This window comes from Achroia grisella, unplaced genomic scaffold (genome assembly GCF_030625045.1).
Source record: "Achroia grisella isolate CSIRO2021 unplaced genomic scaffold, CSIRO_AGI_Agris_v1 utg1314, whole genome shotgun sequence".
NCBI lineage: Eukaryota > Metazoa > Arthropoda > Insecta > Lepidoptera > Pyralidae > Achroia > Achroia grisella.
Genome location: NW_026712619.1, coordinates 779787 through 844184, shown reverse-complemented (window position 1 = coordinate 844184; position 64398 = coordinate 779787). Strand labels below are relative to the sequence as shown.

General features: G+C 35.7%; 2 protein-coding genes across 2 annotated transcripts; one reads left to right on the top strand and one right to left on the bottom strand.

Annotated features, from left to right (window-relative positions):
* Positions 1–10308: 10308 nt before the first annotated feature.
* On the top strand, positions 10309–23912 carry LOC131855146 (TNF receptor-associated factor 3). The gene is given in 10 exon segments (XM_059206391.1): positions 10309–10431; positions 14524–14637; positions 16048–16157; positions 17749–17962; positions 19196–19337; positions 21156–21328; positions 22149–22344; positions 22519–22634; positions 22805–22960; positions 23360–23912. Coding segments are annotated over 10 exon segments (1566 nt in total). The 3' UTR covers positions 23582–23912.
* A 725-nt stretch (positions 23913–24637) lies between these two features.
* LOC131855153 (NEDD8 ultimate buster 1) lies at positions 24638–38577 on the bottom strand. The gene is made up of 13 exons (XM_059206399.1): positions 38351–38577; positions 36571–36830; positions 35231–35331; positions 34554–34660; positions 33644–33801; positions 32738–32931; positions 32189–32313; positions 30763–30917; positions 29611–29779; positions 28644–28733; positions 27034–27148; positions 26032–26113; positions 24638–25065 (listed from the first exon to the last, which is right to left on the bottom strand). The coding sequence occupies exons 1-13, from the start codon at positions 38474–38476 to the stop codon at positions 24939–24941; spliced, it is 1809 nt and encodes a 602-aa protein (XP_059062382.1). The 5' UTR covers positions 38477–38577; the 3' UTR covers positions 24638–24938.
* Between the last annotated feature and the right edge of the window lie 25821 nt (positions 38578–64398).

The window sequence follows — 64398 nt, the reverse complement described above, 5'->3', positions numbered from 1 at the left end:
GATGACTCCATCAGTAGCAATGCACCATGTCAGGTTGAACTCCACGTGGTTCCTTCTGGAAACCATCGTGATAAATTCCTGTTGGATTTGTCACGATGTTTGTCCTGTTTTTTTTTAGGAAATTAGAAAATTCATATAAAAATAATAAAAATATATATTATTATATGAATATTCTTAATAATAAATATTATGATAATATAATATTTAGTTCATTTGTTTATGTTTCTATATATTTATGGAATATTTTATTACTTTTCATATAAAGTTTATCATATATTCTGCGTTTCGTTTATATTTATTTATTATATATGACGGCCTCGGTGGTCTAGCGGTTTAGCACACCGCCTTACTACCGATGGTCGCGGGTTCGATTCCTCGCACGGCACAAACATTTGTATTCATGAGTATGATTGTTTGTATCGGTCTGGGTGTTTTCTATGTATAATATGTATGTATTTACGAAAAGAAAATATATATATGTATTTGTATCAGTTGTCTAGTACCCATAACACAAGCTTTAGCCAGCTTAACTTGGATCTAGATGGCGCTGTCTGAATTGTCCTAAGGTTATTATTATTATTATATTTTGTTTTTCATATCTTATATATATTTGTACCGCCAACAATAATTCTCTCACTATCCTTTCTTGACTGGTAGAAAATGCCGTACAATGTAAACTCCACCAAATGTATTGTGTGCAATAAAATTAAATAAACGAATGTATTCTGCGCATTAAACTTAAATAAATTTGGTATTTTGTGCATTAAAGTTAAAATACATTCAGTATTATTTCCCGAGTAGATCTGGTCAGATCGGTGTCTTAATGGAAGTTTTATCTTTCGTTAGATACAGAGTGCGCAGACGCAGCATGCGAGCAATTATATAACTACCTACCTACATACAACCGGTTACTGGGCTTCATAAATGAGTTTAAGATGACTCGTGAATTAAAGGTCGATTTACATTCTATACTCTTACAATTAGTAAATACGTTGTTCAGAGCTATGTGCTTAGTAGTTTCCTTTGCACTGATTTACACCCGGAAGGTCGTGGTTTCAAATCGAGCTGACACTAAAAAAATCTTTATGGTTTTCAAATAAAATTAAAATATCTGTATTCGTGTAGGTCTATTACAGACTCTTATGATATGTCAAATCTACCGTCAGTTCGGAATGATTTTGAGATGAGAAGAACTGACAAGAAACTCAGCTTGTATTATTTTTACATATAGTTATAATGTACATGTTTACAATAATACAGATTGATTTTTAATGACAATTGAAAGCTAAGTTAAGAGCCTATTTTGCAGCTGTTTAGCGGCTGAATTTGATAACTGAGATACACTCCCGTATTCCGACTATTATGTACTCGTCCTCTTGTAAATAAGTAATATGAATAAAATCCACGTTACATTGTGAAATGATGTATATAATAACTAGCTTTTGCCCGCTGCTTCGCTCGCGTTAATTTATTCCCTTAGGGGTGGAATTTATCAAAATCCTTTCTAGGAGATGCCTACGTCATAGTTGTTTTTTTTTGTATATGATAATGAAATGGAGCACCCGCCTGCGCTAACGGATTACGCTGGCGGGGCACCAGTGGAGGATGATAAGATGAATATGAGGTCAGGTCAGTTAGCCCATCGTAACAAATTCACTAAGAATTTATCACGATGGTTTCCAGGGGGAACCGCGTGGAGGTTAACCTAACATGGTACATTGCTAGCAATGGGGTTATTATTCCACATTACTAACATTTCCCTTTCCCCCCTCATAGTAGCTTTATGCATGTAAAGTCTCAGCCCGATCGATTTAAAATTGACAAAGTTTCATACAAACTTTCATCCTCTATATTATTCCCTTGGAGGTAGAATTAATCAAAATCCTTTCTTAGCGGACGCCTACATCATAACATCTACCTGCATGCCAAATTTCAGCCCGATCCGTGCAGTGGTTTGGGCTGTGCGTTGATAGTTCACTATGTCAGTCACCTTTGAGTTATATATATTTAGATATCAACAAATCTGTTAGTTTAAATACTAGATATGATTTCGATTTAGACCACTTTTACAATACATTCATGTGATACATTGCAGGGCATTGGACGTTCCCTACAAAGGGTGATATTGGAACGGTGTTCCCATCGACACGAACTCGTGACCTTTGGGTTATTAAATCTTGGTAATAAACCACTAGGTCATAACGTTGTTATACAATATAGTAACTATAAAATATTTCTGAAAGACATAGCGTGTTTATTAATGCTTTGACACAGAAATTAATCGACTTCTTGTGATCAGTGCAAACAATAATGGCGTGAGATTTACAGGTCATAATATTGATTATGTCTTGTAACACGATGATCATATTGAGGTTTATAATCTCATATACGAAAAAGTAATGAATGTCTGTAACTTAGTAACGGCTGTTTGAGACTTAATAAAATTTTTCGGTTTACACTGCATATCTTGTTTCTCTGATATGGTAGCAGAGCGTGGTATTGATATCTGTACCATTACGATTACCATCTGTTATGTTACCATTACCATATGTCATGCTAGGACTAAGCATATGCTTAGTCCTAGCATGGAACAGATACATACGACATCATTTGGTCCGCGAGGCGGTAGGCAATGGTCATATAAAAATTAATTTCTTGCCAACGGACCAAATGATTGCAGATCTTTCAACTAAACCTCTCTGTATATTTAAACATGAGAAATTTGTTAAGGACTTAGGGTTGTCCAAATAATTGTATATATTTCGTATAAAAGATTAAGGGTCGGTATTGAGGTTTATAATGTCATATACCTAAAGAAAGCAAAAGAAATAAATGTCTGTAATGTTTGAGACTTGTTGCGGGTAAATGAAACGATGTTGTTGGTCGAGACGATGTATATTACAGATGATAAGAAACTGACAATATGTACATAGAAATAATGATCTTATATACTAAATAACAATAGGAAAATGTAAGGTGGGGTGACACAATTTAGACACAGCAGTGCTTAGTAGACAATATTGAATTTGTGTTACTAGACATTATTAAATGCAATTATTATTTTGATGTATCTAGGGTAACAGTGTCCCATAAGATTTTACATTTTATACTGCGTATCTTGTTTCGAATGATGATAATATGACGATACCAGTTGAACTTATTGTGTTATGTTATGTATGACTAGCAGTACACGCGACTTCGTCCGCGTTGAATATAACTTTATTTTTCTAAAATAAAAGTAGCCTAAATTACTCCTTATTACATCAGCTATATGCCAAAAAAAGTCTCGCCAAAATCGGTCCAATCCTTACAACTTTTGTGCCTTATTAGTTACTAGCTGTTCCCGCAACATCGTCCGCTTGGAATTTATTTTTATATTGTTTTTTCTAAAATAAAAGTAGCCTAAGTCACTCGTTATTACATCAGCTACCTGTCAAAAAAAGTCCCGTCAAAATCTGTCCAGCCATTTCAGAGATTAGCCGGAACAAACAGACTGACAGACAAACAGACAAAAATTATAAATGTTATTTTGGTATACGTACCGTATATATATTCATATGCGTGTAATAAAAAACGGGTATTTTAATATTACAAACAATACACTCCACTTTTATTTATATGTATACATTATGTACTTATGTTCTTTGTAATAAACTTCTGGTGCAATAAGGAGATAAATAAATAAATAAATAAACCTATAGGATCACAACAGCATTTTAAAAACATGTGTAATTGTGGAGTTATTTAACCACTCCCATAAAAGATTTACGAATATTTGAAACTTATGAATTATTCAAGAACTGTTTATTGCTCTCTGTGGTTTGGGTCATTTAATTATGTTTTACGTCACTTTATGGGTATATTTAAACGGCCTAAATTATAAATAGATTATGCCTCAGTGGTTTAGCGGTTTAGTACACCGCTTACTCATTTGTATCATCGTTCCCTTGCCTTTATTCAAATTCAAAAATCATTCGACCTCAGTGGTCTAGCGGTTTAGCACACCGCTTTACGACCGATGGTCGCGGGTTCGATCCCTCGCACGGTGCAAACATTTGTATTCATGAGTATGATTGTTTGTATTGATCTGGGTGTTTTCTATGCATGTATTTATAAAAAAATGTATGTATTTATATCAGTTGTCTAGTACAGAACACAAACTCTGCTTACGACTAGATGCTCCTGTGTGTTGTAGCAAGGTGGACCGACGATCTGGTCAAGATCGCTGGAAGGCATTGGATGTGAGCAGCGCAGGACCGATCGTCGCGTCGCGCCACTCCATCTTGACCCGGAAACAGAGAGCAGATGCGACCCATTCTCCAGCACATGGGAGATCTGATCTCGTAAAAAGAAGATCGAATTGTATGAATTACTTTTATACAAAATTAAATTCGTTTAATAGGACAAACGTGTTGTGTGCTGTTTGAACGCGTGGAGAGGTTCGAACTCCAAACATACGCACGCGCTCTTCATCACTGGACACTTGTACAAATGTTTGCTGGTTATTTCAATTTGTCTACATTGATTAAGTATAGTAATATACTGGTTTTTACATCCAACTGTAATGATCAGAAATATACATATACATATATGTATATGCATATTGATAAATCTAATCTTCCAAATAAAGATGGGTGACACTGCATGTTGTCAACTCACCCGGCCGGCCAGCGGTGGTTCTGGGCCAGACGGATAAGGTCTGCCTCGGTGTCACTGTTAGGCAAATTGTAACATCTCGGCTGGAGTTGTACAAAAATGGAAATTAAATAAGTATTATAATATTAAAGTAAATTAAAAAAGGCACGGACGAATATGTTTGTGGAAAAATGTATTTAAATATAAAAAAAAAAAAATGATCAGAAATATTACCTATTGTATATCGAGCACATCGGTTTACTTCCAATGGTCGCGGGTTCGATTCCTCGCACGGCATTTGTATACATGAGTATGATTGTTTGTATCGGTCTGAGTGTTTTCTATGTATATTATGTGTTTAGAAATAAAAAATATCAAAGTATTTATATCAATAGTCTAGTATCCATAACACAAGCTCTGCTCACCGTGGGACTAGATGGCGCTGTGTTAATTGTCCAGGGTTATTATTTATTTATTTATTTATAATTGCACATGCATATACATAAATTTACATATGATAAATTAACAATACACATGGACTCTGTTTAAAGAGTGTGGCAATTTCGTAGATGACTCATTCCCATAAAGAAATTTAAAATTTAGATCTGTTGTAGTGTCCAGTTAGCTCCTATAGTACGTCTGTTAAAAATTCTTTTACTGTATAGTAAGCTTTGTCGGTCAGTAGTTCTTTAAGCCTTTTTTTAAATAAATAAATTTTATCTTCTTGTTTTATGGTTTCCGGGATTTTATTATATATTACAATGGATCGGTAATACGGACTCGCCCTAAACATTTCTATTTTAGGTTATTATTATTATTATTATATATTTTCCTTCTTCTTCATTGTCAAACTTATTTTATTATTCTTTTTTTTTCTCAGTCTTTGCTGGTTTTCTACACACAAATATATATATACCTATATATATTTTAGTTTGTTCCTGTTGGATTAAAAAAATCTAATTTTTCTCATGCAATCTATACAGATAAACATAATTAAGATGTCTGTTTGTAATTTCAAATCAATAATATTTCACTATATGCATATAAAAGTATATGTATATGGATTTACATAAAACATATTGTCGGTCCGTCTGTTTATTGTTGCTTACCTTTGAAACCAATTTTTCACGTTTCACAGATAGCTAATGTTATAAGAAGTTATTTAGACTTCTTTTATTTTTGATTTTAATTTCAATTCCACGTGGATGAAATCGCTGTTAACAGCTATTATAGTATTAACATGTAGATGTATAACAACTTTAGTAAATATGTTTATTTTTTTAATGAGACACGTTTATAAAGCTGTTAACAACATATATATGGTAATGATTATTAAAAACTGTCAGCCGATTATATTGCAAAAGTCATAAAGTAGGTTATTTCGCAAACATTTGTTACAGGGTTAAATTGATCGAGTAAACAAACTTCACTCTTCCTTTTAACAACCAACTTAACTGTGTTATAACAAACAGGCTGTGCTAGGCTGTTTACTGCCATAGTTGTTTATTTGTACATAATAATTGCACAATATTGATGGACTGGCCACATGATGCGAGATACAAGGGAAAAATGGAGTAGAAAAATAACAGAGTGGTATCCTAGAGACGGAAAGAGAAAGAGGGGAAGGCAGATGATGAAATGGGAAGATGAGTTGAAGGCAACTGTGAGCACAAAATGGAGAAGAGTTGCACAGGATAGGAGTCAATGGAAGTCGCTGGAGTCACACTGAAATTAGAGATATATTATAAAAAAAAAATAGTATATTATAGTTAAAAATATTTGTAAATTTCAGAATAAATGACTTTATTATTATTATTATATAATTGTACAATAAACTTATTATTTACTAGCTACTCGCCCCGGTTTAGCCCGGGTAAAATTTAAACCTTCCTCTTGAATCACTCTATTAAAAAAACCACTTCAAAATCCGTTGCGTAGTTGTAAAGATTTAAGCATACATATGACCATAGAGAGATGCTTTTTAGAAGTTTATTACAGCAAAACGCAGTGAAAGAAGTGTATAAAACAAATCTTATTATTAATATTAATGTAGCTTATACATCAGAATAACACGTAGGTTTACGTATATTTTACGTGGGCACAGCTAGTTGTATATAAAGAACGTCATATTTTAAATATGGATAAAAGAATATGTATATTTCAAGGTTTACAACAACACCATTACATTACATTTAACACACTACAATATAATAATAAATAAATACATTTATTCAGCATTACAGTATTCTATATGCAACCATCGGATCTTTTATACTTAAAAACATAAAGGTTAAACATACTGGTAACGCTGAATGTGACTCCCACTCAGCATTTATAATGTAGTATGGTTATACCACAACGCTGAATTTTCAGTGTTTTTCATTTTTAATATATTTATTATACTAAGTGCAACCTTAATTGTAGGCAAATACGACATTTATATAAAAAATATGTGCTTACAATTAATAAAACAAATGACTTTAAAAAAAAATTACCATATTTGGGTTTACGTTAGGTGGGACTAGATGGCGCTGTGTTAATTGTCCACGGATATTATATACCCACTTATGTTTGGGAAGTACATAGTATTGCGCCTAATAAAATTTAATAGCAAAAGCGAATACTTGTGAATTTATTTGTTAGGTTTTTTAAAGTTTCTAATTTTAGGTTTTTTTAAATAAAGTTATGTATATATATCATATTTATTTATTGTGAGGTAATATTACATATAGATGTCCTACATGACCCAAAAAAAAAAGAAAACATGTTGTCTATAGAAGTCGAGTATCAGGAATCTTACATTATTAGCAGTCAGTAGGTACATCAGACAAAAAAATATTATAAAGATGTTAATATAGCTTTGTATAAGGGGGCGTTCATAAATCACGTGAGATGTTTTTCTGAAAACAAACATGGTGGTTTGACAGTCAGTAGATGTATAACGTCGAAGTATGAAAGAAATTATGTTCTTTCGAACGAATTAGTGAATGATTTTAATCGTATTACGATTACCCTTAAGATGAAATCTTAAGAATGTACAATCTGGATTAAATGGACCAAAAAAGTAATTTTTTTTTTGTTATAATTAGAAAAAAAATTGCGTGATATTTGCCGAGACCTTCCTCTCTCCAACGTAAGATTTGATAAGATTTGACTCGACCCTCTCCCGCCCTTAAAAATCTCACGTAATTTATGAATGCCCTCTAATTACTGTTATGAATTAGGTTCCGATGGGGTCGCACAAGTGTATATGATAGAGGCCGTTTTGCTGCATAGTCATTCGTGAATTATACATATCTTTAAATTTTGCTGAATAATAGTGAAATTCGTATCAAATTCCGTTGCGTAATTTAAAAGAAGTAATCGGTGAAACAAACAGACAGATTCTAGAAATAGAAATAGAAAATCATTTATTCAAATAAACTTACATTGAAGCACTTTTGAATAGTCATTACATTTTTTTAATCTACCGCTCATTCGGAAAGCTGTCTCATCACAAGAAGAACGAGCAAGAAACTTTCGTGTTGCTCTTTTAAATAATTTTATTATTACTTTACATTTTATATTTACTATATTCTATTTATATATGAATTTATATGAGAGTTATTATCCAGGCTGTTAGAATTCTTGTCTAAATAGAACAGACTGAAACATGTAGTATAATCCTTCTAAAAAATCTAAAATATAGTAATTTAGGTAAAAGGCAGACGATGAAATGGGAAGATGAGTTGAAGTCATAAAATAGAGAAGAGTAGCACAGGATAGGAATCAATGGAAGTCGCTGGAGGAATGAACAGGCGTCTGTCGGTCTGTTTATTCCGGCTAATCACTGAAAAGGCTGGACCTATTATGACGGGAATTTTTTTGGCAGGTAGCTGATGTAATAAGGAGTAACTTGAGACGAGACGGACAAAAATGATAAAAAAATATAATTTGGTATATGTACCGTATATATATATATATGCATGTAGTAAAAAACGGTTATTTCAATATTACAAACAGACACTTAATTTTTATTTATATGTATAGATGTATAGACTATAGACTATAGATATACAGACTTATCCTTCGCTCGCAAACTCGACACAACTCGAAATCCTTCACAATACATGCTTATCAGTAGATACGCCCACTATCACGTATCACTGACTCTGTACTGATAACGTATGATATCATGAATCATTGCTGCTAATAAACGCGTACATTGTATTGTGCAAACCGTACATATAGAAAAAAAAGATAAATGAAACTATAATTGTCACAAATCCTATAACAATTAACACAGTAAACAGTTTTTTTTTCGAGTGAAGTGTCGTTTTAGTGAAAATGTTATGAGTGTCTAAATACATAAGTGTTTTGTGGTATTATTTGAATTGTGGTATTTATATGTCCAATTTAATCTAATATAAGAGTTTACCGCTGCATTTATATCTATGTTTCTATGAGTAAGGACGTTTTTATGCTATGTTTACACTCAGCCCGAGTGGGCAGGGAAGTGAGCAGCGCGAGAGTGTAAACACGATACTTCCCATGCTATTGGAATTGCCACTCGCGCTGCCCGGCACTCCCTCGACTGTCGGTTTTTCGTGTGTGAGTCAAAGGACTGGCAGCGCGAGTGGCAGCGTGTTTTTACATTCAGCCCTCTTGCTCAGTTGTCGCCCGACAATATTTCCGGCAGCGCGAGTGGAGTAATATGTTCATTGACAAAACGATATAGGTACCTACTACAGTGTTATTTCAAGGATATTTGTTATTGTTTTTCAAACAGAGTAGTATTCTGTTATGCTCAGTAATTTATATTAATACTAGCTATATCCGCGGTTTCGATATATGAGCTATATTACTGTAAAGTTTCATCAAAATCCGTTCAGTAGTTTTTGCGTGAAAGAGTAACAAACATCCATGCATACTCACAAACTTTTGCGTTTATAATATTAATAAGATTTATTATTAACGCGAAGGTGGCCTTTTGTCAGTCTGTTTACTACTTTTACGGGCTGAACGGATCTTAATGAAATTTGGCGATACGATAGATTGTATCATGAGGTTTGCATAGATCTCACAAAAACAGACGAAATCGCGGGTAATAGCTATATTATTATATATACCTGTGCCCATGGCTTCATATACGTGAAATTTATAGCCTACTAGCTGCACCCGCGATTTCATTCGCTTAAAATGACGATACTTCCATTCAACCTTTCATCTCCCCTTTCAACCCCTTGCAACCCTTTTTTCGCATTAAAAAGTAGCCTATATCCTTGCTCAGGGTCTAGACTATCTGTGTACCAAATTTCATTTAAATCGGTTCAGTACTTTTGGCGTGAAAGCGAGACAGACAGACAGAGTTACTTTCATATTTATAATTAGTAAGGAAGTAAGGATGTGTTATTCTGATGTATAAGTTGTATTACTGTAAAGTTTCATCAAAATCCGTCCAGTAGTTATTGCGTGAAAGAGTAACAAACATCCAAACATACATCTGTCCATCCATACACACAAACTTTCGCGTTTAAAATATTACTTTGAGGTCATGCAGCGGTCAGCTTTTATGACATGAAATCAATTCACACATTTGCAAATACCAGTTTGAAAATAAATTAAATAAATTAAAGTAATGCACTCATTACTTTAATATGAACAGAGTGATCAGTGAACAGTGATAACGCATGCATGTAGTATACAAAAATGAGTCTGAACAAGAGATTGTCGAGATCAGAGTTAAATGACAGCAAAGGTATTGTAGAGAAGCCGTGTTACTTTTGCAATGAACTGTTCGAGTTGGGAAAACTTCAGGTAATTAATAACAAACCATAAAAATATGCCATTATCTTGTTAACTAGTGTTTATAAAACGTACTAGCTACTCGCCCTGGCTTCGCACGGGTGTGTATATGTATTATTCATATAAACCTTCCCTTGAATCACTCTATGTACTAAAAAAACAATTCAAAATCCGTTGCATAGTTTTAAAGATTTAAGCATACATAGGGACGGACAGACAGCGACAGCGATTTTGTTATTATGTAATGACTAGCTAGACGCCCGGGCTTAGTCCGGTTGTATATGTATTATACATATAAACCTTCCTCTTGAATCACTCTATATATTAAAAAAACCGCTTCAAAATCCGTTGAGTCGTTTTAAAGATTTAAGCATATATAGGAACGGACAGACAGCGACAGCGACTTTGTTTTATACTATGTAATGATTTGTTTATGTATATAAATATGTAAGTTCTATGTTAATTGTCGCATGCCTAATCCTTGTGAATGTTAATCTAATTAAAACAACATTTACTTAAAAGAGCAACAACAGTAACAAGTTTCTTGCTCATTCTTGTGATGTGTCTGCATTCCGAATGAGCGGTAGAATAAAAAAAATGTGACTTTTAATATTTGCTTATATTAAGTTTATTTGTATAAAGATTATTTCTATTTCTAGTAATTTTAGAAATTATTATTACTTATTTAAGTTTGAATTTAATAATTAATCTGTGTTACTGTAAACATGTACAACATTTATTTGAAAAGAATACGATCTGAGTTTCTTGTCAGTTGTTCTCATCTCATCTCGAAATCATTCCGGACTGACGGTAGATTTGACATATAAGAGTGTAATAGACCAACATGAATAAAGATATTTTGAATTAAAATTTATGAAATTAATAGTTTTTAAATCTCGAATTTCGATGCTTTATATAAATAAAAAGTAAAATATAGTTACAAGATCGTGAAGGTTTTATATTCATACTTGACCAGGTAATAACTAAAAAAAAATTTTTAATTTAAATTAAAATATTATTTTAATTCAAAACAAATTAAATCGAAATTTTGTAGTTTTTCGAGTTGGGGAATAATTAGTTATGTTTAATTAAAGTTAAAAACATATTTTAATTATAAACATAACTAATTATTATTTAAATCAAGTTAACATATCTTTATTCATGTATTATAGTTATTCCAGTTGAGTAAACTTCAGGCAAATTAATTAAAAAGATGTTTTAATGAATAACTTAATAATATTTTAATATCAAATAGAAATTACTCAGACGGTGGTATATGAATTTTTGATATACTTACAGTTTATATACAGAAAAAACTAAATGTTAATATATTTCATTTAAATAATGTGATAATTCGATTTTCATTTAATGTAATTATGTAGACATAAACACAAATAAATATACATCATAAATAAATTAACTTTAAAAAAATGTAATTCAATTGAGTTTCTTACCAGTTCTTCTCAATTGGTTCTATATACTGAACTGGATGGTAGAGAAAAACTTATAATATAAAAAAATTTACGTTCATGAGCGGCTAAAATGTCCTACATGATTAAATAATAATAATCTCAGGACAATTCACACAGCGCCATCTAAACCCAAGTTAAGCTAGCTAAAGCTTGTATTATGGGTACTAGATAACTGATACAAATACATAGATTTTTTTTCGTAAATACATACATATTATACAAAGAAAACACCCAGACCGATACAAACAATCATACTCATGAATACAAATGTTTGTGTCGTGCGAGGAATCGAACCCGCGACCATCGGTCGTAAAGCGGTGTGCTAAACCGCTAGACCACTGAGGTCGAATGATTTTTGAATTTGAATAAAGGCAAGGGAACGATGATACAAATGAGTAACTAATTTTATTTTTAATTTCCAGTATTTGTGTTGTAACAGAACAATATGGACATTTCAGAGCGTTATCTCACCTCGCATTTCACGAATATTTTTCCTATCTACGCTTCAGAATGTTTGTATGTACATGCGTTTACCTATCACCAATAATTCTATGTATTTTCTTATCGCAGCTATTGGGCTTATCTGTTATATGTCTGAAATATATTTTTTTACGTCGTTGTAAGTACATAAACAGGGAAAGAGTTTTCCACGTTTTTAGTGCAAAAAAAAATTTCAGTTTGTCTAGTGTACATTTATTTTTTTTAATCTTAAAATGTATTTTCTTTTTTTTTCATTTAATCCTTATCCTTTCGAAAATGAAAAATATATATTTTAAATTTAAAAAATTTAATTGTTCACTAGAGAAACTTAAATAATAGGTGTTAGGAAGAAATCACTAGGAAATTGTTCTTGAAACAATAAATGAAATGAAATTTTAATTCAGTTTTCAAATCGTGGGCCACACTTTGGGAAACACTGTGCCCACGAAACTTGATCTGCATGGCATATACATTGAATGACGAATTTCCATACAAACTTTCATCCCTCATCTTCATTACATAATATAAAACAAAGTCGCTGTCGCTGTCTGTCCGTCCCTATGTATGGTTAAATCTTTAAAACTACGCAACGAATTTTGAAGCGGATTTTTAAATAGATAGAGTGATTCAAGAGGAAGGTTTATATATATAATACATGTACACCCGTACGAAGCCGGGGCGAGTAGCCAGTAATTAATAAAATATAATAAAAATAAATCCTGCACAATTAACACAACGTCATCCAGTCCCACAGTAAACAAAGCTTGTGTTATGGGTACTAGACAACTGATGTAGATTTTTTATTGTGGACCGTTTTTAACGATTGCTTGACATATATAGTGTTACTGAACCCCTCCGATCGATCCCCCGTCCAATTCAAACGACGGCCTGAGCCGAGGTTCGAACCCCTAGTGGTGCCCTCAGATCAAGTCGTATTCGTCTGGCAGGAGTTGGCCTTCAGCCGCTCCATAAGTCCTTCCTTTGGTTTGGAGTGCCATCTCCACTCGCCCCCTAACGTCCGGTAGCTGTAAAGGCCAGCTGCGGCCAACAGCATCAGAGTAGTCCGAAAAAATATACAGTGTTACTTTCGTACTGGTTGGAATTGGTAATATAACTTGTGCCAGTTTAGTGAAAGTCGTCTCATAATAATGAGTCTATATATTTGTTACTAATAACTTAATTTAAGCACTTTTGAATAGTCATAACAATTTGTTTTTTATCTACCACTCGTTCGGAAAGCTGTCTCATCACAAAAAGAACGAGCAAGAACATGTCATCATCTGCTTCTTCCTTATCCCATTTATTTGTGGTCGTAATATGTTTTTCTGGATATTTTTTTTTTAATACTTCCGTTATTAGAATACATATTGAATTTTTTACATTGCACTGAATAAAATATCCATTGTTTATATTGAATTTTTTGTGCAATAAAATTTTTTCTGTTCATTTTTTTTTTAAATTTTATTTCGCAGTATATAATGTTTTAGGATTATTATTTAAGATTATTAATATATAATTTTACATCTCGTTATTTTTTTATTTTATTTACTTCTTTTCTTACCCTATCATCTTTCACACAGTCCATCCATCTCTTTTTCGTTCATATGTAACACCTTTCTTAAAACATGATCTTTATTCCTACGCATTATATTCAGCGACTTTATTTTATACTATGTAATGATTCGAAATAGTAGAGCGTCATAAACAAACTATCCACTCGAGATGATAACGATAAATTGCACTTTTATTAAAATTATCACAATACTAGCTCAATACTACTACTTTAACGACCTTGGTGGTCTAGCGGTCTAGCACACCGCTTTACGACCGATGGTCGCGGGTTCGATTCCTCGCACGGCACAAACATTTGTATTCATGAGTATGATTGTTTGTATCGGTCTGGGTGTTTTCTATGTATAATATGTATCTATTTACGAAAAAAAATTATCTATGTAATTGTATCAGTTATCTAGTACTCGTAACACAAGCTTTAGATAGCGTAACTTGGGGATAGATGGCGCTGTGTGAATTGTCAAAAACAAATAAAAATAAAATAATTAAAATACCGCCCTCTTTAAATTAATTTCAAATTATTAAATTAAACAATTGTTTTTTTATAATACTAAGTTTATGTTTTGCTTTGCATTCTCAGCAACACCTGAAAGACTGTGGAAGTATCCTGGAGGAGTGCCCATTGCGATGTGGCGCCTGGATACAGAGGAAACACAAGGAGAGCCACGTGACGGAATGCCGGAAGAAAGACAGGGTATAATCATAACTCATCACTAATTTATTAGGGTCAGATATTAAATACACTACGATTAAAACGATCGTAATGATTAGAGTAGACCAATCTCTACAAGCAGCACTCGTTCACGAGTATGACGTGTGAGTCAGCCGTCTGCGTTTGACTATATTTTAGGAAGTGCAAAGACCCGGCTCATCACGCCACCACCAATCCACTCGACCACGTCATAATTTCTAAATTACCATATGGTAGTCTTAGTATCGCACTTTACATAAGGATGCATGCGGCAATCAATACAAAACCGCTACGCTATCATATTAAAAAAAAACAATATTATCAACATTTTATTTATTTATTTAATAAAAAGATAAGTACATTTTTACACATTGATTCGCCAAACTGCAGAACAGTTTGTTGGCAAGATATCGCTCAGTTTTCTTAATACTTACCTATATACATCGGGGGGCCAGAGGATTGTCAGTAATGTGGACTGATGATCTTATTGCTAGCAATGTACCATGTCAGGTTGACCTCCACGCGGTTCCCCCAGGAAACCATGGTGATAAATTCATGGTGAATTTGTCACGATGGCCTAAATGACCTGGCGTCATGCTCATCTTATCATCCTCCACTGGTGCCTCGCCAGCGTAAACCGTTAGCGCAGGCGGGTGCACTATTCCCTTATTATCCATAAACAATAATACCAATACACATAAATACACGTTTTTACAGATATTTACCAATAATCTATTTATTTTATTTATTTATTACTCTTTATTGCACCATAATAACAAAAAAAAAAACATATACAAACGAAAACAATATTTAGTATATGGGTACAAAAGGCGGTCTTATCGCTTATGTGATCTCTTCCAGACAACCTTTGGGTAGAGGAGAAAAGACAGAAGGTGGTGGATGGCGCATGATGGAGTAGAAACATTAATAATATTAATATATAAAATAATACATATTATAAACATATACATTCTACATAATATATAAATACATAACTTATAAAATAAATATACAATAATATAATACAAATATATACGAGTATAGGTACACAGCAACATATATGCAATTATGAAGGCGACAATTTAGTAATAAGAAAGAAAGGACAGCAGAAAGAATATTTACTGAGAGAGATAGATGTTATACCAATAATACCAATAATCTATGTATAATTTATACATAGATTATTGGTATAATAATCTATGTATAAATTGTATAATCTATGTATAAATAACATCTACCTGCATGCCAAATTTCAGCCCGATCCGTCCAGTGGTTTGGGGTGTGCGTTGATAGATCACTATGTCAGTCACCTTTGAGTTATATATATTTATATAACATATGTCGTTTTAGATAGTAATACCACAGATAACATAATATTACATGTAATGCATACTTTAAATTTTCATATTGCAGACTACAAAAACATACGAAAGGACGTGGAGTCCACAGCCACCCATTCACACATGGACCCCTGTGCCGGACGATAGAATAGCGCGACTAGAGAAAGAAATCGACGCCATCAAGTAAGTGCCTTTTCTTATTTCTGCCGTTGAGCAGATTTGAAACTTGTATTAAAGGGTTATTTGTAGGATGATATTGGAATGGCGCGCCTGCGATAATGAGGTACACAATGGTGCACCCGCCTGCGCTAATGATTTACGCCGGCGGGGCACTAGTTGTTGTGGACTTCGTAGTATATTGCTGGCCACTCAAAAGCCTTTTTTACCTATAAAAAGTATTGTATAAATTTGACTTGTTAATTTTGTGATATAAGAAAATATATGATTTTATTTTACACTTTTTTGCATCGATTTATTTTACATAATTATAACTCTATAATTATGTAAAATAAATCGATGCAAAAAAGAGTAAAATAAAATCTCATCGATTCGGGTCGGTTCTTTACGTACAGAAAGCTATTGCATCTACTCAGATGCAATAGCTTTCTGCACATAAAGTACCGACATACAAACAATACATATAATACTATCCACCACACTAGTGGAGTATTTGTCATGATGGTCTACAGGGGGATTCACGTGGCCTCCAACCAACCAACGATTATATCCATTAAAAAATATTACAGATGGTCAATCTGTAATATTTTTTAATGTATATAAATGGAATGGTGCACCCTCCTACCCTAATGGTTTACGCTGGTGGGGCACCAGTAGAGGATGATAGGATGGTTATGAGGCCAAGTCAGTTAGTCTATCTTGACAAATTCATCAGAAATTTATCATGATGGTTACCAGGGGAGACCGCGTGGCTCCTCCACTCAATTGTACATTGCTAGCTATGGGGTCAACAGGCTCCATTACTAAGAATCCCCTCTCCCCTTCACTGAGATAATTGTATACGCTGGTGGAAAATGTGGGAACGCTGATAGGTCTTAGCAGGATGGGTCAATAGAGCTCTGTAGGACTCTGCATTTGTTAAAAATGAATTGTAAGTAATGTATATAAATATATACTTTCATATGTGGACAACTTTCTTGATATATGACAGTATTGTATTGATTGCCGCATGTATCCTCATGTAAAGTGCGAATACTGTAACTACCATATAGTAATTTTTGTAGCTGTGACGTGGTCGAGTGGAATGAGTAGTCATGCTCACTAAAATGTCCAGACATGTGGCAGCGTGGTGGGCCGGGTCATTGGGCTCCCTAGCGCAGTGATGGCTGGCTCATCCGTCATACTCGTGAACAAGTGCTGCTCGTAGGGACTGGTCTGCTCTTATCACTACGACTAATTTAATCTTATTGTATATTTATATTTGACCCAAAAAAAATTGTGCTGGTTGGTAGTTTGTATTCACACGTTTCGACTTGTAAATGTAAACTTACAAGGATTATTTAAAAGAGCAATACACAAGTTTCTTGCTCGTTCTTCTTGTGATGAGACAGCTTTCCGAACGAGCGGTAGATAAATAAATTAATGACTATTCAAAAGTGCTTAAATTCAGTTTATTTGAATAAATGATTTTCTATTCTATGCATTTAATTAAAATCTGTTAATTAGAAATTACAAACTTCAATTTTATTTATTTTTGTATAGAGATAACCGCTATGCTATAAAAAGATCTCAAAATACATTCAATCTATACTTTCAGAGTGGCACTAGCAGAACAAGCCAGTAAACGAGACCTCCAAGGGACAGATATCGAGAATCTGCGCTCCAAGTTACTGCTAATTGAGGAACGAACCCAACACTTCATCACCACACTGGTGGCGATCAGAGCCACCGTTGATGATGAATCGGAAAGGACGACGGATTTTTCTGCACAATTCAAACATGACTTGGCTAACGTTCAGTTGGCACTGCAGGTATTTTTTTTTAGTATAATATATCCTTTTTATTAATCAGGACAATTCACACAACGCCATCTAGTCTCAAGCTAAGCAAAGTGTAACTTGTAAATGTTGGAATTCTACCGATGTAGGACCAAAATGTGGGCGATAGAATGAATAATAATAATAATAATATCTCAGTACAATTTACACAGCGCCATCTAGTCCTAAGCTAAGCAGAGCTTGTGTTATGGGTACTAGACAACTGATATAAATACATGGATGCATTTTTTTTAAATAAATGCATATTATACATAGAAACACCTAGACTGATACAAACAATCATACTCATGAATACAAATGTTTGTACCGTGCGAGGAATCAAACCCGCGACCATCGGATAGTAAAGCGGTGTGCTAAACCACTAGACCACCGAGGCTATCATAATAAAGAATGGACTGTATGTGTGATATAAATCAAACAATGGATAGAAAATTGTAAATAATTAAGATACGTGTACAAACGGATTTAAGACAAAAAGTGTTTGTTATAATTTTTGTTTTTCTTTTTTCTTTCAATTAATTATTAAAATGCACCGCTTTATTATCTCTGATCAACGCGACGGTTGACTGGTAGAGAATGCCATCAGGCATTAAGTCCGCCATGTATACATTTTTGTGTGCAAAAGAATAAATAAATAAATAAAAAGTGACAATAAAAAAATATGATAGTTGTAGAAAATACATCTAAGATTGATAGAAAAATAAACATATAAAAATGTCCAAAGACCCGGTTAATAACTTAAACAATGTATATTAAACATGAAAGTTTAAAAATAACTATTTATATCAGTTGTTCAATACCCCTAACACAAGCTGTGCTTACAATGGGACTAGATGGCGCTGTGTTAATCGTCCATTATCGTCATTATTATTTATTTAATTTATTATTAATAATCCTTCTTAATAGTAGTTTAATTCAGTAGCATTCTTGTTATGCCCAATTTACACTCAGCCCGAGTGGGCAGGGAAGTGAGCAACGCGAGAGTGTAAACTCGATACTTCCCATGCCACCACCGCTGCCGCTCGCGCTGCCCGGCGCTCCCTCGATTGTCGGTTTTTCGTGCGCGAGTCAAAGGACTGGCAGCGCGAGTGGCAGCGTGTTTTTACATTCAGCCCTCTCGCTCAGTTGTCGCCCGGCAATTTTTCAGGCAGTGCGAGTGGCAGGGGAAGCGGCTGAATGTAAACGTACATAATAATTTAATTACAGGAAATGCAAAACGAGCAGTTGAACACAGCGATGCGGTTAGAGAGTGCCACCAACCAGCTGGTACACGAGCAGAGTGAGAGAGAACTACTGGAGCAGGCGCTGACACATCATGACAATAGGATCAGGGCAGTTAACAAGCTGGGTATGTCACTATTTAGATACTACTGACCTGCCTATACTTCTGATTCAATTGCAAACCACTAGACCAGTGGTTCCCAATTAGTTATTGCTGTATACCACTTCAAAAAAGACCTCAAACCTTGCGTACCCCTTATTGTAGCAATCACACTAATATTATAAATGCGAAAGTTTGTGAGTGTGTGTGTATGTTTGTTACTTCTTCACGCTCAAACGTCTGCGGGAACAAAACGAAGAGGGGGGACGGGGTCCAGGTACGGGGGGGGGGGACGGGTGACGGGTGGCGGGGGCACTGAATGACGAGATGCGGCAGGCGCAGGATAGCGCACGGTCGGTCATAGTGCTCGGTGCTCTGTGCTTTTACGACGACGATCGTTATAAAATAATATTTTGGAAATTGTTTTTGTTTTTACTGATAAGAGCATGTACCCCTGGGGGTACGCGTACCACTAATTGGGACCATCTAGGTCGTCACTGTATAGATGTTTGTGATGTTACAGTTATTACATTTGTAGAATTAAGACCCGATCTGATCAGATTAATAACATTATTTATAACTAGCTATACCAGCGACTTCGTTCGCGTAGAATTTGACTTTAATTTTCTAAAATAAAAGTAGCCTAAGTTACTCCTTATTACATCAGCTACCTGCCAAAAAAAGTTCCGTCGAAATCCATCCAGCCATTTCAGAGAACAAACAAACAGACAGACAGACAAAAATTGTAAAAAATGTTATTTTAGTGTATGTACCGTATTTATATTCATATGCATGTAGTAAAAAATCGGTTATTTCAATATTACAAACTGACACTCCAGTTTTATTTATATGTATAGATTTTCACTTAACAAGTCATACACGATTCTTGTAATTTACCAGGTAGAAAAGGGTAACCATTGCTTAGATGTATTTTGTAGTCCGTGTCAGACTAAGGATCTATAATTTTACTTTTTAATTTATATAAGAGTTCAAACTAAACAAAAAAACTTCTTGACTCCAGATTGGGGTAGTTCTTCTCACAGGCGATCTTCTAGTCTCCCTCTGGATGTAAATGGCATTTGAATTTTTATTTCTGACAGGTGATACACAGACTCTGGCAATATACCATAAAACCCCGCAATATCCCGAGAATAGTTTGTCCTTTTTGAGTAAGTTTATCTTGGTATCATCGCTTCACAATAGCCTGAAATGTTTGTCCGGGATAAACTCTGAAACCTCTTAACCAAATTTTGTTTGACTCGCTGTGTGTGATTAAGTCCAGTTTAAAAGATTAGATTTTTATCCTGATGTTTCTTTTGTTTGGGATCTGCGTTTTTTCCTGTAGTAAGGGTTTGGTAAAGAACATTTGTTGAATCAGCTAACTGTCAGTCAGCTAATAAGAAGATTCTCGAACGACTATGACAATGATATCTGATATAAAAATGTAAGTGCACATTTTTATATCAGATATCATTGTCATGTCAATTGTACCTATGTACTATGCATTATACTGTAAATAATAAATACAGACAGACATCCATGATTAATTACATTGACTCATAAATTATAACTCTTAACCAATAAATGCGTTAGTAATTATGAATATTTGTTATGCTTACACGCCTTAACCAATCATCGTCTACACGATTTTGGAATATTTGTACCATTTGGGATTTAGTAGGATTTGCTATAGTAAATTTATCCCCATCAATCATAGGGCATAAGATAACGGACGGAAGAAGGGCATTTCAATTTATTAACAATCAGCTTTCTGGTGATTGGTATCTTAACAATATTGATCCAAAAAGTTAAATAACATTATAAAAATTGTATTGAATTTTGCAGAGGACGTGATAGAATATTTAAGACAAACAGTGGAAGAGGAAAGGGAGAGGAATTCTGAGAGCCGTGCAGTTCTAGAAGCGGAGTTGATTGAGGCACGCAGATCGTCACAGCAGTTGGCACATTTATCAGCTCTGAGAGAACAGCTGCAGTCTGCTTCTACATCAGACAGACCGGTAAGAAAATAATGGCTGATATCTATATGTATTTATACTTATATCTTCTTATCCCTATTACTTTTACCTCCTTTCCTGTCTAAATGTTGATTTATGAAGAATTACATATATATTAATAGACCCGTAAGGAAATACTGATATAGATATCTACGTCCACCTCAAATCCTCCACGCTTTCGTGGACTAGACATTCTTTTTTTCGCATATAGCTCTTCCGCTAACTGATATTTGGGCAAAAATATTCAGAAATTCTTCCACAAATATCGGTATCTCGTCGCTCGTATTAAATAGTGAGAATGGGACGATTAAAACTAGTAAACTTCAAAGTCAATTTAATGTATGAACTTTATACCATTTAAATATATGTAGCACAGACAATGAAATAAATACAATTTAGGGCGCGCGAGTCGTTCTCTCGTAAAATTTACGAGACCATTACTACAATTTATAATAGTTAAATAAGAGAAAATCATACAAGGAAAGAATAAAAAAACATCCCAACCGCTTAGCAAAGACACTAATGCATGTGAGCCAAACTGGTCGCAGACTGAAACGCAAAATACCTCAGGACTTTATCAAATAAGTAGGGTACATGTAAAGTAGGATGTGTGACACATACTGAGCATGCCATGACAAGAACCCAACAAACATACTACTTAATGTTCAATTGTGACAGATTGCAGTACACTAAAATAAAAAAATACAATATTCTATTCGCACTCCTCTCAAGCCGCTCGCCAGCATCGCTCGCAGACTCTACTCAAGCTGACGATGTCTAAACACCCCACTTTGGATTTAAGTTGTAAATGTTTTCTTTCTAGGCAATAGATCGACTAGCAATATTAGAGGTAGCAACAGCGGATGCCCGAGCGGAGGCGGCCGAGCACGCCGCCAAGATGGACATAGTCTTGAGAGACATGAGGGCCCTCACCAAGTCCTACCACAAACTGCGCAGCGAGCTCGCTGACTTCCAGACGAGGGTCAGCTTTGAAAGACACGACACCAAAAGTGACAATGGTAACTTTTACTACACATTTTTTTTATACTATGCAGATGGAAACGGCCCATCCGATGGTATACGGTTATAACACACATAACATAGTTATAAGCACTTTTGTATAGTATAACATAAAATAAAAACATTACAATACTGACCATGTGTAAATAGTCTATATTTGTACTTATTTTCAGGGCATTTTATATGGCGAATAGACAAATTCCTATCCAGAATGAAAGATGCCAAGGAGAATAATACAGTGCTCTCAAGTGCTCATTTCAGAACGAGTAAATTCGGGTACACTTTGAAGGTAAAAATATATTTAAAGATATATATAGGTATATAGCGTTTTTTTTAGTTAATACTATTGTTAAACTAAGTTTCAACACTAAATGTCTTGTTTTTTAGTAATAATGTATATATAACTTTTTAATGACTATGTGTCAAAATAAAGAGATAAAAGAAAAAAAATGTTTCCAGGCGGAGGTGCACCTGAATGGCATAGGACGGTGGAAAGGTCGCCACATAACTTGCACGGTGCGGCTCGTAATGGGACCCTACGACCCGTTGCTCGAGTGGCCGTGTGATATAACTGTTAATATAGTGATGAAAGACCAGCCCGCTAATAGGAAACAGGTAATGTCATATTTACACTCAGCCCAAGTGGGCAGGGAAGTGAGCAGCGCGAGAGTGTAAACACGAGTGGAAACACTTCCCATGCCATTGGCGCTGCCACTCGCGCTGCCCGGTGATCCCGCGATTGTCGTTTTTCATACGCGAGTCAAATGACTGGCAGCGCGAGAGCATCACTCCTAAAAATATTCTTCAATTCTTGTCCCTCACGGGTCTAGGTAGCGAACTCTGAAAAAAGGCGAGCACAATAGATCTATGTAGGTCGCAGTGGAACAGGTCCAAGCACCTGACAGTATCCCAAATCCTCCAATAAAAAAAGTCACTATCGACCATCTTGTTGCAGTTTCTAAAGCTTTTAAAGATTTCTTAAAGCTTACTCCTAAAGAACAGTCTATTTTACAGGCAATGGATATAGTAAAAACATTACAAGTCCGGCGCAAATCAGCAGTAAGCCGCCATGATTCAGATGATGAAGAAGACGACATCTCCAAGTCCAACGAAGCTCTGGATAAGAGCGTGGTGCAGCTCAAAAGGCAGTACATATTCTTCCCTCACACAAGTCTGGACAAGTTGGAGTATATAAAGAATGACGTGATGTTCTTAGAGTTTATTGTAAATAAGTAAATTTCCGGGCGGAGAGTATTGTGGTGACATTTTAGGACGTAGAACTTTAATTCAAGTAATTATAATGACGTTTGAAGTTTTTATGAACATTTATATTAATAAGATGCATTTAAGATTGGAAAACCAGAGTGGTGGTACCACTCATGCGTTGCCATTCCGTAGTGTTCATGTTTTTTTAGTGGATGATAATGGAATGGTGCACCTGCCTGCGCTAACGGTTTACACTTGCGGAGCAACATTGGAGGATGTTACAATGAACATGAGAGAGCCACCTAATATCGGATAGAGTTTAATTAAATATTTTTAATATGGAACATATTTTTTTTTATTTTTATGTTTTGCGTTTAAAACATTTTTGCCATTTATACATTATTAAAATATTTAAACGGATTTTACCATATTTTTTTTATGGTAAATAAAGGTTATTTCTCTCGACGTTTTGATTAGGTCGCACTAGCCGTGTTCACGAACTGACTCTTCAACTATATTAATAAATAATTTGTGATCAATTCATAGATAAGTGACATTTACATCTATTGAATTTTACCATATGTGTATGTATATATGAATTTTGTTACTATAATTAATTTATACCAATAAAGATGTTTCACATAATAATCATAATTTCATTAAAAACGTTAAAAGACATTTAAATTGACTATTAATATTTATATTAGTCATCGGTTAAATAGAAAAATGGCAGTATTCAAAATGTACATTTTTGTCTTGTCTTGTAGACAAGCATTTAAAGTTTCGACTTATATAAAAGGAGGCAATTGTAGCTTCTAATTTTGAAATTTTCTATTTAATCGCCGCATACAGCCATCACGCACTCGTTATTCTACTGCCTCCAAGCGCCGTGCTGTATTGTGCATCTGTGGCGCATTACATTTGCGCGGGAAAATAAAAGACTAGAAAAAATGGCTTCTTCTGCAGATATACTGATTAATTGTTGTGCTACTATTTCTAATTATTTCATCGTTTTGTAGCGCGGTGGTTTATTATTATATTTAAGACAAATAAAGATGATTACTATTACAAATAAAACAATATATACACACTGTATAAATATACCTTTATTTCTAACAAGTTTATATAATTTTAAGTAACATTATTTGTACTTAGGTAACACATTTAGGCACGTACTTACATATATTAAAACACACAGCTTCATAACAAAAACGTCACAAGTTGACTCTAAATCTATTTTAGATATTGCACTATATAATTTTCAACTTAAAGTAGAGAATACATTAAGCCACACACAATTTTGTGTGAAAAAATATAAATAAATAAATAAATTTCCTTAGTTCGATACAATATGGTTTAAAAAAAATAATTTCAATAACTTTCACGTTTACAAAAGAGACTTGTACTGCGCGAGAAACTCCTCTTCCTCAGCCAGCGAGGTATCCAAGTGATCGTCTTCTTCTGTCCTGATCGCTGATGATAGCCTCTTGAGTGCCAATTCACATTCTTCTTTGCTGTAAAACATTTTATTATAAGATTTTTTTTATACCACTATGGTGGCAAACAAGCATACGGCCCATCTGATGGTAAGTGGTTACTGTAGCCTATGGACGCCTGAAATATCAGGGGTGTTACGTGCTCGTTGCCGACCCTTAAGAAAACTTCTTGAAAACCCCATGCTGTAGTAGTGAGAAAACGTCGGCAGGTTATTCCACAATGTAAGTGTACGCGGGAGGAAGCTCCTCTGAAACCGCACTGTCCGAGACCACTTAGGTTCTAGCGTGTGGGGTTCAATTCCCTGTCGATAGCGAGCGGTGCTATGGATATAAAATGATGCACCCGATACAAAATAAATCATCATCATCATCATAATAAAAATAAATAAAATATAATAAATACACAATATTCAAAAACGATTTTATATTAAAATATGTTTTTTTTTCGAAACAGAATTTTATCTCCTTGTAAATACATAGAAACCTGGAATAATATTCAGTAATACAAATGTTTGCATCGTAGAGGAATCTACCCCACGACCTTCGGAAGTAAAGCGGTGTGCTAAATCGCTAGACCATTGCATTAAACTGTTGAGGCGCCACTGAAGCCGTCATAAGCATACAAAAATAAAACCTATAAAATATTATATGTGTTATACAGGGACTAGCTTATGACCGCGGCTTCGCTCGCTCCCCGTCCTTAGGGGTGGAATTTATCAAAATCCTTTGTTAGGGGATGCCTACGTCATTAGCTTTATGCATGCAAAGCCTCAGCCCGATCAGTTTAAAATGTATTAAGCGTATAATCCTTGCTAAAACTGCATTAAAATTTGTTGATTAATTTAAAAGATGTAAGTGAAAAGATAACGGTGACGATATTGTTTTATATACGAGTATATTATTAATTTTGATTATGATGCCCAAGTGTTAAGTGGAAGTCGATCATCGAATTTAGAACTCTAAGTCATGGTAGTAAGGTCTTACCGTTTATTTTTTCTGTGTGTCTTTTCTTTCTTCTTACTCGACGTCGCTGCGCTGGTGGATGGTTTCGCAGTATTTGCTGCAACTATAAAAAAATTGTTTCAGAAAAGTTTTGTTCAATTCAACTCCAAAAAGACACAAGTGTGCACGTTTATCGCTAAAAAGAATCTATTTATCGTATCTCCTCAGTTTCAAGACACTCTCCTTTATGTGAAGCCAAATCTCGAGGTCCTTGGCGTTGATATATCCAGTGACGTTCAGTTTTGCGGTCATTTGGAGACAAGGCTAAAATATTCTCAAAAAAGTTAGGTGTGCTCAGTAGAGTAAGACGGTATTTCACGGCGGCCCATCGCTTGCAATTATACAAGGCACAGATCCGGCCGCATATGGAATACTGTTCTCATCTCTGGGCGAGAGCACCACAATACCAGCTACTTCCATTTGACCGTATTCAGAACCGAGCAGTCAGAATCATTGGTAATCAACGTCTTTGTGACAGACTCGACCCATTGATTTTGCGGAAGTTCTTGCATCTGTGTGCTTTTTCTGCCGCATATATCACGGGGAGTGTTCTGAGGAATTGTTCGGATTAATACCAGCTGCTGAGTTTCACCACCGTACCACCCGCCAGAAACTGAAATACCATCCTGATCATCTGGATGAATGGCGGTCTTCCACAGTGCGGTTTTCCAGAAACTCTTTGCCAAGCACAACCATATTGTGTAATCACCTTCCAGAAATGGTATTTCAGAACCGATAATATTGAAACGTTCAAGAAAAGAGCGTATTCCTTTTTAAAATGCCGACAACGTAGTGGCAATTAACCTGGCGTTGCTGCTGTTAACCTAGGGTGCTCATGGGCGGTGGTAATCACTTACCATCAGGTGAGCCGCATGCTCGTTTGTCCCCTGTGTTGTAAAAATAACCATTTACCATCAGATGGTCTGTATGCTTAATAGCCACCATCATAGTAAAATAAATGAATGTTGATTGACGTTGACTGACCGTCACTGACGCGCCCTCCACCAGCCACGAGCACGTCGACCGCCTGGTCGACGTCATTGTTGGTCATCCGTAGAGCCGCCCGCGCCTGTTCTACGTCATATCCCATCGTTTCTAGCTACATACAAGGTGATAATTAACATTATTACGAATACTATACATTACATGATTTTTAGAATAAACTCCTTTAGCTCGTTACTCAATTTTACCCTTACTAATATTATAAATGCGAAAGTAACTCTGTCTGTCTGTCTTACCGATTTAAATGATTTGGTACACAGGTAGTCTAGAACCTGAGAAAGGACATAGGCTACTTTTTTATCAGAAAAAAGGGTTGTAAGGAGTTGAAAGGGGAGATGATAGGAATAGAATAGAATAGAAAATCATTCATTCAAATAAACTTACATTGAAGCACTTTTGAATAGTCATCACATTTTTTTTAATCTACCGCTCATTCGGAAAGCTGTCTCATCACAAGAAGAACGAGCAAGAAATTTGTGTGTTGCTCTTTTAAATAATTTTATTCTTACTTTACAATTTAAGTTTAACTTTGTGAATACAAACTACTTATTTCATTGAATTAGTGCTAATCGAGCACTAATTCAATGAAATAATCAAATAGAAAAAAATATTGAATACACAACTGGTTAAACAATTAATAAGAGGAAATCAGTCATAGTGATTAGAACAGACCAGTCCCTACAAGCAGCACCCGTTCACGAGTATGACGGATGAGGCAGCCATCACTGCGCTCGACCATATTTTAGGGAGTCCAATGACCGGGCCCACCACGCCGCCACAAGTCTGGACATTTTAGTGAGCATGACTACTCAAAACACTAGACCACGTCATAGCTACTCATAATTGTCATCTGGTTACATGGAAGTATCGATAATTTACGCGGTACATATACCGCAGTCGCGAAGTCACGGGTACGTCTAGTACTTAATACTAAGACTTCTAAACAAAGTCTATTCTCTCAATCACTCCTTTTCACTCCGCACTCTTATGTCATTCATTCATTCTTTCACACTTAGCAACGTTCACACTACAATTAATTTAAGGCGATATGGACGCGTCCATCCTATATCCTAAATAAGCTATCCTATATCCTGAAGCTGGTGTAAATATATAAGTTTGTTTGTAACTCTTTCACGTAAAAAGTACTGAACGGATTTTGATGAAACTTTACAGTAATATAGCTTAAGCATCGGAGTAACATCTGGGCTATATTTTTAATTGAAATTTAAACGGCTGAAAACGTGGACACAGGTAATGTATATATAAACAACAGAACAGAGCTGGCCAAACAGGCTCCTATTTCTCTGGCATTGAGTCTACTCAACGGTGTAGTTAGTCGCTTTCCAGATCTAGATATATTTACTTGTAATTTGCTGGAGTTTCGTAGGATGGCAGTAGATTATTTAGGTAGTATGTTAAATGGAGATTACGTATTATTATTATTATTATTGTTTTTTTTTTCTCTTTTGTTTTTCTTGTGTAATTAGTGTTTATAATTGTGTGTATTTGTATATCTTCCTAAGTGGGCATATTGGGACACTGTTAAGCTCACTTAGTACGATGTAAATAAATAAATAAATAAATAATGTTACCTCAGCAATCAATTTGTTGTCTGGCTCCACCAGGGAGGCTTCTGAGCTGGTTGGTCCCGTCTCCTCAGATGAATCCTCACTGTCAGCCAGCTATAACAATATATGTTAAAGTAAAAACAATTTTAAAAAGCTTCAATAATTACAGGTACTGTTAATCTGTTTTTTTGTAAAGGAAGAGTGTTTTAAATGAAACTGTGACCTCTTCTCATGAAGCGTTTATTGCAACAACTTAACGTTTTTTAAATTACATAGGGGTGGAGTATCCACCCTTTTTATTGGTACTCATATGTGTCGCGTGATGAGCGGTGCTTCTCACTGGTCGATTGACTGATGCCGTCATCGACGCTAGGTTTGACGTCGACCAGTGGTGGTTGAGGATGGCGCCTGTGACTGAGCATTATACTACTCACAGCAGATTTGCTACTACTGTTTTAACAGGTACAATAATGTTATTATTTACTACCTTTTACGCGCGACTTTGTGCGTAAATTTCTAAAATAAAATTAATCCAAGTTACTTCTTAAACGGCTTCAGTGGCCTAGCGGTTACACCGCCTTACTATCGACGGTCGCGGGTTCGATTCCTCGTATCGTTCATAGAGTTTGGGACTAGGTGGCACTACGTGAATTGTCCTGAGATATTTATAATAATAGAACACGGTAAGCAATGTAACACCAAACTTACTCACCTTTGCTCAGGAACGTCCCTATGTGTAGTTTCAAGTGTAATCAATAATTTTAAGTTAAAATTACGTTACGTTACGGAGCGTCTTTTTTCATCCAGTTCTTATTTTCGATTGTTTTTTTCTTCTTTATTCGATATTTAAGTGGCCACACGTTTATATTTGTGGTCAGTATTACCAAGCGCACTCTGCTTCAGTGAGCCAGTCGGTGATACAACCTGCTTAGACTAGGAATTTCGGAAACAGTTGTATTTTAATCGCAAGCAAGTTATAGAGAATTGGCACCTGTTCCGGCTGCTCCTGTATCAGCCTGACGGCCTCCGCCGCGTGGTTGTTGGAGGCGCGGAGGGCCCGGCTGGCCAGCCGCCGGGAGTACCCCATGTCCACCAGGCCCTCCACCAGCTGCTGCCTCACCGGCGTCCCATCGCGGCACAGGCCCAGTTTACGCTCCTCCCTGCAACATTATAAATTATGTGGCATTTCTAGTAGTTTCCCATACATCCCCTTGTCGCCGTCTTGGCGTGGACACGGTCTTTTGGAGGTTTCCCATACCTCCCCTCGTCACCCTTTTGGCAGGGAGATAGGGTTTAAAGATTTCTCATACATACTCTCGTCACCTTTCTGGCAGCGAAACTATCGCGGTCCCCGGCCGCCTCCCGCAGCCCCCTCGAGCCTCAGTACCTGGCCCGCAGCCGCAGCTGTCGGCGAGCGTCCCGCCTGGCGGCGAGCAGCAGGTGCGCCCGGTCGCGGTCCCCGGCCGCCTCCCGCAGCCCCCTCGAGCCTCAGTACCTGGCCCGCAGCCGCAGCTGTCGGCGAGCGTCCCGCCTGGCGGCGAGCAGCAGGTGCGCCCGGTCGCGGTCCCCGGCCGCCTCCCGCAGCCCCCTCGAGCCTCAGTACCTGGCCCGCAGCCGCAGCTGTCGGCGAGCGTCCCGCCTGGCGGCGAGCAGCAGGTGCGCCCGGTCGCGGTCCCCGGCCGCCTCCCGCAGCCCCCTCGAGCCTCAGTACCTGGCCCGCAGCCGCAGCTGTCGGCGAGCGTCCCGCCTGGCGGCGAGCAGCAGGTGCGCCCGGTCGCGGTCCCCGGCCGCCTCCCGCAGCCCCCTCGAGCCTCAGTACCTGGCCCGCAGCCGCAGCTGTCGGCGAGCGTCCCGCCTGGCGGCGAGCAGCAGGTGCGCCCGGTCGCGGTCCCCGGCCGCCTCCCGCAGCCCCCTCGAGCCTCAGTACCTGGCCCGCAGCCGCAGCTGTCGGCGAGCGTCCCGCCTGGCGGCGAGCAGCAGGTGCGCCCGGTCGCGGTCCCCGGCCGCCTCCCGCAGCCCCCTCGAGCCTCAGTACCTGGCCCGCAGCCGCAGCTGTCGGCGAGCGTCCCGCCTGGCGGCGAGCAGCAGGTGCGCCCGGTCGCGGTCCCCGGCCGCCTCCCGCAGCCCCCTCGAGCCTCAGTACCTGGCCCGCAGCCGCAGCTGTCGGCGAGCGTCCCGCCTGGCGGCGAGCAGCAGGTGCGCCCGGTCGCGGTCCCCGGCCGCCTCCCGCAGCGCGCCCCGCGCCTGGGCCCGCGACCAGCCCAGCTCCACCAGCGCGCACACTGAACTCTCGTCCACCTGCACGGGAGAACAACGTTAGTAATGGGGTATTATGACCCCGTTAGGTCGAACTTCCACGCTGCTCTACTGAGAAATATCATGAGTAATTACAGCTAACTCGATATCATCATCATCATCGCAGCCCGGAAGACGTCCACTGCTGGACATAGGCCTCCCCCAAAGATCTCCACGACGATCGGTCCTGCGCTGCTCGCATCCAATGCCTTCCAGCGATCTTGACCAGATCGTCGGTCCACCTTGCTGGAGGCCTTCCCACGCTGCGTCTTTCGGTCCGTGGTCGCCACTCGAGGACTTTATTGCCTCAACGGCCATCTGTCCTACGAGCTATGTGCCCTGCCCATTGCCACTTCAGAGTCGCATTTCTTCAATTCTTCTTAACTTTATGCTATTGATTTACTTTTGACACGACACAGAAACAGTACATTAATAAGTGATAGAAAGAAAGAGCTAATACTATCCGCTTACTCGAAATAAGCGACAACACAAAGAAACCGAGAGCCGACACTATAGGTTTCCGAATATAGAGACCTTTCTTTATAGTACAAACACAACTCCATAGATTACAAGAATAAACTTATACGCACGGAGGAAGGGATAGATAATGGAAATGGACTTTAAACTTATGATGTAATAGAGCTTATTTATCAATGGCGAAATTGTCACTTAATTAAATATCAGCAGCTAACAAGTACCCCACCACAATACCACCAACTGACAATTTTATTTATACAAAACCTTAGGAATATTATAAATCCAAAACTTTGTGAGTATGGGTGAATGTTTATTACTCTTTCAAGTAAAAACTATACAACGTATTATGATAAAACTTTACAGTAATATAGTTTGTACATCAGAACAATACATACGCTATAGTTTAAAAAGATATTATATAAATTGAGGGAAATATAGTGAGAAATATGAAATAAGCGTGTACTATTAGCTGACGTATACATTGTAATACACCACGCCACAGACAACCGACTGTTCTTTATCTTCAATTATAGGTTTAATTATGATATCATAGTAATTTACACCAGGTAGAAATGACAGATTTTTTTTTTCCTAAAAGAAAATTCCCCAACCCAACCTCCTACCTGTCAGACAGGAGTTGGCCTTCAGCCGCTCAATAAGTCCTTCCTTTGGTTTGTAGTGCCATCTGCACTCGCCCTCTATCGTCCGGGGAAGCTGTAAAGGACAGCTGCAGCCAACAGCATTAGAGTAGTCCGAAAAGAACGAAAGAAGTTTAGGGTTTAGCGCATCTTACTCACCCTTAACAAATTAAGTTCCGACTCCGCTTTATCCAGCAACTGCCTGGCTTCAGCCCTCTTGTTCTGATGATACGCTACGATGCCTTGCAGTAGGTACAGTCGCATCAGCAGCACTCGCTCCGCAGCTAAAAGAGTTCACTTGTAATTATAGAAATTACAGACCAACAGCCAACAGTTTCCTTGCCATTATATATTAAAATTACATACCAAGAAATCCCTTGCCATTATAAAAATTACTTACCGAGAGTTCCCTTGCCATTTTAAAAATTACAGACCAACAGTTCCCTTGCCATTATAAAAATTACATATCAAGACTTCCCTTGCCATTATAAAAATTACATACCAAGACCTCCCTTGCCATTATAAAAATTACATACCAAGACCTCCCTTGCCATTATAAAAATTATATACCGAGAGTTCCCTTGCCATTATAAAAATTATATACCAAGAGTTTCCTTCACTTCCGCTATCCTCAGTTGCCGTTCACCATCTGAAGAGGATGGAATTTCAGCTCGTTTGTTAATCTAATTAAATAAAAAAAATAGTCACCAAGAGTTCCCTTAAGTTCGGGCGTCCCCTGCCGCTCCCCGTATATCCTGTAGAGCGCGGCCTGCGCGCGCTGCAGCCGCGCCGCCGCGTCGGTGGCCGAGGAGAGGCTCTGCAGGCACAGGTAGCACCACGCTATGTCCAGCTGCAGCGCCGCGTAGTTGTCCACGGACTTCAAGATTGATGAACTGCACTCACTGTATACACTCGGCTTTATATTAGTTTGTTCGTGTCTTTTAAAGCGTCGTGGCTTATTGGTTACGACGTCAAAAGGTCGTGAGATCAAAGCTGGTTGACACTTGTAACTTCGTGTAAATGTAAATTGTATTTGTTCAAATAGCATTCATTCGGATCGTGTTACGAGGTGAATAAAGTTTAAATAAATAGTAATAAATCTAATATCATTGTCGGGATTAATTCAATATTTTCTCGCTAGATGGCGCTACGTGTACTTTTTTTATATACTAATACAGTTTCCTAGTTTCAGTGGTGATTCATTTTATAATTAGAAAAAACAGTAATTAGATAGTTCATAGTGGTCCTTCGAGCCGGATGTTGTTATGTGATTAATTAAAAAATCTCCTGTTTTTTTTCGAACTACTGTAATGCTGTTGGCCGCAGCTAGCCTTATAGCTTCACCGGACGATAGGGGCCAGTGCAGATGGCACTCCAAACCCGGGAAAGGACGAGCGGCTGAAGGCCAACTCCCGCCTGACGGATACGACTTTAGTCTGAGGGCACCGCTAGGGGGTCCAACCTCGGCTCAGGCCGTCGTAACATCGGTCCCCGTTTGAATTGGACGGGGGATCGATCGGATGGGTCAAGCAAGTGTCGTCATGAATTACTGACATTATTTGTCAGGAAATAGGAGTTCTAAGTAAAGAGAGACCTAAAAACAAAGCAACTCACCTGAGCTGTCGGTCGGCCTCCAGCAGCAGCACGAGCGCGAGCGCGTGGTCCCTCAGGCGGGCGGCGGCGCGGCCCCGCTCGTGCAGCGCCAGCCCCACCAGCAGCGCGCGGCGGGACTGACCCGGGATCTCCACAGGCTTGCCGGACTGGTCCTCCAGCTGTACACGTAACCATATTCCTCACCTTTAAAGCCTTAAGAGATAAACCAGTATGACCAAATGAGTAGCGACAGGTCGTGGCTGGCGGCAAGATCCTTCTATGAGGAAGTTATCTCACGGTAGGAGGCTTCAGAGAGGGAGCGGAAATCTTGATCCTTCCGCTTCACTAATACGCTGCAGAAGAGTCCGGCCTAGAGGCAGAAGCGTACCCTAACTTCGCCCCATTTCTATCCCCCAATGGGCCGGGGCGCTTCTTTGTGGTAGGCAGCTCACTACTCAAATACGACACCCATGACTAAACCCTTTTTCATAGCTCGCATCCTGGCCGTCAGGGATAGGAGTTCAAGGATATTCATAGGAGTGATGGTTTTTATCTCCCCAAGATAGTGTGTAAACTTTCCAAAGGAGATATTTCGTTTAAGCATGAGTGGGCTACAACCACATAGGCTGGTAGTCGTAGTATATTTTTGTTATGCATATCCTAGGTTTATCATATGTTTATTCAATTTGCAGTGTCCACTGAGGGCCCTAATTGCCTCTTACAACTTACTTAGAATGGAAAAGTCATATTATGTTCTTGCTCTATCACCATATAAACCTTTATCTACATACCTTAATGTAATCGTCATGCTCAATTAATGTCAAATCAAATTTGACATTAATTGAGCGTGGTGTGCCGCAAGGTTCTATATTGGGCCCATTATTGTTTCTTCTTTTCACTAACGATTTGATTACATTCATTATCTACATACCTTAATGTAATCGTCATGAGCATATTTTGAGAGCAGCGCAGCATCTTCTTTGGTGGACTTCATCTCCAAATACATATTATCCTCCTTCTGTATCTCATCTGGGGTTTCTGGAATGACAATTTTCTCTGTAATTCTGTTCAATGAATCTCATAATGGATATGACATTTATATTGAGTTACAATATGTGTTTACCCTGTTAAGTTGTTTGATTTCTAAATTGTTTGGCTGACAATGGAGTTTTGAATATAATTTAAGTAAAATCCTATAAGCAGTTATATATTATACTAGTAGACCTGGCCATGCATTGCTTTGGCTAAGGATCTTGAATAAAATAATATTGCGACTATAATTTGAGATGTAAGCTATCCTATCTTTCAAGTTGGATCAATCAATCGCACACAATGAGCAAATCATATTTGCAATCGGTTCAGTAGTTTAGGAGTCCATTGCGGACAAACAATGTGACATATAATTTCTATATGTACTATATATATAAACCTTCCTCTTGAATCACTCCATCTATTAAAAAAATACTGTTTCCAAATCTGTTGCATAGTTTTAAATATTTAAGCATACATAGGGACTGACAGACAGCGACAACAACTTTGTTTTATACTATGTAATGAAGATATATATAATATATATTATATTCCATGATAGTTAAATGATATACATACTAGCCATAATAAGGGCCATGATTTGTACTCCATTCTTGATGCCCTGCTCCTCCAGGGTCGAACTTGGCTTTATAACTTTACCATTGAAGATTAACTTTATTCTGTAAAGAAACTACAAGAGTTACATATTTTTGTAAGAGTTTCTAATGATATTTAAAAAGAGGTTTCTACAACTGTAATATTGATATAATGAATTAAAAATTGTGTTACCCAAATAACTAATCTTGAATTCAGCACAAAATTATAACAATATTGTGCATGTGGTTTCACCCACGTTAAATTTAGATATATAAATTTCAATAAAAAATATAGCCTATGTATTATTCTGATACATAAGCTTTATGACTGTAAAGTTTCATCAAGATCCGTTCAGTACTTTTTGCGTGAAAGAGTTACAAACATCTATACTCACAATCTTTTGCATTTGTAATATTATTAAGATATACCATCAATCCCTTTCATAATAATATTCATTAAGAAAATTAGAACACCTTTGTCAAAAGATAAGTGGAAATTTGATCTTCCTTAAAACCTTCATGGGATCATGAATCATGAAATGTAAATGATAAAGCTAGCTACTGTACAATAATGTACAACTATATTAAGGAAAAATAATGAACATTGATTAAACTTCTTGCTTTTGCAATAGCCTATGCTAGTAGTCACTCTATTCTCCTAAATATTAATTTAAAAATGAATCTGTATTGTTAAGTATGTAAATTATGGGTAGTTTGATTATTATTTGTAAATTGATTTATGTGAGGGTTAAGTACCCTAATGTAATTATGATGAATATTAAATAGTTTTGCTTCCAATCTCAACCAAGTTGTATCTTTTAAAAAGAATACGAGCTGAGTTTCTTCTCAGTTGTTCTCATTTCAAAATCATTCCGAACTGATGGTAGATTTGACATATCATAAGAGTCTGTAATAGACCTACATGTATAAATATATTTATGAATTTGAAAGGAACTCTCATGACAATTGGAGAACAATGTATTTATACAAATAAAATACAATACATATTTCATACTAGCTGTTCCCGTGACTTCCTCCGCATGAAATTTAACATTTTTTTTTCTAAAATAAAAGTACCCTAAATTACTCCTTACTATATCAGCTACCTGCCAATAAAAGTCCCGTCCATCCGTCAAGCCATTTCAGATATCAGCTGGAACAAACAGCCCGACAGACAGACAAAAACAGTAAAAAATGTTATTTTGGTGTATGTATCGTATTGATATTCATATGCATGTAGTAAAAAATGGTTATTTCAATATTACAAACAAACACTCCAATTTTATTTATATGTATAGACTGTAATAAAGTAACAGAACTCACCTAATTTCCAATATTCCAATATCCTGTGCCACTGTTGCAATCAGATCACTGCCCATAACATCCAACTTTTTCTGCACCTTCAATATCTTAGGCCTTTCACCGGGGACTGTTGCTTTGATCCTGAGGGTAGCAAACCCTGTCTCCTTGAACTCTTCATTAGCCTTTGACCGATCAACGGAGTGGAGTTGTAATTCATGTAACCCTTGTAGGACAGTGTCGATATTTATGGATAGTGTTGTTGAGTATTTGTTGGCCAGTTCCTGTAATTAAAATGTATAGCAATTAAATTTGTTGAGGGTTTAAAACTTCCATAATACATATTAATTTCTTTATAATACAACTAGCTGTATCAGCCACATGAGAGACTTCATCCACATGGAATAATGACCCTTCTTTTTTTATTATCTAAATTGATTTTGGAGTATTTGTCTCCAAACATGTCTACCTAATCTAATTATATTAAACCTAATAATAACAAATTTATCACTATGATAGATTTAATCTTATTGTCTATTTAAATTAGTGCTAGTTGGTAGTTTGTATTCACAGGTTTCGACTTGTAGAATGTGAACTTACAAAGATTATTTTAACAAGAGACACACAAGTTTCTTGCTCATTCTTCTTTTGATGAAACAGCTTTCCGAATGAACGGTAGATTAAAATATTGTTATGACTATTCAAAAGTGGTTTAATTAAGTCTATTTCAATAAAGGAATTTCTATTCTATTCTTAAAAATATTAAATAAAAATTTAATAATTTCAGATAGAGTGGGATATTATTATCTAATTAGTTTTATCAGTACACACAAACAGTGCAATATCAGAAGAAGAGGCATGTAGTCCATGTTCTATATCTTCATTTGGGATAAGTCCACCAATATACAGCTTATTTTTTAAGAACATTGTATCCTTAATTATTTTAAATGTATTCACTAGTGTTACAAACAAACAAACCCACAACAAAGTTGTTGATTTCAAAAGTTTTAATAAATACTTCTCAAACATGTTGTGAGTAATAAAGTCCAGATCCGATAAGATCCAGCACTTACTGATAGAATAGTAAGCTTGCATAGCACTTATAATTATTTAGGCAGTAGGCTATATTAGGCAAACTATCATATCCTATTTTATTTTAACATATTATATAAGAGTAAAATGTTTACAAATTTCCAATATCATATTTATTTATATTTGATCAACAGCTTAAAAATCAGTTTCAAGCTACTAGCTTTTAAAATTAACGCTAAAGAAAATGCTATAGCAGCAGATAATGGCAGGAGTTGCAGGCTAGTAGAGTAATAGGTTTTAGATAAATACAGTAGTTATATATACATATATATTGATTAAATAAATAAATATATTCAAGCTATATTATATTACACAAGTCTTTCTATCAACACTTTTTTATCCTTATATATTTTGAATTCATTAGGAATGCTATTTCTTATTTTCAAGTGGCTCCACTGAAAATCAGCGCTGTAGTGACACGCTGCGGCACCAGCTGAGTGGAAGCCTTTTCAGCATAGTGAATTATTAGTTTTTAAGTTTTCTTTTTTACTCTGTACTCTTTTTTATGCTGAATAAATGATTATTATTTTTTTTTTTTGGGAGCGCAATATCTGCCCTACAATGGGACATTAATGTCAGGATTATTCAGATTTGTTTTTCTCCTATAACGGCATTACAAGAAATCCGAAGTAAATAATGTCTCATTTAGTGGAAAAGGAGGGATTCAGGAGTTACCTAATAATATACAATAGTCGATAAACCTTTTGTTTACCTGCAAACTTTGTGATATTCCATTGTCTGATTCTGTGTAAGGAGGTTCCCATAACTTCACTTTATCCTCGTTGAGTTTAGCACGAAGTTTTATTAAAAGATCTTCGTGTTGCAAATTGGTTTCCATTTCTCAAAATACCTTCTGGACGGATTCAAGGTAATGAGTTTGCAAAAATAACAATTACAATTCTTTTTGTGAACGTACGAAAGCAAACAAAACAATGATATTTCGAAATCATTTCAGTGATGTCAAATGTCGGATGTCAATGTCAGTGTTATGGGATGTCAATCGATGACGTATTAGTACAGTCACCATAGAACAGATAAGAAGATACTACCAAAGACAATGGCTGTATAGGCTGAGTCCTTTTGCCTTTCCCTGAAATCGAACAAACCGATCCAAAAAAAAGAGTAAGAAGAGAACGGGTAACGTGTACTACCGAAGACAACGGCTGAATGGCTTCTTCCCTAAGATGTGAAAATCGAACAAAAAAATAAACACATAAAGTAGTAAATCAAACAAAAAAAAAGTCTATAATGGGCATATCCAACTAAACTATAATGGAATGGTTAATAATGTAAAAAGAATTTAAGTCTTATCTGTAGGATATAAATTAGCTTCAACATCATTTAATATAAATGGTTGGAAAATGCTAATCACAACATGTCTTACGGCCCACCTGATGCAAAGCGTTGACTGTTTGCCACTAAATAGGTTTTAAAATTACGTGTCATTAGGTTAATGTATTATTTGCTTGCTTGAATAAATATCGGTACTACATGTTTAATTTTTGGTATGATTTAAGGATTGGTACAGGTTGATTACGTTTTGTTATTACATTTTGGGATGTCAGATATTAATAAACATAAATAATAATAATCTTAGGACAATTCACATAAGACAGCCAAAGCTTGTGTAATGGGTAGGTACTAGATAACTGATACAAGTACATAGATATATTTTTTTATCGGAAATACGTACATATATATTATACATAGATATATGTTTATATATGTGCCGTGTGAGGAATCGAACAATAATAGATTAATTGTCTATAGTGTTAGTTACAATTTCTAAATTTAATTATCTATTCCATTGCCCTTTCCAACTTTCAAACAATTAAAAAAAAAAGATCTATAGATTTTTCAGCCGAAACTAATTGTCGAGTTATTCAGTTTATTATTTTGAATGTACACCAAATAGCACAAAAATGCCTTTAGAGTGTATTTAGCTAAATAAATCCATCGTAGTCAAGGCAGATCAGAAGCAGCACCCATTCACTAGTATCACGGATGGCATTGCGTTCAGTCACATTTTAGGGAGCCCATTATCCGGCCGCACCACGCCGTCACATCTCTAACCTCTTTTGATATACGTTTTTGAATTTAATTTAGATAATAATAAGAATTAGTTTTGTATACCACATATGGCGAGCGAAAATGCAATTTTTAATTCAATTTCACGGCCATAGTACTTTAAGTATTTTATTAAATTAATAGTCGTACTTTTCAGTTTATTGTTCATAGAGAAACTGTAGTTGTACGTAATTGTTTGTAGGATTTAAAATGACAGCTCTAGTTTGGATTATAAGTAAGTGACTATCGGACTAGTTTTCAATGATAGATATGTACATAGATAAATGCTTTATGACGACCTCGGTGGTCTAGCGGTCTAGCACACTGCTTTACGTCCGATGGTCGCGGGTTCGATTCCTCGCACGGCACAAACATTTGTATTCATGAGTATGATTGTTTGTATCGGTCTGAGTGTTTTCTATGTATAATATGTATGTATTTACAAGACAAATCTATGTGTTTGTATCAGTTATCTAGTACCCATAACTCAAGCTTAACTTGGGTCTAGTAGCCAGGGTACAAAAGTAGCCAGCCAAGCTCCTCCCAAAAGCGCAGAAGTCTCCTGGTGCCTTCACAGGCTTCATGAAGCAACCTCACCGTTCCGAGGATCTGTTTTCGTTGTGTGGCTACTGCAAGCACTCCAGGATTATGTGAGCCGCCGTTTCTTCGGCTTCAAAGCAGCCCTGACAAAGGGGACTGTCTGTAGCACCTATTGTGTACAGGTGTTTATTTAAGAGACAGTGGCCCGTTATTGTCCCTATCATTATTTTGAGGTTATGCCTATCCAGTTTCAATGGGCTTTACAAAAGAAATATTCTCAATTCGTTTGTAAGAGATTGCTTTGAGCCTTTTGTTTGTATATTTTTCTTTTTTGTATTTTTTTTTATAGAGAACAATGAGTTTTATTATTCTTATTATCTATATATATATATATACTAGCTAAACCGGCAAACGTTGTTTTACCTTAAAATAAAAAAAAAATTAGGGGTGGACTACCCCTAATATTTAGGGGGATGAAAAATATATGTTGGCCGATTCTCAGACATACTCAATACGCTCACAAAATTTGATGTTAGTCTCGCTAAAACTCGAGATCGGCTGAACCGATTTGGCTAATTTTAGTCTTGAAATATTCGTGGAAGTCCAGAGATGGTTTAAACGGTGATACAATATGAAAAAATTGCATGGAGCATAGTAAAAACAACAATTTTATTTTCCCATAGAAACTGTCGAATTTATTGCGTAACTAAACTTTAAAACTCCTTTATCTCGATGGTGTAGTGGTTTCGGATACTGCCTTACGTCTAATGGGCGCGAGTTCGATTGCTCGCACGGTACAAATATTTGTATGTATGGTTTAAAAAAATGTATCTTAGCAGTTGTCTAATATCCATACGAATTCATTAATAAAAAAATGCATAGCATTTGGCAGTTCTATAGTACCCATAACACGAACTCTGTTTAGCTTGGGACTAGATGGCGTTATGTGAATGTCCTGAGATATTATTATTATTACGATTGGGTCATATACCTGGAAATTATAAAATAATCCCAATTTAAGATATTTATTCACAATATCATTATATATTATTGCTTCATTTAACTTTCTAATTTCATTCATATAAAATGGAAGTTGATTTATGAAACACTTTGTGGCACTCACAAAATTAGGTGGTGTTTCTTTTTGTATAGTCCATTGAAGGTTTTCATGTGGTTTTCATTAAATATAAATACAAGCAAGTTGAATAGAAAACATGTAAATTGAATTATTGATTGTTTGTTTAGTGGACTGTAGTTACGATATTAATTATCACTAACTTTTGCCCGCAGCTTCGCTCGCGTTAATTTATCCCTTTAGCGGTGGAATTTATCAACATCCTTTCTTAGAGGATGCCTACGTCATAGTAGCTTTATGCATGCAAAGTCTTAGTCTGATCGGTTTACAATTGACAAAGTTTCATACAAACTTTCATCCCTTATTTTATCCCCTTGGGGGTTGAATTAATCAAAATCCTTTCTTAGCGGATGCCTACGTCATAACATCTACCTGCATGCCAAATTTCAGCCCAATCCGTCCAGTGGTTTGGGCTGTGCGGTGATAGATCACTATGTCAGTCACCTTTGAGTTATATATATTTAGACTAGTTGAAACGCACAACTTCGTCTGCATCGAAACTTACTTAACATTTGTTATTATAATAACATTACGTAATATCTACATTATTTAAATTATTAACCGGGTCTTAACATGAATATTTTTTAAAAATTAACTATTACGTAATATCTTTTTATATTATAGCCTATGAGTTATCATTGCATAGTATAAAACAAAGTCGCTATCGCTGTCTGTCCGTCCCTATACATAGCTTAAACCTTTAAATCTACGCAACGGATTTTAAAGCGTTATTTTTTAATAGATAGCGTGATTCAAGAGGAAGGTTTATATGTATAATACATGTACACCCGGGCGAAGCCAGGGCGAGTAGATGGTGGTAATATATAAGGTATATTACTGGAAAGTTTTATCAAAATCCGTTTAGTAGTTTTTGCGTGATAGAGTAACAAACATCCATCCATACTCGCAAACTTTCAAGTCTATAATATTAGTAAGATCATATTAATATGCGAAGCATAAACTTTGTACCTTTTTATGAAAATTGTACGGACGGAGGTGTAGGAAATTTTGATGGTAGCAACTGGATACTCTAATGCTGTTGGCCGCTGGCCTTTACAGCTTCACTGACGACACCGGGCGAGTGCATATGTAGATTTTTTTTATATTTGAGCCTAAATAAATTAGTGTTGGTTGGTAGTTTGTATTCACACGTTTCGACTTGTAAAATGTGATCTTACAAGGATTGTTTAAAAGAGCAACACACAAGTTTCTTGCTTATTCTTCTTGTGATGAGACAGCTTTCCGAATAAGCGGTAGATTTAAAAAATGTTGACTATTCAAAAGTGCTTAAATTAAGTTTATTTGAATAAATAATTTTCTATTCTATTCTATTCTATGGCACTCCAATGGCTGTAGGCCAACTTCCGCCTGACGGATACGACTTTACTCTGAGGACACCGCTAGGGGTTCGTACCTCAGCTCAGGCCGTCGTAATTTCGATTTGAATTGGACGGAGGATCGATCGGAAGGGTACTGTCTGCATTGTCTAGAGTTATTTGACGACCTCAGTAGTTTAGCAGTCTAGCACACCGCTTTACGTCCGATGGTCGCGGGTTCGATTCATACCACGGCATAAATATTTGTATTCATGAGTATGATTGTTTGTATCGGTCTGGGTGTTTTCTATGTATAATGTATATGTATTTGTATCAGTTATCTAGACCCAAACACAAGTTTTAGCTAAACTAGGTGGCGCTGTGTGAATTGTCCTGAGATTATTATTATTTATGTTTATGTATTATTCTATCATGCTATTCATGCGCCACCTATCAATTTGTTGTTTTTTTTCTTTACCTAAAGGTTGTCTTTTCTGTCTGTAAGAGATTGCTTCTTGACGGACGGACTTGATGGACGGTAGGGAAAAAAAATATAATGTAAAAACTTGACGTTCATAAGCGGCTAAAATGTCCTACATGAATAAATGATTTTCAAACTTGAACTTGCGATAAGACCGCCTTTTGTAGATCCATATCTCTTTTCTGTGTAATTGTTATGTATTAAATCTATTGGTGCAATAAAGAGTTTATAAATAAATTGAAATAAATACATAATTATTATTGTCTAACTTTCCAGCAATATCCGGGATATTCCACGTAGCTCAATCGTATGTCCTGATATCTGCAAATATTGAGGATCTGCAGTCGTTGATCAAGCAGCTGTCTTCATCTCGTATAGGCGAACAAATCGGCAGAATCTGGAGACGAGCGTCAGATCAGTTCAATCAAAACTTATCGCAGCCAAAAGACCAGAGTCGACTTAAGACTCCGAAGATTGATGGTATGGTTTTCGACCTGTTTATGAGAGAGATAATTATCAGTTGATGAGAAGATAATCGGCCTCAGTGGTCTAGTGGTTTAGAACACTGTTTTTCGTAGGTCGGAGGTTCGATTCCTCGCACGATACAAACAATTATATTTATGAGTATAATTGTTTGGGTATTTTCTATGTATATTAAAAAGTGTATCTATATTTATGTCAGTTGTCTAGTACGCGTAACACAAGCTTAGCATGGGACTAGACTAGCGCTGTGGGATTTTAGATATTATTATTTCGACGACCTCGGTTATATTTACGTCCGATGGTCGCATTCCTCGCACGGCACAAACATTTGTATTCATGACGGTCTGGGTGTTTTCTCTTGTATAATATGTATGTATTTAAGAAAAAAAAAATATGTATCTGTATCAGTTACCTAGAAAAAAAGCTTTAGCTAGCTTAACTTGTATAAAAAATATTAGTATTATTATTATTATTATAGATATTTTATTTATTTATATTAACAGATACACATACACATTTTACAACATATAATTTTATGGAAAAAACAGAGTGTATAAAAATAGAAGAAATTACACAGAAATATATAAAACTTCCAGAAATCTTTCCTTCCTCTCTATTCATACATATATGTACCTCTTTATATATATGTATGATATTTGTTTTATACGCTAGATACTCTTTAACTGAATTCAAACAACTTCAGCTAGTATTCGATACTTTATTTCAACCTTAAGAAATAACTACTCACTAAACGATTACTTGAATGACGAGCGTGCATGGCAATAGTTGTTCATGCACGGGATTTTCATTTAATGTTAGACATTGACACCTATATAAGTACCCAATATAAATAATTTGCCTTTAAAAAAAGAAATTCAGTTGAGATATTGCCAGTTCTTCTCAATGGAATCTGTATTCAGAACTGGACAGTAGTGAAACATATTAATATAAAAAAAATTACGTTCATAAGTGGGTAAATACATGAATAAACGATTTTTGATTGAGTTTTCTTCCGGACTACTCCGTCGTTGTTGGCCGCAGGTGGCCTTTACAGCTTCACCGGATGATAGGGGAGTGCAGATGGTACTCCATACCAAAGGAAGGACCTAAGAAACAGCTTAAGGCCAACTCCCGCCTGACGGATACGTTCATTGAGTTGAACTCTTATTATCCACAGATACTAGCAACGAAGAAAATAGCAGAGAACAAAGTGAGAACGTACAGAGTACTGGTAACGGAAACAATCAAAGCAAAGAGTTAGAGACCTTGAAGAAGAATGCCAACTTCTATCTCTCATCCATAAAGAAGATATTTGAAAACATTTGAGTGACAATAAATTTATTATATATTTTATTTAATAAAAATTTGATAATTATTCAATTTGAACATTTCAATATTATGCTGTTAGCCCCAAATACGCCACGCTGTCTTAGATATATCCTTACAATCTATTCATTCGTTCTATTCTATTCTATTAAAGTAGGTTTTCTGTTATGTATGATTTAAAAGTATGTATTTCAACATCAGTCATAGTAAAAATGAATGAATATAGAGAGATGCTTGTATAGACGTTTATTTATTTATTTATTTATTCATGAACAATGTACATTGTATTTGAATGTTGATATGATGGTTGAAAAATTAATAAATTTACATGTTGTCATTTTATAGAACATCATTAATAAAAAAAACATCAAAAATCGTCAATTGAGTACAGGCATTTATCTATTAGTAGTGACTTCAATTTTTTTGTAAATCAACTCAAATTATTCAATAATTTAAGATCCTTCGGTAACTTATTATAAAGTATCACCGCTTGATTTCTTGGGCAGTGTGTTACTACGTTTAGTGTAGGAATTATTACCTTCTGTGTATTCATTCTCCTTGTTATTAAACGTTGTTTCATGTTCTCTTCAGATTCATACAGATTTTTTTTTTATAACACAAACGAGCATGCGGCTCACCTGATGGGAACCGCAAGGGGAATTGCAAGTACGTTGTCGGCCTTTTAAAAAGGAATAAGCTCTTTTCTTGAAGGTTTCAATATCGTATCGGTTCGGAAATACCATTGTTGGAAGGTGATTCCACAATGTGGTTGTGCGAGGCAAAAAGTTTCTAGAAAACCGTACTGTGGAAGACCGCCATTCATCCAGATGATCAGGATGGCATTTCAGTTTCTGGCGGGTGGTACGGTGGTGAAACTCAGCAGCTGGTATTAATCCGAACAATTCCTACCGCCTATATCACGGGGAGTGTCCCCGTGATATAGGCGGTAGAAAATGCACAGAGATGCAATATCACGCCGCAAAGCCAATGGGTCGAGTCTGTCACATAGACGTTGATTACCAATGATTCTGGCTGCTCGGTTCTGAATGCGGTCAAATGGAAGTATGTAGCTGATATTGTGTTGAGAGATGAGAACAGTATTCCATGTGCGGCCGGATCAGCGTCTTGTATAATTGCAAGCGATGGGCCGCCGTGAAATACCGTCTCACTCTACTGAGCACACCTAACTTTTTTGAGGCTATTTTAGCCTTGTCCTCCAAATGACCGCAAAACTGAACGTCACTGGATATATCAACGCCAAGGACCTCGAGATTTGGCTTCACATCAAGGAGAGTGTCTTGAAACTGAGGAGATACCATAAATGGAATCTTTTTAGCGGTATTTTACAGATGTTTGTGTTTGATTAAGTCTGTCAACAAAACCTGTATATATATTATAGCAGGGAGCAGTGACAGAAGTGTATAAAACAAAATAATATAAAGAGAAAAATATAAAGAACCTTCTATTTTAAATATGGATAAAAGAATATATAAAAACTGCCAGTGACGACATGTTGTCTGACAAAGTTATATTTACTTGTGACCCGTTAGACACACACTACTGCTACACTCATTGTAGATCTAACAGCCACAAGTTTATATAACTGCGTCAGTCAACACATGTTGGCTCTTGTTACGATTTCCCAAATACGTGATTTCGTATAGTGCATCTCAACTTCAGACAGTCGCACGTACAAACGAATCAAGTTTTCAGCTTTCAGTTCCGTGTCATTACAATGTTTCAAACTACCTTAATTACGGACTCTCACATATACTCTCCAGATAGGTTGTTTATAATTTTAACATCTCTGGGAGACTTAGATTTCATAACTGCTTTTTTATAACTGTAAGGAGATCGTTTAAAATTTAATAATAATAATAATAATCTCAGGACAATTCACACAGTGCCATTTAGACCCAAGTTAAACTAGCTAAAGCTTGTGTTATGGGTACTAGACAACTGATACATATACATAGATTTTTTTTTGTAAATACATACATACATACATATATTATACATAGAAAACACCCAGACCGATACAAACAATCATACTCATGAATACAATTGTTTGTGCCGTGTGAGGAATCGAACCCGCGACCATCGGTCGTAAAGCGGTGTACTAGACCGCTAGGCCACCGAGGTCGTCGTAAAATTTAATGATAATAAAATGTAATTTAAAATAAAAGATAGTAATGTTTTTCTAGAATAAAATCTAACTTAAAATTCATAGCGCTGACTATGACTATGCTGTCTACATAAAACAACGTTTGTTTAAAAGAGCAACACACAAGTTTCTTGCTCATTCTTCTTGTGATGAGTCTGCGTTCCGAATGAGTGGTAGAATAAAAAAATGTGACTATTCAAAAGTGCTTATATGAAGTTTATTTGAATACAGATTATCTCTTTTTCTACCTTCATTTTTTTATAGCTTGCGACTCTACCTGATGATTAGTGATTACCGCCACCCATGAGCCAGTTACCGCCACCCATGAGCCAGTTACCGCCACCTGTAACTTTTGATGATTATTTAAATAGAGGAATTCCTCTGTACTGGCTCATGGGCTTGTAATTACAAATACATTATTGGCCTTTTAAGAAGGAATAAACTCGTTTCTTGCAGATTTCAATTAACTTTAGATATTTATACAATCACAAAACTACTATAGTTTTAAATGGTATTTTTTTGTGTATTTATGTTGTTTTTAATTTTTTTTGCACAGGATAGTACCGGTAATTGACATCTGCAGAAGCAGATACAGAAACGTCTCTATCGAAATGAAATATGCACCTTACAAAGGTCTGCTCTCTGCTCTTCATATCGAATCTAAATACATAATGTTTACTAGACCATCATCTTGGTTTACCCACAAATTTTACAAAAATTCCTTTAAAATTTAGGGTTTCAAAATTTTCTCTCAAATAAATGAAGTGAATATACACTTTATTAATTAAGTAGAAGTTTTAATAAATAGTAATAATAATAACCCTGTACAATTCACACAGCGTCATCTAGTCCCAAGCTAAGCAGAGCTTGTATTAAGGGTACTAGACAACTGATACAAATACTTCAATATATTTTTTATATATGCATATAAAACACTTAAACAAATACAAACACTCATACTCACGAGTATAAACGTTTGTAAAGTGCAAGAAATAGAAATAGACATAATCTTTATTCAAATAAACTCATTACAAGCACTTTTGAATAGTCATATTTTGATTCTACCACTCATTCGGAATGCAGATTCATCACAAGAAGAATGAGCAAGAAACTTGTGTATTGCTCTTTTGAATAGATGTATTTTTATATAAGAATTACAGTATAACAAGTAAGAGGCATGCGATAATCAACACAGAAATCGCTACGCACTCATTATTACTGCAAGACCACTATTTTCTTATTTTTAGCGGAAATTTTCCACTTCTCCATAACTCACATATCTCCCTAAAATTGGGGGAAGATGGCCAATCTGGCATTACTACAGGCACCTCAATGCTTCATCTATGTAGTTAGTCCACTGCACGTGACGTTTGTATTATCTGTGGGCTAACAATTTGCTATTGCTAACTGCGCACAATGAGCTATTCAATTCAGTTTCTAGACTACTCACAAGATTGCTATGCTATTGGTGAGACATGTCACATGTAGCGTTGCCAGACGCCCATTCATGTTTAAATTACGGCATAATATTGTAGGTTAATATTACTGAAGTGCATGACCTCTTAGTACTACAGCAAAATATATCCGGATACTCGCGAACTCAAAATCAATTGAAAGCTGCAAATCACATTTCAAAACATTAAAAATCCAAAATGTTTTTTCTATTTTATTATTTCATTGAATTAGTGCTAATCGGTGGTTTGTATTCACACACTTAAACTTAAATTGTAAGTAAGAATAAATTATTTAAAAGAGCAACACACACGTTTCTTGCTTGTTCTTCTTGTGATGAGACAGCATTCCGAATGAGCGGTAGATTAAAAAAAAAATGTTATGACTATTCAAAAGTGCTTTAATGTAAGTTTATATGAATAAATGATTTTCTATTCTATTCTATTCTTACTGTACCATGTCTATGTATATTTTGGAAACATGCAAATTTGTAAGAAAGTACTCAATTTGTTTCAAAACATGAATGAAATACCCCGCCGTTATGAATCACGACACAAGAACGATTTAGTACAACCGGTATCAAAATTAAAAATACATATAATAGCTCTGGCCCCTATTCCATCGCAATAAAAATATACAATGAATTACTAAAAATAATATTATTAAAAATGAGAATAAATATAATAAATTTATAATCCAATTAAAACAAATGTTGACAGATAAAGCTTATTACAAAATTGAAGAATCATCATCATCATCATCATCTCAGCCCGGAAGACGTCCACTGCTGGACATAGGCCTCCCCCAAAGATCTCCACGACGATCGGTCCTGCGCTTTCTGTATTTTCATTTCTGTATTTTTAGAATATTTTGAGCCACAATAAATTGGGACAAATCTTTAGTAAATTGATGAGAAAGGTGTGCATTGCAAAACTTTAAAAGAAGACTGTAAAAGTAGGTAATTAATTAAAAAAAGTTTTTTAACCCCAAACTTTCAATTCGATATTTTTTTGTGTTACACGATACGATATCTTCGCTAAAACTTACTCCGGTCAGATTATATAAAATAATATTGTTTTACTAACTTCCCTAAGTCGTTATTTATATAAAAAAAGTTCAAAAATTAATACCGGGCTACTGAAAAACGCTTTATAAGTATGAAACAAGATATATTCTCAACTGTTAACCATTTCAATTGACAACATTTTTTGTTTTAAACATTTCCACTTAAAAATATAAAGTTACAACGAATATTTACAAGAGCAAAACGCAAGTTTCTTACTCATTCTTCTTGTGATGAGATAGATTTCCGAATGAGCGGTGATTAAAAGAAGGATAACTATATTATTTCAAAGATAACTGTTTAATTCAAAAGTGCTTAAATTAAGTTTATTTGGATATAGGACTTTCAATAATAATAATAATCCAGGACAATTCACACAGCTCCATCTAGTCCCAAGTTAAGCTAGCTAAAGCTTGTGTTACGGGTACTAGATAACTGATACAAGTACATGGATTTTTTTTCGTAAATACATACATATTATACATAGAAAACACCCAGACCGATACCAACAGTCATACTCATGAATACAAATGTATGTGCCGTGCGAGGAATCGAACCCGCGACCATCGGATGTAAAACGGTGTGCTAGACCGCTAGACCACCGAGGTCGTCAACTGATACTGTACTAAATTAAATTGTCAATAACAGTTTGTGCTGAGCTAGCCCTTAGGCAGTGAAAAGTGTAGTAATTTAGGAATATGTCGTCATATAAGGCTCTACATGCCATGTCGGTGTTGGCCCTTTAGGGTCTCTGAGTTGAGGTCCAAGTCATTACAATTCTAAAAGTAATAAAAAAGAAGTAAGTTTCTTGCTCGTTCTTCTTATGATGAGACAGATTTCCGAACGAGTGGCAAATAAAAAACATTGTTATGACTGAGAACAGACAAGAATAATTGCTAAAAATAAGAAATAATTGCTAAAAATTAGCTTATTCGATGTTAGTACAGGATGGCCCATCTAAATTTAAGGCCAGAAGCCATGTAGCTAATAAGGTTCGTCTAGTCCTTAGATTGATGCTACGTATTGTTGTTTGTATGTTTTGTATTTATGTTTCAAGGGTAGATACAGTCAACCCTCCTATAACGCGGTAAGTGCGTACCGCGTTGTATGGAAACCGCGCTATAAGAAACTCGGATTTAACCATACAAACCAGGCTAATTCGTAGCGCGTTCTATGGAAACCGTCTACCGCGTTGTATGGAAACCGCGCTATAAGAGACTCAGAATAAGTACAAATCACATCATTCGTACCGCGTTATATGGAGACCAATAAATACAAAAGACAAGATAAATTATAAATTATTTTTATTGAATTGAAGAGTATGAACTCTTCAATTCAATAAAAATAAGGAAATGATGAAAAAAATGAAACAAAAACTAAACTAAAAAACTGTTTTCCAACAAAAACAAAAGAAAGACTTTTGTAAAATGATGTAATCTTTCAACACTCATCCTCACTGTCAGATATGAGTCGCCTAACTCGCCTTCTTTTAATGGGCAAAATGTCTTCCTCACTTGGTTGATCTTCACATTGGTTTTAAGCGGCTAAGACATAAGCAGAACGTAGTTTTTCTATAGTTCACGCGACATCTTTCATGTTACAGTTTCGTTAGACACACACACGTATGGCACGCTGTCGATGCGAAACTATTTAGTTAATAGAAGTGGAAGATAGCGCATGAGGAGCCCCACCCGTGAACCACGCTGATATAAACATATCCAGTTAAAACCATTCATTGGGTGCACGGAAAGAACTGATGGGACGTTGTTGAACGGAAACCGCGCTGTAAGAGTACCGCGTTATAGGAGGGCTATCGCAATTTCAGCTCCGCGTTATATGGAAACCGCGTTCTGAGAGTACCGCGTTATAGGAGGGTTGACTGTACATATATAATATTTCACTCTAAGTTTGAGTTTGAAAAAATATATAGGTCTAAGTTATTTCTGTTGTATTTTTTATTTCAGATATAAACTTCTAGGCTTTTTAAATATTCTGTTTTTTTCAATGATGAATGAAAGAGAATGAAGTCAATGAATAATGAAGAGTGAGAGTGAGAGTGAGAATGACCATGACTTAATGAATGAAAAATGAAGTGTGAGGTTGAGAATGAAGAACGAAGAATGAAGAATGAGAATGGAGAATGGAGAATGAGGAACGCGTGTGAATAATGAATGATGAATGAATGATGAATGAATGATGAATGAATGATGAATGAATGATGAATGAATGATGAATGAATGATGAATGAATGATGAATAAATGATGAATGAATGATGAATGAATGATGAATGAATGATGAATGAATGATGAATGAATAATGAATGAATGATGAATGAATGATGAATGAATGATGAATGAATGATGACTGAATGATGAATGAATGATGAATGAACGATGAATGAATGATGAATGAACGATTGATGATGAATGATGAATGATGAATGATGAATGATGTATGATGAATGATGCATGATGAATGATGAATGAATGATGAATGAATGACAATGAAGAAAGAATGAGAATGAAGAATAAATGAGAATGAATAATGATTGAGAATGAAGTCAATGAAGAATGAAGAGTGAGAGTGAGAGTGTGAGTGAGAATGACCATAAAATTGGCTATAAAATAAATGTAACAATATTATCGATTATTTAAATCGATTAAATAATCGATTTAATGCAACATGACCGTTATACCAATATAATTGTGTCTGCTCGAATTGTAATTGTGGTTGGAAGATCAAGGTTCATAATATAATATAAGGAAAACTGTATCCAAACTTGATACAGATAATTTTTATGACTAATCTGATTTAAACATATGTACCTTGCGTGTATAATGTGGTAACTATTCCATCTGGTGGGCCGTCAGTGTATTTTATTACTTAATGGATTTATATAATTTTTTAATATGTATATTTATTTAATTTAATTATGTTTCAAGGGTAGATACATATATAATATTTCACTCTAAGTTTGAGTTTGAAAAAATATATATATCTAAGTTATTTCTGTTGTATTTTTTATTTCAGATATAAACTTCTAGGCTTTTTAAATTTTATGTTTTTTTTCAAGTTAACAATTTACATTTATCGATATTGAAATATAAGAATGAGAATGAAGAATGAATGAGAATCATCAATGTATGAGAATGAAGAACGAATGATGGAATGAAAGAGAATGAAGTCAATGAATAATGAAGAGTAAGAGTGAGAGTGAGAGTGAGAGCGAGAGTGAGAATGACCATGACTTAATGAATGAAAAATGAAGTTTGCATGATGAATGATGGATGAATGATGAATGAATGATGAATGAATGATGAATGAATGATGAATGAAAGATGAATAAATGATGATTGAATGATGAATGAGTGATGAATGAATGATGATTGAGTGACGAATGAATGATGATTGAATGATGAATGAATGATGAATGAACGATTGATGAATGAATGATGAATGAACGATTGATGAATGAATGTTGAATGAATGGTGCATGAATGATGAATGAATGATGAATTATGAATGATGAATGATGAATGATGAATGATGAATGATGAATGATGAATGATGAATGATGAATGATGAATGATGAATGATGAATGATGAATGATGAATGATGAATGATGAATGAATGACAATGAAGAATGAATGCGAATGAAATCAATGAAGAATGAGGAGAGTGTGAGTGAGAATGAATGAATGAAAGATGAATAAATGATGATTGAATGATGAATGAGTGATGAATGAATGATGATTGAGTGACGAATGAATGATGATTGAATGATGAATGAATGATGAATGAATGATGAATGAATGATGAATGAATGATGAATGAACGATTGATGAATGAATGATGAATGAACGATTGATGAATGAATGATGAATGAACGATTGATGAATGAATGTTGAATGAATGGTGCATGAATGATGAATGAATGATGAATGATGAATGATGAATGATGAATGATGAATGATGAATGATGAATGATGAATGATGAATGATGAATGATGAATGATGAATGATGAATGATGAATGATGAATGATGAATGATGAATGAATGACAATGAAGAATGAATGCGAATGAAATCAATGAAGAATGAGGAGAGTGTGAGTGAGAATGAATGAATGAATGATGAATGAATGATGAATGAATGATGAATGAATGATGAATTAATGATGAATGAATGCTGAATGAATGATGAATGAATGATAAAAGAATGATGAATGAATGATGAATGAATGATGAATGAATGACGAATGATGAATGATGAATGATGAATGATGAATGATGAATGATGAATGATGAATGATGAATGATGAATGATGAATGATGAATGATGAATGATGAATGATGAATGATGAATGATGAATGATGAATGAATGACAATGAAGAATGAATGCGAATGAAATCAATGAAGAATGAGGAGAGTGTGAGAATGAATGAATGAATGATGAATGAATGATGAATGAATGATGAATGAATGATGAATGAATGATGAATGAATGATGAATGAATGATGAATGAATGATGAATGAATGATGAATGAATGATGAATGAATGATGAATGAATGATGAATGAATGATGAATGAATGGTGCATGAATGATGAATGAATGATGCATGAATGATGAATGAATGATGAATGATGAATGATGAATGATGAATGATGAATGATGAATGATGAATGATGAATGATGAATGATGAATGAATGATGAATGAATTATGAATGAATGATGAATGAATGATGAATGAATGATGAATGAATAATGAATGAATAATGAATGATGAATGAATGACAATGAAGACTGAATGACAATGAAAAATGACAATGAGAATGAAGTCAATAAAATTATTTATTGACTTCATTCTCCTTCATTCTTCTAATGAAGAGTGAGAGTGAGAGTGTGAGTGAGAATTCACAAATCATTCAAAAAAAATAATATAAATCCATTAAGTAATAAAATACACTGACGGCCCACCAGATGGAATAGTTACCACATTATACACGCAAAGTACATATGTTTAAATCAGATTAGTGTCATAAATCTGTATCAAGTTTGGATACAGTTTTCCTTATATTATATTATGAACCTTGATCTTCCAACCGCAATTACAATTCGAGCAGACACAATTATATCGGTATAACGGTCATGTTGCATTAAATCGATTATTTAATCGATTTTAATAATCGATAATATTGTAACATTTATTTTATAGCCAATTTTATGGTCATTCTCACTCACACTCTCACTCTTCATTCTTTATTCATTCATCATTCATTCATTCATCATGCATTCATTCATCATTCATTCATTCATCATTCTTTCATTCATTCATTCATGATTCATTCATCACTCGTAATACTTTCGACCTGAGAACAGACAAGAAATAGAAAGAGAAGACAACAAGACAAGAGATACAGACGAGAGAGACAGACAAGAGATAGAAATAATTCTTATTCTTCATTCTCATGCTCATTTTCATTCACAAGTCATGGTCATTCTCACTCTCACTCTCACTCTTCATTCTTCATTGACTTCATTCTCATTCATTACTCATTCTCATTCATTCTTCATTCTCCTTCAGTCTTCTTTGTCATTCATTCATCATTCATTCATCATTCATTCATTCATAATTCATTCATCATTCATTCAGTCATCATTCATTCATTCATCATTCATTCATCATTCAGTCATCATTCATTCATCATTCATTCATCATTCATTCATCATTCTTTCATCATTCTTTCATCATTCATTCATAATTCATTCATAATTCATTCATAATTCATTCATCATTCATTCATCATTCATTCATCATTCATACATCATTCATTCATCATTCATTCATCATTCATTCATCATGCATTCATCATTCATTCATCATTCATTCATCATTCATTCATCATTCATTCATCATTCATTCTTCATTCATCAATCATTCATCATTCATTCATCATTCATTCATCATTCATTCAACATTCATTCATCATTCATTCATCATTCATTCATCATTCATTCATCATTCATTCATCATTCATTCATCATTCATTCATCATTCAGTCATAATTAATTCATCAATCATTCATCAATCACTCCTCATTCATTCATCATTCAATCATCATTCATTATTCACACGCGATCCTCATTCTCCATTCTCCATTCTTCATTCTCAACCTCACACTTCATTTTTCATTCATAAGTCATGGTCATTCTCACTCTCACTCTCACTCTCACTCTCACTCTTCATTATTCATTGACTTCATTCTCTTTCATTCATCATCATTCGTTCTTCATTCTCATACATTAGCTGAGCATTAATCTAAGGACTAGACGAACCTTATTAGCTACGTGGCTTCTGGCCTTAAATTTAGATGGGCCACCCTGTACTAATATCGAATAAGCTGATTTTTAGCAATTATTTTTTCATTCTCAGACGCAAGCAATAAATCAAGTCCGAGAAAAGGTTTCCCAACATTTTTCTCGCTATAAATATCAATTAAAAATCTTAATTGTTTTTTTATCAGAGAAAATCACGTACTTTTTTATCTTTTAAATATTTTCTTGACAAATCTGTGACTTAGATTAATAGCAGAATATGATCTAAAATACTGTATATGTGAAACAGTAATATTTTAAGTTGCAAAGCATGCAAATATGGGAATCTAGACTCCGAATATGATTTTGTCACTTTCGGTGTCGAGATCCTTGGTCCGTGGGATCCTAACGATATAAAGCTTTCTAAGAAAATAGCAAAAAGGTTAGTCGACATCACAGAAGACAGAAGAGCTGGCAGCTACCTCGGACAAAGAATTAGTCTAGCCATTCAAAGAGGGATCGCTGCCAGTATCTTCGGAACCTTGCCTAAAAGGACTCCTTTTAATAATATATTTTAGTTATTATATTATATTTTTTAAGACTATTAGTTTTAATTTCATTACTCTAGTATATATTTTTTTATTTCTGCGTAATGTGTTGTATAATTTAATAATAGATTGATTGGTTATTGTTTGTATATATACGTACTATAACATCGGAAACATTTTTAAGTAAAAAATGATAACATATTTGTAAAAACTTAAAATTCATAATGCTGACAATACTATACGATTTTTTTTTTCGGACTACTCTAATGCTGTTGGCCGCAGCTGGCTTAATTATTAAATAAAATATTCAAATAACGTAGTTGAATAAAAAATTATATATATATTTGAAGACAAAAAAAAAAGATTGAAATCTAAAAGTATAGCAAAACTAGTTTTAGGTAATTAATTTAGCATAGACAATTTAACCTTAACAAGTATATAACAATTAGAAAAAAAACAATAGAATAAAAACTAGGAAAATCTGTTATTAACTCTATGATTAAAATATCTATGTACGCTTTGCTAAATATAGCTACATGATATATACAACTAGCTGCACCCGCGACTTCGTCCGCGTGAAATACAATTTAATTTGAAAAATGTTCCCATATTAAAATGTTGTTATTTAATTAAATTTTCCCCTTTTCTACATTAATGGGAATAAGTCACTATTTATGATAGATACAGTTATGATTTTACCATTGTAAAATCTACTTGAAACAGACATTATTTTAAAATGATTAGTCACCCAAATATTCATATATTTTTTTATACCCTAGAGGTTTGACTTTGCTTAAAAAAATTTTTTTGCATAATATTAAAAAATAAATTAGTTTGGGTATTAAAAAAAAACTTCAACATCTAGTCACACTTTCTATTTATCAGCATAGTTAGTGTATAATAAGAAAACAACAAAAAACCAATAGAATTAATTAATTTCTGGTCATAGTGATCAGGACAGTACAATAAGATAGAAAAAAAATGACTTTTCTTTAAAATAAAGATAACTTATGATATATTTTGTTTCGTATATTTTTTAGGACGGCCATAAGTTGAACTAGAATGCTACGTTTACATTCAGCCGCTTCCCCTGCCACTCGCGCTGCCGGAAATATTGCCGGGCGACAACTGAGCGAGAGGGCTGAATGTAAAAACACGCTGCCACTCGTGCTACCAGTCCTTTGACTCGCGCACGAAAAACCGACAATCGAGGGAGCGCCGGGCAGCGCGAATGGCAGCGCCAATGGCATGGGAAGTGTTTCCACGTAATAACATCTCAGGACACACATCATCTAATCCCAAGCTACTGAACTCTGAAAAAGGGCGAGCACAATAGATCTATGTAGGTCGCAGTGCTCCAGATGCTACAAACAACTGACAGTAGCCCAAACAATCCAATAAAAAAAATCCCAAGCTAAGCTTGTGTTATGAGTACTAGATAACTGACATAAATACGTATATACATCTGTTTGTCTGTTTGTTCCGGCTAATCTCTGATATGGCTGGAACGATTTTGACGGGACATTTTTTGGCAGGTAGGTAAGTAGGTAATTTGCTCCTTATACCATCAGGTATAAGGAGCAAATTAGGCTAAGTTATTTTAGAAAATAATGTTAAATTCAACGCGGACGAACGAACATCGCGGGTGTAGTTAGTAATAGAAATAGAAATAATCTTTATTCAAATAAACTTAATATAAACACGGCTAAATATTAATACTTTTTATTCTACCACTCATTCGGTATGCAGACTTATCCCAAGAAGAATGAGCAATATTAAAATGTAAGTCCAATATTATTGTTTATTGAGTAAACAAATAAAAAGAATCGAGTACACAAGCATTACAGTATCTACTAGCTGCACCCGCGATTCCGTCCGCGTGGATTGTAACTTCATTTGTCTAAAATAAAAGTAGCCTAAGTTACTCCTTATTACATTAGCTACCTGCCAAAAAAAGTCCCGTTAAAATCGGTTCAGCCGTTTCAGTTCAGAGATTAGCCGGAACAAACAGACCGACAGACAGACCAAAAATTTTATAAAGTGTTATATTGGTGTATGTACTGTATTTATATTCATAAGCATGTAGTAAAAAACTGTTATTTCAATATTACAGACAGACACTCCAAATTTATTTATATGTAGATGTAGATGTAGATAGATATAGATTATATTATGGAATATTATCTACAAATACTGTGATTATATTAATGTTTTCTTTACAATAGACGGTTTTATATTTCGTTATATTAACGTTATTAAACGGGCCGCGGAACGAGTTTTTTTTTTATAATCTACCATAATTTAATTACACTTTCAAAGCATTTATCGAATGTGGGAAAATTACAATAATGTCAGACACATATTTAATATTTTCGGTGCATCAGTCAGTAATATCACATATAACATAATATTACATAATACAAATCAACAACAAAATGAGTAAATATATGAAAATTACTTTTCAAAACGCATTTGTTTCGTCATCAAATTTATTAATTTATATATACGTTTCACACACGCAGTCTAAGTGAATTGAAATGACCAATCACTGACCAGTTTCTTGACTGGTCGTACTATAGCCGTTCGTAACAGCAATCAGAACATATACATTTATTCGGACAGTCAAGCTGCTCTACTAGCACTTAACTCGTACGAAATCCGTTCTAAACTTATTAGAAACTGTATCCTGCTACTAAATGAAGTAGGAAGCAGAAATAATATTATACTGAGATGGGTCCCCGGGCATTCAAATATTGAAGGCAATGAGAATGCCGACCATCTGGCAAAGTTAGGGGCAAAAACCGTCCAACTGGGCCCCGAACCCTTCTGTGGTGTGCTTCGTTGCCTAAAACTGGGACATCTCAAATTAATAACCAAACGAGAAGCACTGAATCACTGGCAAGAAATGCCAGGATTAGCACATTCAAAATACCTAATATCGGGCTTCTCGACCAAATACTCCAATAGTGCTATTGAGTAAAAACAACATATGCATGATGACTAGGGCCCTCACAGGACACTGCAAATTAAACAAGCATATGGCTAAACTAGGCCTATGCACGATAAGTATCTGCAGATTCTGCCAAACTGAAGAGGAAACGCCGTTTCACATCCTATGTGGTTGTAGCCCACTCATGCATAAACGAAATATCTCCTTTGGAAAGTTTACACTCTTTCCCGAGGAGATAAAAACGATCGCACCTAAGAATATCCTTCAATTCTTGTCCCTGACGGGTCTAGGTAGCGAACTCTGAAAAGGGCGAGCACAATAGATCTATGTAGGTCGCAGTGCTACAGGTGCTACACATCTGACAATAGCCCAAACAATCCAATAAAAAAAAAACAGCAATCAGCTGATCACGTGACAATTTTCGTGATCAGTAGTCTTATCTCTCGATTCGATGCGAACCGCGGTTGCTACGTAGCTAAGTGTTATAAAATCCAAATTTAAGGTAAAGAATCCTATGAACCATCATCATACCTCAAGTTGTGAAACCTGAAGTGGACAACAGATCCGAAGTGGAAACCCGAAGAGCAAAACGCAACAAGGAAGAATCGATTCCTGGCTCTTATAGGCCAGGGGAATATAAGACGATCCGGCTATATGTAAGTAGTGCTTGGTCTATATCCTTCCACAAAGACTGGCGTGTGTGATCGTCATACATAAACTGGGTCTCTCAAAGTGTCATCGGTTCTACCGAATTGATACAGCATTATTTCATCGATATATAACTTTTTAAAAATAGATGTAACGTTTTTGAAAACATAGTTCTGTGTTTCAAACGTTTGCAAAACAATGTAGAATTCCATTCGATACCAATGACGCCATCTAAATACGTTTTTCGAACTAAAAATCCGTACTGTGCTGTTGTTACCCACTGGTAATATTAAACGGATACTAAATTATAATTTACTTGAAATACAAGAAGCTTTATAACATAGTTCTTTATTAATTCAAATTATTATTGTATAGTGTCAGTTTGTGTGTGTATAAATTAAGTTATGCATGCTGTGTCTACATCTAGTAGGGTGTATTACTTAAATAGTATGTTTTATGTGTATAAAGTTATGTACTCTGTAAGACATCCAGATTTGTAGACCTAATAAAAAAACACGATGTAATTATGATATCAACGTAGGAACTTAGTGTTTATATGTTTTTATTTCTTTAAAGAAAAAACTTAAGTTAAATGGTAGACATCTGAAAACTTAAAAAAAAAACTCTTCACTGTACCAATTGGCCAAATTTGAACTCACGACCTCTCATGCGCAATTCATGGTAGCGAACCACTAGGTCACGATGCAATATGTAGTAATAAATATTTATTGTTTCTTTCAGAGGATTTCTGTCGTTCTCTGTACAAGGATATCCTGAACATCGACGGGGGTAAGATCGTGTGGAGTTTTGTGAAGCCGCTCATCATGAGGAAGATATTGCAAATGGGTTTTTCAAGAAGGGCATATTAAGGTTTCTTAAGGGTCGGCGACGCGCACGTCACACCCCTGGTGTTTCAGGCGTCCATAGGCTACGACAACCGTTTACCATCAGGTGGGCCGTATGCTTGTTTGCCACCTACGTGGTATAAAAAAAGTATATTCTATCTATCTATATATCATTTGTAATGGTAGGTAGCTGCTAACGAAACAGTAACTTCGTTTTAGGACCGGTCGAAAGCCTCTTCCCTCTGAGAGCTGTAATTCTATTTGAACGTGATGCCAGAGTTTTGAATATCCGCAACATAATTATTCCATCAAAACTGACATTACAGCGCCCTTTTCCCGCCTTTTAAAAATTACGCCACAGATAATATTCCATCAACATTGTCAAGGTCTCGCAGTTTTCCCGCCTTTTTTCCACCACAGATAAATAATATTACTTGTCAAATTTCTAACGGTCCATCGACTAAGACTACTGTAGTTAAGTCGAAAATTTATTCATATAATTTTAGTTATTACTAGCTGTCCCGGCAAACGTTGTTTTGCCATATAAATTAATAAAAAAATAGGGGTTGGTGATAGAAGGGTGAAAATTTAGGGTTGTATGTATTTTTTAATGACACACAATAACATTATTATAATCATTATATAGTATAAAACAAAGTCGCTGCCGCTGTCTGTCCGTTCTATGTATGCTTAAATCTTTATAATTACGCAACGGATTTTGAAGCAGTTTCTTTTAATAGATAGAGTGATTCAAGAGGAAGGTTTATATGTATAATACATACACACCCGGGCGAAGCCGGGCGAGTAGCTAGTAATATTATTTTGTTTTTTAGTAATATTGTTTGTTTTATATTTATACTAGATGAAAACCCGGCATCGCTCGGGTGAAATGCTAGATATTTCTGTAGTCATCGGTTCTCATGGAATATTAAAAGTAAGCAAGGCATATATTTGTAATGCTTCGTTCATTGTGTTTAATAAATATAGTAAATAAAACGTGCAAAAGTTTTTATACAAATAATTTTTTTATTTTTGTAAAACCTTAAGTTGAGCTAAAAAGAACTTGCATCCAGAAAAAGAAACAAATTAATAAAAAAATTCCCAAATTTGTCTCGCAATCGGCCAATTTCAGGTTTAAAGAAAAAACACATACTCTTTTATCATAAAAAAAGTGTCAAAAACAATATTTTCGCGAAACGTCAACGACCGAATAAAATGCTAGTGAAATGAAAAGATGGCGACTGCGGTTTGTTTGTCAGTGTTTGTAATTAGAATTTAACGAAATACTCCATAATCCGAATTTTGCGGATATATGTTGAGCATGGCAAAGGGGTGTGGTGGTGCTGTTCTTCAAGAAGGGAGACAAATCGCTTCTGAAGAATTTCAGACCCGTAACACTGCTGAGCCATGTTTATAAGTTGTTTTCGAGAGTGATGACTCTCGAAAACAACGTCAAACCTGCGCGCGAGACGATTCGTGATGACGAATCGTCTCGCGCGCAGGTTTGACGACTTCCAGCCTCCCGAACAAGCCGGGTTCCGAAAAGGCTACAGTACAATAGACCACAATCATACGCTGCGGCAGCTAATTCAGAAGACCGAAGAATACAACCTGCCACTTTGCTTGGCGTTTGTGCACTATGAAAAAGCCTTTGATTCGATCGAGACGTGGGCTGTGTTACAGTCTCTCCAGCGGTGCCAAATTGACTATCGATATATCGAAGCGTTGAAATGTTTGTATGAAAACGCCACTATGTCAGTTCGCCTCCACGACCAGAATTCGAAGCCTATCCAACTGCAGCGAGGTGTCAGACAAGGCGATGTCATATCGCCAAAGCTGTTTACCGCTGCGTTGGAAGATGTCTTCAAGCTTCTGGACTGGAGCGGGCTGGGCATCAACATTAACGGCGAGTACATCAATCACCTTCGATTTGCCGACGATATCGTGGTCATGGCTGAGACCCTGGAAGACCTTAGCAAAATGCTCGAAGACCTCAGTAGAGTCTCACAAGGAGTAGGTCTTAAAATGAACATGGACAAGACGAAAATTAAGTCAAACGTCCATGTCGTACCTGCTCCCGTAAAAATCGGAGATTCTACACTCGAAATTGTCGATCACTACGTATACTTAGGGCAAACTATCCAGCTAGGTAGATCCAATTTCGAGAAAGAGGTCAATCGTCGAATCCAACTCGGATGGGCAGCGTTCGGGAAGCTCCGATATATCTTTTCGTCCAAATTTCCGCAGTGTCTCAAGACGAAGGTTTACGACCAATGTGTGTTGCCAGTGGTGACTTACGGAACAGAGACGTGGTCGCTAACTATGGGCCCCATCAACAAGCTCAGAGTCACTCAGAGGGCAATGGAGAGGGCTATGCTCGGAGTTACTCTGCGTGATCGAATCAGAAATGAGGAGATCCGCAGAAGAACCAGAGTGACCGACATAGCCCAAAGAATTGCGACTCTGAAGTGGCAATGGGCAGGACACATAGCTCGCAGGACAGAAGGCCGTTGGGGCAGTAAAGTCCTCGAGTGGCGACCACGGACCGGAAGACGCAGCGTGGGAAGGCCTCCAGCAAGGTGGACCGACGATCTGGTCAAGATCGCTGGAAGGCATTGGATGCGGGCAGCGCAGGACCGATCGTCGTGGAGATCTTTGGGGGAGGCCTATGTCCAGCAGTGGACGTCTTCCGGGCTGCGATGATGATGATGATGTTGTCGACTCGAAATCAATATTTTTTTATGTTTTGTTATTCACATAAGGTTTCGTTCGAGTCTACCGTACCCCTTGACGGGATTATTAATATAGATTATTTTGTTTATTTCCATTACAATTAGCATGTGTGAGACCATAAATATTCATATATTTTTTTTAATTTGACGCAGTCATTATATATCTAATATTAGGAAAAATTTTTGGAATTTACCATGTTTTATTAAGATTCCCAGGATTTATCTAAATTTTACGCATAAATTCAGTGTGAAAACCTGACCACCGCTATTGGTAGTGTTCCACTCCAGTAGTGATTAAATTCTGACTATTATTATAATAAGAATCTCAGGACAATTCATTCATATATGTATGTATTTGTATCAGTTATCTAGTACCCATAACACAAGCTTTACCTAGCTTAACTTGAGTCTAGTCTAGATGGCGCTGTGTGAATTGTCCTGAGATTATTATTATTATTATTATATCAGCAACAGCTGAGGCAGCTCCTATTGCCAACTTTCTATGTTATTATTTATTTCTCATTTTGTCTTATTGTAAATTATATTAATTGTGTTATGTTGGCAATAGGTACATCAATTATCTATATATCTATCTATCTAAAACGCTAGATTACCGATTCCATCATTATTAGATCTACACATATATTGTGACTCATGTTTTTTTTAAGAATAAAACAAAATAATACAAAT

Bases quoted from the DNA above. Each gene is read 5' to 3' on its own strand.
- LOC131855153 (XM_059206399.1), bottom strand. From the start codon at position 38,476: ATGGAAACCAATTTGCAACACGAAGATCTTTTAATAAAACTTCGTGCT. The intron at 36,831-38,350 runs GTAAACAAAAGG...TTTTAATTACAG, and splicing joins GAATATCACAAAGTTTGCAG to GAACTGGCCAACAAATACTC. The intron at 29,780-30,762 runs GTACTGAGGCTC...ATAATGTTGCAG, and splicing joins CAGCTGCGGCTGCGGGCCAG to GGAGGAGCGTAAACTGGGCC.